Source organism: Diplotaxodon limnothrissa, linkage group LG20 (genome assembly GCF_057381915.1).
Source record: "Diplotaxodon limnothrissa isolate DT_005_m linkage group LG20, D_limnothrissa_male_GT1.1, whole genome shotgun sequence".
Lineage (NCBI taxonomy): Eukaryota > Metazoa > Chordata > Actinopteri > Cichliformes > Cichlidae > Diplotaxodon > Diplotaxodon limnothrissa.
The window spans coordinates 23,003,221-23,074,569 of NC_140615.1; the positions used below are offsets into that span (position 1 = coordinate 23,003,221).

General features: G+C 38.2%; 5 protein-coding genes across 7 annotated transcripts in view; 2 read left to right on the plus strand and 3 right to left on the minus strand.

Moving 5' to 3' along the window:
* The first annotated feature begins 22,408 nt into the window (after positions 1-22,408).
* LOC146610924 (chemokine-like protein TAFA-1) lies at positions 22,409-41,622 on the plus strand. Its single transcript, XM_085344144.1, has 6 exons — positions 22,409-22,756; positions 23,801-23,961; positions 39,315-39,455; positions 40,584-40,708; positions 40,899-40,985; positions 41,141-41,622. Exons 1-5 carry the CDS (start codon positions 22,701-22,703, stop codon positions 40,929-40,931), a joined length of 516 nt encoding a protein of 171 aa, XP_085200270.1. The 5' UTR covers positions 22,409-22,700; the 3' UTR covers positions 40,932-40,985; positions 41,141-41,622.
* Positions 41,623-54,214: 12,592 nt separating this feature from the next.
* Positions 54,215-57,814, minus strand: LOC146610925 (chemokine-like protein TAFA-4). Its single transcript, XM_085345567.1, has 4 exons — positions 57,770-57,814; positions 56,798-56,912; positions 54,597-54,752; positions 54,215-54,366 (listed from the first exon to the last, which is right to left on the minus strand). Exons 2-4 carry the CDS (start codon positions 56,910-56,912, stop codon positions 54,215-54,217), a joined length of 423 nt encoding a protein of 140 aa, XP_085201693.1. The 5' UTR covers positions 57,770-57,814.
* A 1,214-nt stretch (positions 57,815-59,028) lies between these two features.
* Positions 59,029-63,967, minus strand: LOC146610926 (NEDD8-activating enzyme E1 catalytic subunit-like). Of its 2 annotated transcripts, none has more exons than XM_085343769.1 (18): positions 63,933-63,967; positions 63,792-63,830; positions 63,036-63,159; positions 62,806-62,886; positions 62,602-62,684; positions 62,417-62,497; positions 62,265-62,308; positions 62,121-62,185; positions 61,704-61,859; positions 60,925-61,027; positions 60,724-60,834; positions 60,588-60,641; positions 60,205-60,241; positions 60,005-60,086; positions 59,812-59,912; positions 59,664-59,727; positions 59,513-59,567; positions 59,029-59,411 (listed from the first exon to the last, which is right to left on the minus strand). In XM_085343769.1, exons 1-18 carry the CDS (start codon positions 63,950-63,952, stop codon positions 59,323-59,325), a joined length of 1,389 nt encoding a protein of 462 aa, XP_085199895.1. In that variant the 5' UTR covers positions 63,953-63,967; the 3' UTR covers positions 59,029-59,322. The 2 variants fall into 2 exon arrangements, with proteins under 2 accessions (XP_085199895.1, XP_085199894.1); XM_085343768.1 differs by having other exon boundaries at positions 63,741-63,830.
* Positions 63,968-64,905: 938 nt separating this feature from the next.
* Positions 64,906-70,665, plus strand: LOC146610927 (PRA1 family protein 3-like). 2 transcript variants are annotated; one of them, XM_085344399.1, is made up of 4 exons: positions 64,906-65,130; positions 66,022-66,239; positions 67,737-67,908; positions 69,833-70,665. In XM_085344399.1, exons 1-4 carry the CDS (start codon positions 64,949-64,951, stop codon positions 69,903-69,905), a joined length of 645 nt encoding a protein of 214 aa, XP_085200525.1. In that variant the 5' UTR covers positions 64,906-64,948; the 3' UTR covers positions 69,906-70,665. The 2 variants fall into 2 exon arrangements, with proteins under 2 accessions (XP_085200525.1, XP_085200526.1); XM_085344400.1 differs by lacking the exon at positions 69,833-70,665 and having other exon boundaries at positions 67,737-69,304.
* Positions 70,575-71,349, minus strand: part of lmod3 (leiomodin 3 (fetal)) — a 3,056-nt gene continuing 2,281 nt past the window's right edge. Inside the window, exon 3 of the mRNA XM_085344397.1 lies at positions 70,575-71,189. Within this exon, the coding sequence (XP_085200523.1) occupies positions 71,142-71,189 (48 nt within the window). The 3' untranslated portion in view covers positions 70,575-71,141. The remainder of the gene's footprint in view (positions 71,190-71,349) is intronic.

Here is a 71,349-nt window from a genome sequence, read left to right on the forward strand (position 1 = left end):
TTTTTGGGGATGAGAATGATAGTGGAGGCTTTCAGACAGTTGGGAGAGTACATAAAGGAAAACTCGAATACATTATTATAAAATTGTTGTAACCCAAAAGGATTATGCAGTGTAGATATGACAAATCTGTATGTATCCCAGTGGAATAGATATGAGTAGACAGAAAGTGAGAGAGTGAAGACCACCAATTAGTGGTGGTTCCCATAAGCTCTGTATCATCTCCTCACTGAACAGCTTGAGCATAATCACTGTGATGAACTGTGACTGATGTCAGTAAATCTGACCGTAATTGGGACCAAGAAGATTGAATCCAGGCAGCTCTGTGTCCAATCAAGGTGATGACTGCTCCCGTGGGGAGACATGGTGTTTTTACCATGCTGGTTTAAGCACTTGCACCCTTAACCACACAGCTGGGATGTTTGCAAAGAAATAAGTGATACTGTCTGTTTAATTCAACATGTTTGTTAATAATCTCTGCTAATCTGCTTCACCCACAGCAGCAGAACTAATCTGTCTGCACATTGTTTACACTCTGAGGGAGGGCAACATCGTGCATATACCAGAGACTTAAGAGTTTATTCATCAGCCCTGTGGATGAAGCTGCTAACAAGACATCACTGGTCAAAAATAAACATCGATAGCCAGATCTGGCTATGCATAGATATATTAGATGCGTTGACATGTTCTTGCAGAGAGAGGACCACTTGCTACATCAGCCTGTCCAAGGAGTCCCCAAGGATTATATCCAACCGAGACTAGATATATCAGATCATCAAAGATAAGGCAGTACTCTACTCTCAAAATCAAACACTTTGAAAGAATACTGCCTTGTTTTAGGCCATAATCACCCTGATTTACATATATGTAGATCAAAATCATACGCACATCACAAATGTTTAGAAAAATAGATTTTCTCCTGCAAAAGCAGTAAACATCTGAATATAAAGAGGGTAACATGGTGGGAATCTAGATATTACTTCACCCTCAAAAACCCAAAGAGGGCAACCTGAATCAGATGAAAGTTTATCTGTTCTACGAAACACTCATGGCTGATTATACTGGTTCATCTTTAAAGGACTGTTCACAGACATATGAGCAGTAAGCTGTTAGCAGTGATGGAATATAACAGAGTGAATTTGCTCAAGTACATTACACTGGTAAAAATGTGAGGTATCTGTACTTTCCTTGAATATATCTAATACTGTTACATGCATCTAGCTACAGTAGTTATCTTCCAGTTAAAAGGCTAAAGAAAGAAAGAAAGAAAAATGAAAAAAGAATATAGATAGATAGATAGATAGATAGATAGATAGATAGATAGATAGATAGATAGATAGATAGATAGATAGATAGATAGATAGATAGATAGATAGATAGATAGATGAGGTGGTAGAATTAAGAACAGTATCTGAAAAATACCTGTATTAAGAAGTAGAAAAAAAACAGCAACTGACCCAGAAATACTGACACGTTGCCTGCGTCTGGTGCATCAAAGGCTTTACTGTGACCCAACAATACTAAAGCAGAGCAATTTCTTTGTCATTCATTACGCTGTCTCTCTACCAGTGTATCATATGAGAATATGTATACAGTGTAAGAATAAAAAAGCGACTACTACTCTAAATCCATAGCAAATCATTATCTGCAGCTCTTTAGCTTTATGGAGCCAGTTTTAGCTCAGTGCTTAACTGTTCAGTTCATAAATTTTATATGACAGTGGTCCTAATACAGCGCCTTGGGGGACTCCACAAGAGAATACGTTCAACATTCACTCTCCTTTTAGTTGTTTTTGATCTATACCATGTCTTAAGGGAAGCATCTGTCCATGTTTCTTTTGAAGCACTTTTTTTTATCAGCTAAACACTAACTGAGGTTTTCTAAAACTTCACAGAAAGGGTGAACCAAAAAAAAAGTTGAACAAAACAAAGTTACAGGCCAGGCAGCAAAACAAAAAGTTAAAACTCTAAAATTCTGTAAAGCAGAGGGAAGCTGCAGATTCAGGGGACAATTCTCTATAGGTTTTTCACTACGAGTGACCCTCTCACATTGTCATATTGTTTTCACAGTGTCATTTGTTACGTGACGAAGTAAACATCACTGGTGAAAAGAGGTTGTATAAGAGGTTGCTGGTATATTGTATTCTACAGTCAGATGGTAGCAGTAAATCTTACATTCCCTTATTTTTTGGTAGAATCGCAACATTGAATGTTTATGTTTTTTATAAGCCAAGACAGTTTAATATTACAGACACTCAAGCAGGCAAACTGTGCTACTGGTGCTGTGGACATCAGGTTTCCTTGTGGAATACAAATGGGCCAAAAAAACAGCTCTTATGAAGACGGACATTTTTTGAACTCAGACAAAAGAGGAACTTAAACCTCTAAACTACTCAATCATGACTAATGCTTGTAAAAGAAATTGAGTCGCAAAGCAAAAGGACTTAATGAGATTATGCTACCCATAATTAACAATCTGTGAAACACATTTCCCAAAACCAAGAACAGAGCTGCTTTTTTGTTCGCCGTCAAGCTTAAGAATGTGTGAATTATCATCCAAGCACACATTTACCCCACTTTTCAGAGTTGACAATGCAGAGCCTCTGACCAATATCCTTAATCTGCCACTCAAAATACATTTAGCCTTTGTGAGAACAAATGTGCATTGCCGAAACACTGGTTGTGGAGACTCTGTGCAGCCTATTAGAACCATTGTTCCTCTTTATCTGTTGAATGCAGCCAACGACGAAAGCTTGTGCGTCTGGGGAAGGTGCTGCTGTTTTATGCATATTACAGGGAGAATACAAGGATTGTCCTGCGGATTATAATCTATCCACTGAATACCACACTGCTATATAAACAAATTTGATTGAAGAACTGAAGAATGGAAGGATGACATAAACTGCCTGCAAGGACTTTAACATTCACACATTGTGCACATAAGCACTCAGATGGAATCTATGACATGTGGATGATAAAAAGCAAGTGGCTTGCATTATCGGTCTATCAAGGCAGCACACTTCAGTGACCAATTCGACCCGAGAGATAACATTGTAAGATTTCATTTAATTCCTCAGTCTTGATTTGTAAAATTTTATCGAATCTAAGATGGTTCCCAATACCCATCTGGAGACGCTTGTGATAGGCATTCCAGCATCATATCCTCAGGGATCGACACCCAGGCCTGGGCCAAGACTGAGAGCAAGACAGAAACACTAGGCATGGAAAAAGGGAGAGGAGCAGAAATAATTATGAGAGCAACTGAGGTGTATCGGCTTGTCCTTGCCTCAAAATGAAAAGCAGGATGAAACATGATGACACAAATCAACTGCAAGCCCATATACAGTACCTGATTCACTCATAACATCTGTGTAATTACACACCAAGAACCTCATATTACTGGAATTCTGTTACCAAATTGTGCCATTTGAACATTTCTGGCCAGGACCCAGAATAATTAAGTGTATCATTACCCTGAACTGAAATTGTCCATGAGCAGGGAGCTGTAGTGACAGCAGCTTTCTCTGGAAATGTGGGAGGCATTAATGACTAACTTATTTTGATACCCACATTGATTTATGTTGTTTTATTGTCTCTTGTTGGTGCTGAAAGGTTTGGTGAACACTGGCCTTTGTAACTGTGAATGAGCGCTACAGTGGCTGAAGTGAATCAATGTCCTCCGAGGTTCTTTGTGTTTCAAGGACAGTCTCTCCTGAGTCTCTGCCTGATATGATGAGGTTGTTGACTGTCACAGCTGCCTCACTAAGCCCGCCAAAGGTGTGTGATTAAATTCCCATTCTTTTTCTAAAGAGAAGTGGAGCCATTTAGAAACCTATAAACCACATGGACAAGTCAATAAAATGTCTTTAAAGCAGACCTTATAGGTTCTCTCAGAAGGAAATTACAATAGAAAAAGGATGTCTTTGTGTGCAGCACACAGTATGTATGAACACAGAGGGATTTTTTTCCCCTTTCATGTAGTTGAGCAACAGTTTTAAAGGAGCTGTCAATAGCTGCACAGGTGGAAAGTCAACCTAATTTTCTGCTTTGCAGGGTGAAGAATCCATTCTTTTTCTTTTTATGTTATTTCGAAGAACCAGCTGAAACCATTAAACAACCAATGTATACGGTTTTGCCATATTATTAAAAATAATATGGACTTTTTAAGGCTGCTACAGAGAGCTGAGGTTGGTTGCAATAGGAAACACTGGGCAACACAATCTGTTCAGTATAATTAGTAGTTTATTATTGTTTGAATTTTATTCCAATAAGTTACTGAAACAAGCAGTTAATTGATCTTATTAATCTTTTTTTTCTTTTTTTTAGCACAGCTTTGCATTTTGTTGGTAAAATTAAAATTCAATCATTTCAATCATTTCAATTGAGTTTTTTTTTTTTTTTAACATGGCACCATGTCACAGCAACAGTTGGATAAAGTGGCTTTATACTATAACGCAAAGACCCTGCAGTATTCTGCAGAAAAAAACAACAGTCAAGCAACCCCTTAGGGCTAAGCACTTTGCAATGGTGGGAAGATAAAACTCCCTTTTAACAGGAAGAAACCTCCAGCAAAACCAGGGTCAGGGAGGGGCAGCCATCTGCTGTGACCAGTTTGAGGCTGAGGGCAAAGAGAAAAGAAGAAAGTGGAGAGAAAAGAAAAAGAGAGCACAGGCAGGCAGGACAAAACACAAAGTAAAATGTAGTGGTAGTTTATCTTGAGTCACTCTCAACTAATCTAGTATTGCAAATATCTAGTAGCGCACCAAACTACCCCATTGAGTCATGTTTTCCAAGTGCTAAAGTCCTCAGATTTTCTTCAATCTCTTGCCTGCCAGTAATAAATGAGTAATGATTCACTAATTATTTAAGACCTCACAGAATATGTAAATTAAAGATATAAAATTATAGATAAATTATTTATTAAAAGACGATGATATAAACAATAAAAAAAACTTGTTCAAAACTAAAAATTCTATTATCATGAAATAACAAACTGGATTTAAGTTTTAATACCCCAGTTTGAGGTGGGTACGCTGGAATTCTCTGAGAAGTAACAAATTAACAATTTTTTCTTTTGAGGAATGCAAATAATATACATATACCTTTAACATTAAAAGTATAATTTATATTACAGAGCAATCTGCAATCTACATTCTACTGCTGGCGATTAGCTATTAGAGAAAAAATATTTTGGTAATTATCAGTAGTGCTAATTTAGAGCAGCTCTGTTAAACAAATACTACAGGTGGTAGCGTGGGTCGCGTCCAAATGAGAAGGTTGGTGGCTCAGTCCCTGGCTCCTCCTGTCCATGTGTAGAGGTGTCCTTGGGCAAGATGCTGAGTGTGTCGAAGTGTGTGTGTGAGTGTTAGATACTGCTGTGGTGTGGTGGCAGGCACTATTGTCGCACAGCAAGAAGACTTTGGGTTTGAATCGAGCCTAGGGCCTTTCTGTGTGGACTTCATGTTTTCTCTGACGTCCTCCCACAGTCCAAAGACATGCATGGGGTTAGGTTAATTGGTGATTTTAAATTGCCCACAGGGGTACCTGGGAAATCTGTTGTCATCTACTAGTACAGTTTATAAAATCAAATTACAGTTTGATTTGTAGGGCAGTCTAATTTGCTGAACTAAAAACAAATTACTGAAATGATGATGTTTTGTTTCTAAAGAGGAGCAAAAATAACCCATTCAACAACTTACACACAACCTGGGCTTCAGCAGATCTGGGAGGCTCTTACAGACAAAGACTTACTATAATGTAGCTGCCAATTAACAACTCAAAAATGTTTTGGGAAAAAAAACCCCAAATGAAAACAATATCAGCTATTTTTTTTAATATCAGAATTGAAAACAGAAAATTAAAGGTTCTCACTGCAGGTTGTCATTAAAGCATTTCCCAAATGCACTTTTCACAATGTGCCAGATATGACATATTAACAGTGAAAACTCAGCTTGCTAATACAAACTAATGCATATTAATGTATTCTTTTCAAACATGCCACTGCTTTATTTGCTATTTCTAATAACACTTACCTAAAATCATTCCTCATAATTACAGTTTGGTTGACATGTTATTCCCCTTGTACTGTGCAACTGGTGTCAAAATATCACATTTTAGGAGAATGTAGCACTTTCAATGTCTGTATTCAGTGACACACTGGATTTCTAAAGATTTACATTATACGTGATAGTAATTTATGAGTAGTCTATGACTGCACAATGTGTGAAACTATGTTACTCATCTGCTGTCGTCAAATAAGATCAGATATGGCATAATGGGTTTATGTATAAACAAGCAGAAGCACCAACTGCCTGTCATGTCGACACACTTTATGCCTTTTGTGTGTCATTTTTCAAAGTTAAATGACACATGAAAAAGTTTGGGTATGTTTTAGCATTTTAAAGACTACATGTCACAAAATGATGCAAAGAATCTGCAGCAATAACAAGCTTATCATATACCATTTAATGATACAAGTGGATAAAACCCTTTAGCCCTATTGGCAAGAAAAATGAATGCTCAATTTTAAAATGCTAATTGTATTAGTATTTAGTTTATTAATTCTATCTAGAAAAATATCAATACAAACTAGAGATCCTTTTCTTTATAATGAAGATGAGTATGTACTGTCACCTGAGGGTGCAAATGCAACAGAATTAGAAACAACATAACTCACAAAGTGAGCCGTGTGCTGACAGTCGGCATTAATGTATTGAAATGTATTCATAAGGTCGTTCAATGGTGATGGATTTGCTGAGCTTAAAGGGGTTTGCTAATAAACAAACTTGTTAAGTATTAATCTTCTACCATTGTAGGTCTGGATGCATCACCACATGTACAGTTTAAACTCTGTCACTTGGACATTTTTTTTTTTTTTTTACAATTTTATAAAGAATAATAAAAACAAAATCTTAACAGTGGATGTATGGTGTGCAAAAATATAAGATATTGGAAGCTGATAGTTCACAATTAAGGACATTAAGAACATGTGCTTGTTTTGCAGCTAAATTAAACAGCTTATGTAAACAACAAAATCAGCAAAATATACACAAAAGACCCCAAATTAACCTCATCATCACAGAGTGAAGAGCATGATTGCAAGCACTGGCAGCATTATACAATAGCATGTTTCAAAAAGCAGCCCTCTTAGCTGTCTAAATAGGATGATTGCTGCTGGCCTGAAGGGTCCTTCAGTGAGAGGAGCTTTGGAGAAAAGAGACAGAGAAAGAGGTAGCATATGTGGGAGGTGCCAAATAAAACATCACTGATTAACTTGTTCAGTGCTGCGCAGTGATTGTGGTGTATGTATGCTTGCAGTATACAAACTGCAATTTGTGTGAATTCCCGCATCTAAAATTGGCACATTTACTTGGACTTTTAACAAAAGCTAATGAAAGATGTCTGGGCACAGATGCTCTTTGTTCTCACCTTTTCTCTGAGCAGCAGCTGCATCACAGCCAGGTGAAGGACTGGGTCAAGGGAGAGTATCTATTTGTTATGGCCGAACCTTATTAGCCTTTAACAATATGATGATCTAATTACCTCTTCTTGTAACTGCCAAGTGTATAGCTAATAGCAAGCATCTATCATGACTTATTAACAAAAGACGACTACCACAATTAATCAGCTGTCATGTGACAAATTACTCTCGCATAGCCTAATAAAACAGCTGTTTTCTTCCAAAGTAGTGTAACCACATAATTGTCAGGATTTATTACACTTAAATATGTAACATTAGTATCCCTTTAAATTATTTTTGAGCAGATTATATGTAATGGAGGTTCACCTTCTTTTTAGAAAACAAGCAACGGCTCTTGTTCCTTGTGCCTGAGCCAGTTTCTTCAGCGTATTAGCACAATCATTAAACTGTATATCTGTTCTCTCTGAAGCCACTCTCTTTGTCTCCATGCACAAACCCATGTGAACTGGTTCACAACACACTGTTTGATTTGACTCGTCTGTTTTTACAAATGAGAATTATGCAGGAAAAAGTGGTTGTGCAATACATTCTCCCTCCAGTCATGAATTTTGGACAACATTTTTATTAAGACAGAAGTGGTAATATTTATTTTCTTTAAGTGTGGTCAGTGTTATTATGTTGTTAAGTTGACATTATAGGTATTCTCATAACTTCTGGTTAACAGATGAAATTCCTCATAAAATAGTGGTGTAAAATATAGTGGAGAGAACAAAAGAAAGACTTGCACTACACATCTACAATATACTGTATATGTTGTTTTTTTGCTGTTGAGTTATGGCAATAGCACACAATGGATGATAGGACCATAGACTTATCAATAATGCATAAGATAGTGAGAGAAATGACAGGCACTCTGCTGGTAGGTTCTCTCCAGAAGCAAGCCATAAATTTGCAGGGCAATAATAATGACTCTTCTCAGGGAAATAAAGGCCACCCTCTGCTCCCCATAGTCATAAACCTGACTCACTCTTCCATTGGTGGGAAGAAAAATGCTTCCTCTCCCACCACACAGGAGTCATACACAGGAGGTACTTCAACCAGCCAACTTGATATGCAATCATCTCTCTTTACAGAGGAAAGAATACAATTTCAGTTTTTATATGAGCTATTTTCCTATTATGCCTGTGGAGGTGGGGAGAAATGGTGAGCAATGGTGAAATGAAGTTCAGCTGAACAGCTTGGAAAGGTATTCAGAAATGATTTCTGGTAATTCTTTTACTTCAGTCATCTTCGAATCCTGTTATGCAGCCTGCTGTGTAGTAAAAAAACCCCCAAAATATTTTATCATGTTTCTTTCATTATAATTTAAAATCTTAGTTTTTTTGCTTGGGAATCAAAATACTGGAATTCAAATTAGGATGTCCATATCATCTATTGCCAGGTGAGCTTCAAATTTTTGGAAAATAAAGTAGAAGTTCTTTGGGTCAACTAATAAATGTAGAATATACAATATTAATTTTAAAAAACAAGTAAAACTGGTAAAAAATGAATGTTTGTGGTTTTAGAACAAACACTGTAAATTTTTTAAAAAATGGATGTCGTGAAGACAATGAGGAAGTGCCTTCAGCTTTAATTCTTTCTAATGTCCAGCACAGGGTCACTCCTTTGTCTGCAAAAGGGAGTTTGATCGTAAAGAGTGTGGGGAGATGATTGTGCTGCTCACTTAATCTGTGCCCCCACATTTCCTTATGAGTTTTTGCTTTCAGTTGCTAGTTCCACTTCTTATTTAATAGCATAGCTATGATCCCAGTGAGACTCAAAGAGACTCAAAAAGGACGATAAAGAAAGATATGCCAAGGCTGGGCCTTCTTTGTAACAAAAAAATTGCTATGAACGTTTTTATTTAGATGTTGGACGTTTTTCACTCACTTTCAGTCCAGTCCTTGTACCTGACCAGTTTCAGAAGAATGTTCTTTTTTTTATTGTTTGTTGTTGTCGTACTTTGGTAAGCCGCTGATGTATGAATCATTCAAACATAAAAAATGTTAAAATAAACCCCCCAAAACCTTATGTGTCTACACAACACTGGTTCTTAGCAGAAAAAATATTTTAAATTGTTACTAGCAGCCTGAGAAGAGTGGCAGACCTAAAAAAACAGATTAACAATATCTAAAAGTCCTTAAGAAAAAAAAAAATCCAGCAAAGACCTGACACAGGACCTGAGATGCATCAGACTGTTCAGTTGATCCATCTACTGTTTGTTGACACCTCATCAGAATCAGTCAAGAAACCACAACTAAGGAAGAGAAACAGGGAGAGAATGCTGAAGCATGCCATATTAGATTTAATGTCAAACAATATTTTCACAGACCGGCCTTTAGGTGTCACAGTTAAATACAACAAAATAAAACGCTACCACCAAGACAAAAATGGTGGTATTTTGTAAATATAATAATAAAAGTGAATTAAGGGTGTAATTGTTGTTTATTAACAGCGTCCTCCTGTATGTGCCAACAACACTGAGAGTAACATCCTCCTCTTTGTCCCTTAATGCTCTCTTATTGCTATGGTAATGCATAAATATGTCTTTCAAAATAAGACACAGGAAAAGACCCAGGGAAAACGAGTTAACGATAAAAACCTTGAAAACCCTAAACTTAACACCCAAGCCTCAACTCTCGTGGGCCGGGGTGTCATATTACACAGGAAACAAGCTGAAAATCAATCATAACTGGTTTTAAGGAGTGAGGAATCCAAATTTAAAAGTTTTGGTTCAAATATGTCAGTGTATATAGAGATGAGGTTAGCAGAGAGGTACAACAGAGTGTCTACATCCATCTGTAAAACAAGGTGGGGGCTCTGTCATGGTTTTGGACTGCATTTCAGCCAGTGGTGTAAGGGTTCTTCACAAAAGCGATTGAATTATAAATGCAAAAAAAACCACCATATTTTGATCCACCCGTGAAATACTGATTTGCAACAGCTTCATTTTACAGTATGACTCACTGCCAAATAACTAAAAGCATATCTGGATAAAAAATAAAGTCAAGCCAGACACGGTTTTTTGCCTTCTATACTTTATTATATACTTTATTTAAACGTGTGTTTGCATCTTTCACGCATTGCACCTATTTCAGATTGAGATTCAAATAATTTTATTAATCCTAAGAAAAGGCAGTTCATCTGCAACTTACCCACACAACCTTCTCACACAATCAAACTCACACAACCTCCAGTCTATAAAAGTTTATCACACTGTTGGGTGTCAAGGAACAGATCAACCAACACTGAGTTAAGCGACCTGAGTCACACACAGCGGAGCACCCCCTGAAAACAGCAGGTTATTTCCCATCTCTTAGCAAAATATAAAGAAATGAAACTTTCATATGAACGCATCATATGTGTCAGATGGAGCCCAGCTGTTTCACAAGGTTTCCAGTATTCTAGTAAGCTAACCAGCTGTGGGCTGTCGGTTTATATTTACCATTGAAATATGAGAGACATAGTATTCAACATTTGGAGCCCTGATAATAAAAGAGAGTATGCTAGAGGACATGGATTTTGCCCTTGGGTGTCAGTCAGATCCACTCCATGGTTGTGTAATCTGATTACTTTTTTCAGGTAACGAGTAAAGTAAGGGATTACTATTGCAAAAACGGTAATTAGATTACCGTTACTTTCCCGTAGGAACGCTGCGTTACTGCGTTACTAAAACCGTGATTTTTTTGCGAGAATGTCTCATGAGAGTGACGTAAGCGAGTGCGCCATTCGTGACAACAGCTGTGTGCAGATCAACAGTGCATCATATATTGACTGCGGGAGAGAGTATGAGCGTGCAGCGTTTAAAGCGTGGAAGTACTGACCTTACTTTGAGTTTGATTCCATAAAAAGTGACAAAAACATTTGTGTCCGTTGTGTGTGGGAAGAAAACTTCTTTTAAAGCGAAAAAAAAAAACCCTAAACTTCCATGCAAGCACCGGGAGTGCGCTACCACGTAATGGGAAACTCACAGAGAAACTCGTGGATTCTTCCACTGACCGCTGCGGCACACCTGCACCAGGGTAAACCTCCGCCTACCCTACTCCTGCTTTACAGGTGAAAATAGAGCAACAGGACCGCTAGTCTTTGATGTTATTTATTTTCTGCTGTGTTTTACTTGCATCTATTTGAAAGAGTGAGTGTAAACACACAAAAAATATATATTTTATGTGCTGGAATGTGCAGAAAATAAGTTTAAATGTTAAACAAATTTCTTCCAGTCAGAGAATGTTGCATATAATAAAATTTTTGCTTGATGCATAAAGTTAAAAGATTAAAACTAATAAAACAAGTTAAAAAAAGAGACTTTTCCATTTGATTACATTTTGTATGATGGATTATGTAGAAAAAGTAGAATTGGGTTGAAAGATCTATCGCTTTATCACCTATTCAGGTTGTAAATCGTGTTTTTAAAAAGTAACTAAGTAACTAAATAATTAATTACTTTTGGAAATAAGTAATCAGTAAAGTAACGGGATTACTTTTTGGGGGGAGTAATCGGTAATTAGTTACTGATTACTTTTTTCAAGTAACTTGACCAACACTGGTTGTCACATTTGATTTTACTAAGAGAGCAATGATCGAAATGTTGAACTTGAGGATTTAATTATGGCAGTGTGCAAACCAGTGGGAATGGTCTTCATCTATCTTTTATCTATAGCATATGAAACCCTACCAAAAATACCCGTAGAGCCAGATACAGAAGGTAGCAGGATATAGATACAAACAAGAATAATAGGGCAAGATGGCTGAAAAGCACTTGCTTTGTGTTAGTGAGCTACTATAGATAGCAAAGTCACATTATAACATTCTGTGTAGTTCTCTGATTTGTAAATATCCCATTGTTATCCAAATTATAACTGTAAATTAACTTACACAAATATGAATTTACCTTTTGATAAAACGATGCAAAGTAGTATTACAGTTTCATCTTTACAAGTGTTCACTGCCGCTAGATTAATGATATGGACTATCATCTGACAGTTTGGCAGTATATAAGTTTATTTTCTTGTTAATTATTATGGATTATTCTGCAAACAATGTCCAGGAGTTATAAATGGGAGTCTTTACCCAGATATCTGCTTGCTACGCAGGTGGTTGGCTTCTCAGATTGGAGGGCATGCATCCTGTAGCAGATACCGCTAAGTTGCATTCTGTTTCTGCAACGACTTATATAGTGTGAGTAACGGTAAATAACTGAGCAGACAAAATTAAAATGATTTTCTTGTCAGCTTTTGTTATTGTGCTTGTGACTTTTGGCAGGACTAGAACCACAAACACATATTTATAGCAAACACAAGTGACAGGTGTGAGATTAATTTGTTATCATATGTTACCTTATATATGAGATCAAAGTAGTTGCATTATAATATGGTATGTAGCTTTAGTTTGCATTAGACCTCTGACTTAGAAGAGTGTGAAAATCATTAGATCTGTTGGATTGACCTGTATTATGTTGAATGTCTTACATTGTTTCAAAGGAGTTGTTAGGATAATGGATGTTATTTTAATCTCACTGATATCATTTACATGCACTGTTGTAGGTTCATTATTACTTCATTAGTCTGCATCAGTTTATCAGTTTCTTAGTTTCTTAGTAAATCGGCTACAAGGTAATTCTCTACCAGCAATAGCTGTAGCTCCAGGCGGACCCAGTAAGTCAGATAAGGACACTCAAACTTTCTTTGGCCTAAACCCACAATTACACAGAGTACACACATTTAAGTCCACACTACATGCACTTACATAGTCATGTAGGACACGCACACACTTATGGAGAACTGTGGGGTCGGCTCAGGACATGCTCTCTGTTTGACATACACACTCACAATAGACACGAATAGATATACACACCACACACACTGGTTTTCTCTGAGTGCTGGGCTGAGTGGAAACATCTGGAGGCCTTATAAGGAGAACTTGTGGAGTGAGGGGAACTTCCTGAGTTCTGAGAACTGACTGATACTTATCATGTGACTTGACGTCATCATTGTAATAAAAGCCTTGTGAGATGCTTGTTCGGGGGAGATCGGCTCTAAAAGGCTTGTGATGCTCATCTTCCCCATATGTACATATGTATAATAAAAATCACTATTCTGACATCTACTGAGACCATGCAGTCGTTTGTCTTCTCCTCAAAACTCGAATCATGACACAGGCAATATAAAGTCAGTGGAGCATTTTGGTCTTCCCCCCTGCTTTGTCTTTGTAGTAACAGTTTAGAGTGAAGGGTATTGTTGAAATTAAGTCAAATAGCAGACAAAATTATATTGTATAAATCCTAAACCTACCATGAGTTCATCATTCAAAGAACGTTTGGTGAGAAATAAGATTTTTGCTGCAGGATATTTTACGAGAAAAATGTATTTGATTTTTTTTCTTATAAATAATAACTTGAGTAACACAAGTACAAAATAAGTCTTGTCAAAACAAGAACTCGTGATAAATATATAGATTTACCTTGCTTGGGCAAGGTAGCATCATATTATCTTTACAAAAAAAGGTTGTTATTTTTCCGACTGCTGCTGGTAAGGTTCTTCCAGCTGTTCAAGTCATATTCAGTAAGCATTGGCCCAGAACAAAATAGTCTGGGATGGAGAGTGCCGGGGTGGGTATCCATAATCAACTCTAGTGGGCTGCCTTTAGTGTCACGGACCCGGCTCTGGGGACTCGGGGTCCGTGGGCAGTGGGGACTGTGACTATTATTGTTATTGTTGTTGTTGTTATTATTATTATTATTATTATTATTATTATTATTTGGTGTGTTGTCTGCACTGCCCCTATGCACATCTGTATGTAGGCAGGTATGTGTGTGTTTTGCCTTTCTGCTGTGGCCAAGTTACAGGCACCTTCAGCCCTGGGGGCGTGGTCTAACTTGAGGGCTGGCCACACCCGAAGTCCTGGCCGCACACCTGCTCCTCATCTGGGCTCGTCGGGGGAGCTATTTAGATGAGCGATGGAGCTTCCACCGACGCTGGATTATTGCGTTTGACTACACGTCAGTCTTCAAACAAGTCAAGTGTGAGTGTATGCCTGCTGGGATAAGTGTTAACGGCTGCCTCTATTGTTTTCCCCTCAGGAGGAGTGTGGGACGAGAAGGAGCAGTGAGCACGGGGAGTGCAGGGACACTGGGGCAGAGAGCACTACACGGGGACTTTTGGGAAGAAGACACTACACGGGAGTCTGGGAAACTGGGGATTTATTGTTGTTTACTTCACCACCTTGTAAATAAACACTGTTGCACTGAAGAGTCCGGCGTTTGGGTCCTATTTCCCCATCTCCCCACGGTCTGCCAGCCAGACCGTGACATTTAGAGTGCAAACAGCAGGTATCAAACAGTTTAGGGTCTATTTGTTGTGCTGAGTGCTTTCCACAAAGGGTTGCATGAGACTCTCTGACCTTGTCAAGGGGGTTAGAAGGAGATTTCACAGAATCCCTTTCTGACTGCAGAAGAGACCAGCAGCAATGTGACAAAGCTCTCACTGATTTCTTCTTGAATTATGTATCTTTAACTTGTTTTAACAGTCACCTGATACCACAAGAAATAATGCATGAATTTTCTGTCCTTGTATGCATGACAGTTTTGAAAGGATTGAATTTGACTGGATTATACGAGCTTTGTGACTACCAGTAGATAGCTTGCAAAAAAAAAAAATGCTTTTCAGCATCTTTCAGCAGCACCAGCTTGTTCAGAGACGTTATCTAGTTTGGGCATCTCTGGTGTGTAACAAATAACCAATGGGGAAACATGACTGAATGATTATGTTCATGCTTTTCAGGTGTTAATGTAAACATTTGAAGGGCAAACGTGGCTTCGTCTCACGAGATGAATACAGGCATCAGAAGAGGACTGCGAGTTCAATTACGCGAGCAACAGCAATTTTGGGGTTGTCATGTGATATGATGGAGCCAGCACAAATACATTGTGCCATGTCAACCATATGAACTGGGGCAGGCACAATAAAGGCAATGAAATTGATTGAATGTGACTTTGGGGAGAAAAATGTCTTCCCACAAGATTTCTTTCCCTTTCAAAATGCCTTAAAGATAATGTAATCTCTATGTTTAACATTGTCATATCTGAGTCTATAATCTTTAAGAAAGCAAATGAAAAAAAAAAAAAAGCACATGACAGTTGGCATACAGTATACATTTAATGTCAATTATTAACACAGTCCTGTGCACTTAACCCAGATTAAAAACGGCTGCTGATGACATTTATAAAGATGGGAATAAAAAAGGCACCTATTGATATTTTTCTTCACCTGGATGCCACGAGAGAGATCCGTTTTTACTGTAGCAAATCTCAGGAGGCGCAGAGATAGTTGCTGGAATGGAGTGGTGAAGCGAGGAGCCAGAAGGCAACAGCATCTGCTCTCTCTGGAGACTGTCATCAGCAGTTTGGCCTAAAAGAATGGCTACTTATGTTGAAATGTCTATGCGCCGGGTCTATTTTTTCCCCTGACACTGCAATACTGTAGTTTTCTTTAATTTTAAAATTTCATAATGTGCATGCAGTGACATTTGACTCAATGGTGGGATCAAATAACAGAGCAAGTAGCACTCAGTAAATGTCAGTCGGACTTGGGAAATAATGGAGGAAAAAGCCATTTGCATGAAGGCTTTAAAAAATAAAAAAATAAAAGAGCAAGGTGTGCACTGTGTTAGCTTTTTATTCTGCTTTTCACCTTCATTTTTTCATATCGCACACTTCAGGTGTAGAAAGGTTTGTGTCTGTGAAGTTAATGAGTTGTTTCGCCTGAGAGAAATGTGCCTCAGTCTTATCCACGACAAAGATATAATGGAAAAGATTGATATCCTTAAAAGAATCTATTAAATGTTAAGATCAACTGATGAAAAAGGTGAGACACTCAATTTCCATTAAACATGAGGAGCTCGGCGAATTGAAAAACATCCGGCTCAAGACTTCAGTTATTTTAATAGCAGTTTTGGCTGATTCTACCCACTAAGACATTAATACTCTACTGAATAAGATTCAAAGGCCAGCTTCTCACACTGCCTTCTATAAAGATAATCTTATTTCTTACTTGGCTGAACTTGAGAGTTGGCTCAGGCAGATAAAATAGACACCAACTGTTTCCCATTGACCTTTCCAGAAAGGAGCAGGAGAATGCTTGAGAAAACAAAAACATTCAATGGAAATGCAAATGAATCACTTGAAAGGCATTCCCCACTATTTAAATGTAAGTTGTTTGCTGGCAGTGATTTATTGATCTCAGGGAAAAGAAATTTGAGTTGTTAAACCAACAGCAAGATATTATCTTCTTCTATTATTGAATCTTTGAAACTGTTTGCACACCACTTGTCTTTCTTGTGTCAGAGCCATGGGACTAAACACACTGTGTATGGAAGGTGCGTGTGATTTATTTATTTAATTTATGTGTGTGTGTGATATTATAGCAGGAATGCCCATAGAAGTATATGACTTTTATCTACCAAACTCCCCCTCCAAAACACACACCCACACACACTATTGTTCAAAAGGCATTGTGTGGTGATGCATAAAATGATCTACAGTATGACATGTTCTCTGTGTCTGATAGAAATCAGCCTCGGGGGAATGGTGTCATTGTAATCAGCAGTAATATCATCTTAATAAAATGTCATTTTTTTTTAAAGGTGACATAATAGGAAACATTGAAAGAGTAGACACAGCTGAGGGCGAAGCTAAGTACAAAACTGCTATGTGTTTTTTTTCCTGAGCTATCTCCAGCGTTCTCACCCTGAGCAAAATTCAATGATTTATTGACATTTTTACTCTGCCTCCCCCTCTGGACAAAGTAACAGCCAACACCTTATCTTGTAGGCTTGCTATTCGGAAGAGAAATCTGGCATCACTAGATCTATATTGCTGCCATTATTTGTAAAATACTTGACTTTATGCATGTCATTTGGCAAATATAAGAACAAACATGACGTGCCCCTAAAAACCTTGTCACCCTCGACGTAACATTCGAGCCAGCAGCTCTTGGGAGCTCAGGGCTGTGTACCTCCTGCATGTATCTGTACTCACCATTTTAGATTTAGGAGACAACTCTTGTGTCCATTCTCACAAAAATCATCCTTGCTTTTCAGAGAGCAGCCGTCAGAACCATTCAGGAAAGAGTCCATTGAATCAGCAGTGCATGAACCTTCTTCAGACAGATACTGGTGGTCTGCCGGTCAGGAAAAAGTATGTTTGATTGGCTTGTTGCACTGCAAACATGATAGATATAGATTCAGGGGATTTTTTTTCTCAATTCACAACAAAGTTTGTTTTTGTTTTTTTGTTTTTTGTTGTTCAGCTGTGAGCAAACTAAGAAAGGAGGGGAAAAACCCAACATGTGCACAATAATTAGAGAGTTTTGTAAATTTTTCTTGTGCTGTTTGTTCTCATTTATCAGAGCATAAATATATTAGCCTCAGCAAATGTCAAACTAAATGAGCATGCGATTGATGTGCACTATAATTATCTACACAGTCATTTTCCTACTGATACTCTATATATTACTTATTGTAAAAAAAAAATCTCCGGTAAAGAACAAAACAATGTCTGATATCTGACAGAGTGCATTCATTTGATGTGAGTTTCACTGCTGCTCCAAACCTTTTAAAAACATATCAGTGAGCAACACAATTGAATTGAATGCATCCATGAAAAGAACTGTAAATTATTTTGAAGTGACTGTATATAAATAACAGCCTGCCTCTGTAGTGCAAGTATTAATTAATCCCCTGGCATACACACTTGCTACTACTGTTTGTGTGAGTGTCAAAAATGTCAAACCTACAGTGCCTAGCTGTGTCCAAAAAAACTGAAAAATGAAAGTATATACTTGTTTGTTTTGAAGGATTTGGTGTTTTAAAGTGGGAGCTAGTGGACTTTCAGCTGAGGAAAGATAAAGTGATGACACAGGCTGTATAGAAACTCTTGAGAGACAACATGTTGTTTCCTTTTTTATGGCCTACGTTTGCAATAACAAATTACAGAACATAAGGAAGGAAATTCATTTCTTTACTTTCTCCAACTTATTTTCCCTGGTGTGATATTTGAGTTCACCTATAGCACTATTGCAAAAGTCTCAAGTCACCCCTAAATTCTTCATATTTTGCTGGGAAAATAGGAAATAAGTGTAATCATTTATTGAAACATGTGCAAACACAGAAAGAAATAAGAGGGTATAAGGCAAAAAACAGAGTCTGCCCAGTTCTAACAAGCTTGAAAGTCAGCATTTGATATCACCACTTTTATTCTTCAACACAGTCTGAACTCTCTTAGGTAATCCCACCTTCCTTCACCAATGTGAGTCTGCTGGGGAGGCCAATCCATGACTCAGTGTTCCATTGTGTGTTTTTCAATTCAATTCAATTCAATTCAATTCAATTCAATTCAATATATAGCGCCAAATTACAAGAACTGTTGCCTCAAGGTGCTTTTTATTATAAGGTATAAACCCGACAAAAATACAAAGAAAACAGAGAAAACCCCAATGACCATATGACCCCCTATGAGCAAGCACTTTCGTGACAGTGGGAAGAAAAACTTCTTTTAAGAAACCTCGAGTAGAACCAGGCTCAGGGAAGGGTGGCCATCTGCCAGGACACAACAGGACAAAGACATGTTGTGGAAGAGAGCCATAGATTAATAATAACCAATAATTAAATGCAGAGAGGTGTATAAATACATAGTGAGTGAAAAAGGTGGCTGAAGAAGAAACATGGGAATCCCCCAGCACCCTAGACCTGTTGCAGCGTAACTAAGGGAGGATTCAGGGTCACCTGATCCAACTCTAACTATATGCTTTATAAAAAAGGAAACTTTAAACCTAGTCTTAAAAGTAGAGACGGTGTCTGTCTCCCAAATCTAAACTGGAAGCTGGTTCCAAAGAAGATGGGGCTGAAAGCTGAAGCCTCTGCCTCCCATTCTACTTTTAAATACTCTAGGACAGGGATGGGCAACTCCAGGCCTCGAGGGCCGGTGTCCTGCAGATTGTAGATGTGTCCTTGAAGCAACACAGCTGATTTAAATGGCTAAATGACCTCCTCAACATGCCCTGAAGTTCTCCAGAGGCCTGGTAACGACCTAATCATGTGATTCAGGTGTGCTGACCCAGGGTAATATCTAAAACCTGCAGGACACCGACCCTCGATTCCTGGAGTTGCCCACCCCTGCTTTAGGAGTACCAAGTTGTGCTTTCATTGTAGCAGTGTTGTTATCATTGTCATTACTAAATAATAAAGCCTATGTCAATCAGACACTTTCTAGATGGTATTGCTTGGTGGACAAAAATCTGATGGTAATTTTCTGTGTTTTTGACAACATCCCCAACTCCAGTGACTGAAATGCAGCATGGTTAAAAATGGTTGATGATACTCGCTGAACTTATTAATGACGATTTGAACCAAAAATTTTACATTTGCACTCATCACTTTATAAGACCTATTGTTACTTATTCCCAGCACATTTCCTGTGTAATTTGGCATTCCTCAGTCTTTTTTTCACCCTGTTTTCATTCCTTAAGAATTACTTTTTCACAGTCAACCTTTCAGTGAGACCATTTTAGACGAGGCTGCAGTAAACAGTAGAAGGACAAACTGAAACCTTTTTCAGCTAAAGAAGTGGGAGTGAATTATGTTTTTTTTTTGCAACAGGCTGCTAGTCACAAAGTGTCTAAAGATTTGATTTGTCTGTTACTGTATATGTAGACACCTCACTTGAATGATTCGTACACTAGGTCAGCGTTAAGTGGCTTAACAAAAAAAAAAAAAAGGTCAGATACAAGGACTAGACTGAAAAAGAGTGAAAAGCACCCAATGTTTGAAAGACCTTTAGAGAGCCTAAAGAACTCTCGCTTAAAATAGCTTAAAAAAAAGTCTGGCTCCTTGAAAGAAAAATTTAAAGGAGCAGTTTGAGACTTTTTCATAATACTGTAGATGGCTTTAAACACAACAAAACCACAACTTTCAAAATACCAAAATTGTTTATGTAGCTTATGTTTAAGATTTATTATTTCTGACTGGGCTGCAAACAAGCTCTTCACTGCACATCACTAGGCTCTAACCTCTTTCAGTCTGCTGACAGCATAGTTTGTGTGGCTTTGTTGTTTGTGTGTGCACGTGACCATGTTTGTATATGTGTGTCTAAATTTATTTCATGTTTAGAGATTCATTATTAGCCATTCATCAAGTAGTTGGACATCAGGGATGCATTAGTACCAGGTTCAGTCGGGTCAATGTCAGAATAATTGTTCAGTCTCACGTTGCAATACGCTTTTGATACTTGAGTGTCCTTTGCACATGTACCGCTTTTGTGTCGTTCCTGAATGCAGTGATTGCCTGTCAGTTCAGAGAATTAATATAGACTTTTATAAAAGTCACAGAGACAAGTAAATGTTTAACAGTTGATTCAGTGGTACATTAATCAGATGTACTCAGACGTAATGGTGCATCTTTCACCTTTTCTTGATACTATACTGAATAAGTCACTTTCAATAATCCATTTTAAGTTATTCATGCTACTTGGTCACATATCAAAAAGTAATCTGACGGTATCACTAACACCATTTGCAAATATTTAACTATGACCATATGCCCCCGTCTTGCTTTGGGTTCTGGGTAATTGTCTGTGTGAGTCACAGGAATAAAGATCAATGGCAGTATTGATTTCAGGGTTCTGTGTTTGAGATACACAGTCTCCAGTGTGCTCCATGAATTTCACATATTTCTCAACAATCTCCCTGTGAAGCAGGTGACTTGAATGAAGTTCAGCCCTTTGTTAAAAAATAGTGTCATCATGCAAAAACCTCTATAAACTATTAATGACTTCCTCATCTCTGGAAACTATTGTTCTGCTCTGAACAACTCAGCAATTTATGCTGCCTGGCTTTCTCCTATATGTCCCAAACCCCCACACAGTTGACTCTGCCAAAGCCACAGACATTAATGCTGTGTTGTAACATGCATACATCTCCAGCAGTTTCTTGCAGTTTCTCTCACTGTGGGTATTCTTCGCTCCTTCCTGAACTGGGAATGCACCCTGTCTTCCTGAGCAAGCATCAAAATAAAATGTGATGTCTCCATGCCGTAGAGATGGCAGTGTGAGCTGCAGGCCTTGGGCATGTTCTGCATGCCAGTGATAAAAAAAAACAAAAAACATCTAGACACAATTCAAAAGTAGAGATCACCATATAATGAAGGTGGTGGAAAACAGGGAGGATCTAGCTGTTTTCCACTCATCCAGATGGGAACTGACTTACTTCATATTACAGCTCTCACCCCCCTATGATCATCATTATATCTCCATAATGGTGTACTGAAGAACTCCCTCCAACAGTAGGTGAAGATTGCCTTCAGATGAATGGACATTTTTATTTCTCAAAACAACCCAATTTCAATTTTCTTTTCTTCTGAGCATGTGGAAACATGTTCTTCATCTTCTTTTATACACCTCCCCACAACAAAATAAAGGTATGCTGAGGACTGCTTTTATTTTCTCCCGAATCTTTTGTTACTTGGTAACATAACATCCTGACTTTCTGGTCAGGATTTTTAGATTAATTTTGAATCACCTAGAAACACTGAGCGTGTCTTTAAAACCCTAATGTAGACAGATTTGAGACACTCAATTAAAGATGAAAAGAATAAAAGAATAAAATGAACTGTTGCCTCGGATGAAAAATAAATGCATTCTAAATGTAAATAATTGCTAATCCCGTGGTCACAGCTACATGAGTGATACCAGTTTCCCTTATTTGCATTTGTTAGAAGCATCTGTTTAGATGGAATCCCACTATGCCATCTAATCCAGAGGCAGTCTGGCTTTAAGACATGTGATACACTCTTTACACTCAGCCAAGCTGTACGTGAACATTTGTCTCTCAGTGTTCGCTGAGGAGGGACTCAGCGAGCGCTGCTGTTCAGAGGCTGCCTCTCACTGGAAGGATGCAGACGGGGAAAGAAGAGATTCCACTACAGTTAATCAAGGAGCACTCTGCACGTGCCTATAAATGCGAAGGGGCAAATGAATTCAGTGTCACTGGGAGCAGCTCTTTAAGGGGAAGCAGTGATAATTCAAAGGTGGAATTGAAACAGCTGTAAATCTATTTCCTGACTCTGGCTTGACGGTCATTCGTGAAACACCGGACTGTTGCTATCAAAGTGTGGAGCAGGGAGACAGAGTCAGCGGAGTTCCCTGCTTGAGCCAAATCCACAGTTATTGGATGGGATCAACATGAGCAGAATTATGGATGGATTTATGCCATTCTGTTGAGATATTTATACACTCATTTTTTGGGTTGCTCAGGTAAGGTAATCTTTTGTTCTTCTCTGAGTGAAACCTAATTTCTGTCGTTGTTAAGATGTTCAGGTTTTGTATCAGTCTTTGAAGAAAAAGAATGGAAACTGTGAAATATGCATTCATAAAGAATAACTGGACTCTCTGATACAGCGTTGAGAAAATCTAAATACATTTGATCTTATTTTATGATACTGATTTTGCTTAAAATTGCACTGTCTGTTTAGCTAATTATCTATTTTATTCCAGTTTAACATTTACAAAACCAATATCAATAAATAAAAAGACAGAAAAGACAACCCAGGACTACCAATGAGATTTTTTCTTACTTATGATTTGATAAAAGTTTTTTTTAGGGCTTGTCATTGAAATATATAAATTAGATTAAAATGTAAAACCTAATAAATAAATCCTGATATGAATGAATTTCAGGGAAGGAATGTTTTTAGAAAAATATTTTTTCCTTTTCCATTTTGATATGACCAGATGCATTCCTCGCCGTGAATTCTATATTTTCCTTTTTTTTTCTTATCTAAACAGCGTGGTGAGACGTTACAAGCCTTTTGATTCCTATTACCACCACGTCACTGTCATATTACTGTGACAGATACAGAAAAGCCACGGCAGCCAGCTGCTTGCAAAATCTTATCTTTCTTTAAGTTTGATTTTGGTTTTGAGGCAGGAGCACAGCTCAGGAGTTGAAGGGAGTCAGCCTGTCAGGGGAAATCTCTGCTGCATGGGAAAAAGTCCCCAGGGATCACTTCACATTTGCAGTGTTGTGGCTCAGGGACAAGACAGGGCAAAGTAGGAAGATGAAATGGTGAAGAACTCATACTTATATAATCATGCTAATGATAAATTCTGATGACTAAAAATCTCCACTGAGGGGCGTTGAGGTCAAATTACCGACAAAAGTGCTTAAAAGAAAATTGAAATGTATTCATTTTTGCTCAAGACTCCAGAAGTGTGCATGCACAGGGGATGGGGCAGAAGTGGAGGTGAGGGAGAGTGAGGTCAGAGGTTGAGACATAATGCATTATGGGTTGATTCCAGCTCTACTGGTCCTCAGCAGATGTGTCCTGTCATGTCCTGGCTGCTCTGCCTGTGCCTCTGGGTCAGTGTGACTGCCATCCAGCTGTGTCAGGCCACTTTCTACGACACCATCCAACAGCATCCTGGGACAAGGCCTGGGCGGACCACAATTCATATGATTGGTGAGTCTTTTTGTACTTTCTTTCTTATTTGACATGACACATACAGCATAGAAATGGCTGCAAAAAATACATTCTGAATCATCTCCATTTATTTCCATTGCCTCTTGAGTACTGCTACTGTATGCTGGGTTTGGCTGCTTAAGTGTTTAATTAGATTCCTAAGAGAAAATATTAGCCCACTTTATCTCAGTCTTTATTTCATTAATATATTAGTGATTAACAAATTATTTAGCAGGCAGATTGCACAGGGGCTGACTTTCATTAAGATTTGCACCACATAGCTTGAGAACTTCTACTGAAGATCACACAGATAAACAATGAATGCCTTTGCTTTTTCCTTCTTCAGCTATTACGGTTGATATTCATGCTACACTGCTCCCCCTCAATTTGATCTGTGCGATTGTGTTGACTGTGAAATTGCACTGAATGGAATATGAGTGAAGCATTGCGGTCGGACTTTTGTTTTCATCAGGCGGACGTGAGCCCTGGTTATGGTAAATAATTATGATCTCTGAATTCAACAGAGAAGAGGAAGCTCAATGCTGTCAGAACTTCAAAGGGAGAAGTAGCTGCATGAATGTGCAGGTCCTGAGTGTCTGTTATTTCCTCTATGCGCTGGTGCACCTCAAGCATATCAGCAAGAAGTCTTTTTAACAGTCTCAATATTGTGAGTCAGAAGACTTCCCTTTTTACACACCTCCATTTCATCACTCAGGTGTGTGCATGTGAATTGGAGACGTAGAAAAATATATAAAAGAAGAGGGGAAAAACACAGGCAAATGGGATATCTTCTCATAGGTGGTCTCATATCAACAAAAGGAAATTGAATTAATATTTCAACTGTGCGTTCGGGTCCTTTTTTGGAGAAAAGAAACAATTTGAATCCTTCAGGTCCCCGTCTTACTAACAGGGAAAATGTCCTGTCATTCCATTTTTCCATAGACCTCACTTCCGCACAAATGAGATGCCAGTTTTATGAGAGGAGGATGGGATGCCTGTCTGGATTGATTCTGACACTCGAACATTTGTTCTGTGCTGTGTTGTGTGCCTGTTGGATTGGTGGGAGGATTGGGGTTGACGGGTCATGAATTGGTGGCAAGAAGGCCATTGGCTACAGACCACTGGGCCAATCATTAAAGGCAGCAAAATGCCACGAGTTCACGGTGACTGGTATTACCAGAGGAAATCAAGATTACAGAGGGCGAGAGATCAGTTGTGTCCTTGCCAATAGGAATTTAGATCTACCCGGACGTATATCAAATCATTCATGTGTAGTGGTTTTGGAATCAGCTAATTGTGACCTGCTCTTTATATCTCTTAAACATATTGAAACTGTTGATGAATTATCGGCTGCTGTGTGAACAGGCATCTGAGAGATTTATTATCAGCACTGTGTCTCACACTCCAGATGTGTTTTCAATAATAATTTCTTTTTGACATTGTGGAAGCACCTGTTCTGTTCATCCACTGACATATTGGCAGCCTTATTGCAAAGAATGTGTGTCCAGAAGTCCATTAGCTAGATGACCCTTGACTAGGTGCCTGTGTGTGCTCAGTGAATCGAACAAGGTGGCCTGCTTTCCACCCTACAGCTCTACTTACAGATTGCTGCCTGCCACTCTCTCAGATATGCTTAGGGCTATTCTCCGCCTTCCTGGTACAGGCAGGGTTGCTCTCTGCGGTATGATTCATGAGGTGCTGTATTTATTTGGTGCAAAGAGCGTGAACAGTGCAAAAAAGAGAACAGATTGTGTTTGTCTTGCATCCGTAAAGGCCTGGTCAGAGATGTTGCTTTTTATTTGGGGTTGTGTATTTCTTGACCCTGAACATATCCAGAGGAAACGAGAGGAATCGCAGATGGACAATTTTTTTTTCTGTCTAAAACTCTGACCTGGTAAACAAACAACCAAACAAAAAAATAACCCCCATAACTTGGCAATGATTTTAAAATGTAAGCTAAGATACTAAAAATACATTTAAAAAATCCTGTGCAGGTATGGCTATTTACACTTTTGCACCTCAGATGTTGTGTGATATTTGTTAAAGATCAAAATACATGCTTCAGTTCAGAGGGAACAAAGGTGTGTTGAATTTTTTGAGCAGCAGTCTACATTCAGGGGAAGAAATAGTGCCATTGGTGATGCAGTGCATCATGTGGAGGTGTTAGCAAAAACTACAACAAACAGTAGATAGTGGCTGCCTGAGGTGGCCTTGCTCTCTCGTGAACTTACTCCCACCAACATTTGGCTCGGCAGGGTCAAACTGTTCATAACTGAAAGGTCACTGAATCTCAACGCCGTGCAGATAATCTCTTATCTTGTGGTTACTGTAAAACATTTGGCTGTGAGTGAACATGCATACAAAGAGAAGATATGCAAAGCAGCAGAACTGGGGATACAAGCAGAAGGAGCTCACTTGCATGTTAAAATCTGCTCATATTTAAGTCACGCATGCTACATGTTGCACTCTTGCAAAGTTACCCTTCTTCCTCTTTAAGATGGCTCCTTCAAACATCGATGAAATTTCAGTGTTAAGCAGCTTAAATATCTTCTCTTCTAATATATGGAGTGAAACTATAGTTTCTCCTTTTTTTCCTAGAGTGAAAATACCACATAAATCCCTCATGTCTCCCATTCTGCAGCTTTAGTGGGGACTAGAGGATCAGGACTTTTTTCTGTGTGCCTCAACAAAAGAAACCACTCGCTGGCAAAGCTCACAATGAAACAAACATGAAAAATGGATTTTCGGCTGTCACAAACAAAGGTTGTATCCACTATGCACTGTTTTAGACACTGACAATTTAATAGCCTTATATAAGGCATCCTGGAGGCACATTATTTTGACATACATCTTCCTCCTCCCCTCCCCTAGACCTCCTCTCAACCACGCTCTCACTAGTGTCATCGCTGCTCTGCTGCAGTGCCAATGGGAAGTGGCGTGCAGCCTCAGCCCGAGGCTTCGCCACATCTGGAACTCGGCAAACTCACTTTGTCCTGATGCTGTTACACATGTTACTGTTATACTGAAAGACCATCGGCCACTCTGTGAAACACCAGAAACTTCTTCTACCGCCTGCTAAAAAGATTTCCCGCTTTAATGGCTCTGCTGAAAGCTGAGGCAAAGCTTGTTCAGCCATCATATTTTAGAAAGTATTCATGTAATTTCCTTGGTTAGCCCTGAAAGAAAAATATATTCTTAAGTAAATGAATCTGAGGACTATCAGTGGCCTAATTATTACTGTATGCTCACAGCTACAAATAGGTTTTACATATTCTAGTATTTCCCATTTATCTTTTAGCCTATGAATTATTCATAAGAGAGTACTCCTCTAAGCTTGTGGATATTTGTTTAAACAGCATGTTTAATTGAAGTCTTTCTGCCAATTCTGTGCCGGGCTATGGTTTGTGGTCACAACGCTTATATGCAAAATGAATTTCTGTGGCCCACAGCTTAATTAATTTGCCAGGCTTCTCTCTCTCTCTCTTTCTCTCTCATGACTTCACCGGCTATTTCTTATCGAAGCCAAATTTTCCCAAGTATTAATAACACAGGTGTTAATGGCTCACAAAGTTTATCCTCCTGATAAAGGCTGCAGTGTTAAATTTTCTCTTCCGGGCCTTTAGAGAACTGTAACAAATTAAAGTAGAAATTAAACGAACTTTTCAGAACATGATACTAATGAATAATGACCTTATTTTAAAAACGTCTTTCAGTTTCTTTACAAAAACATTCTACATTTTAAGAACTTATTGATGTATTTTAACACTGTGCATTATATGCCATGTTTATGTACATAACCTATTACAAATAGGCCACTGTAACAGCCTAATAGCACTCATTCATGAGTCAGAACAGTAATTGCAAATCTGTCACATCTTGAGGTCATTACATTGCTGGCAGCAGCCTGCTATTTTGCCGTGAACCTCATTATTATATGTCAAAGTCATATCTCATTGATCATCAGACACAAATAAATATAATCCTCATCATCTGCGGTTACCTCAATGTCTTGCTTTTTTAGATCTGCTGCCATTAAAAACCTCCATCCCAATGTAAAAGTCTTTCATTCCCATCATTCCCTACTACATGTGACAGAAAAGTGACCTAAGTAAACTTATTCATCCTTATGTCTGCCTTAATTCATAATATCAGTGACCCAGAACGAGCCAAAACAAGAAAACACACTCTTGCATACCTCAAGACCCTCAAGGCACTCTAAAGTCTATTGGAGCATATACTGCATGTTTTAAGCAAAGTGGACATTATGTAAATATCCTTGAAGCCAAAGTATACCCTTGGAAATTTGATTTAAACATTTGAAGGCCATAGACTCCCTGATTCTAAGATTGATCATGGCGGGTTAAAATGGGAAAACAGCTGAGAATGAAAAGATGTATGATAAATGTGGTTTATGCTTTCTTTTTCCTTAAAAAAAAGCATGTCTGTAGACGTAAATTGTGACTTGGAATACAAAATCCATCTGTAGTTTGTCTCTGTTTACCTACAAAGATGCAGTTAATCAGAGAAGTCCGATGAAACACAGCGTCCAGTCATATCAACAGATTCTCAATAAAGAGGTGCTTCGGTCTCATTTAGGCTGTCACTAAAGATGACTGTGTGTACCCTCGCTCAAGGAAGCCCCTTTACTGTGTTATGGTCACACCTCCAAACTGACAACAGGCAGCTGCGAATTTTTGATGTGTTTAAAAAAGTAACATAAAATACAACTATTAGAAATGCATCGTCTATAATATAGTCTATACACTTTATAGCATTCTTCTGTCCTTCAGAGTGCACCCCACTTTGGGAACCACTGCTCTAAAGTCTGTGTTTAGTGATGTAAAACAGAGTTCACCTAACAATTCAGTTCAATCCATCACTAAGAAACAAAATGCCAAATGCTTATGGCTTAAACTCCTACTTGAAAGCTTGCATGTAAATAGTTTTTGCACTAAGCCAAAGAAGCTCCTGAGGAACAAACAGAATGCATTGTTACTCCTAAAATTAGTACATTTATGTTAGAACTTTGCGTATACGAACTGTGGCCCGTGGCCAATTGCTTCTGTAAGACATTAGCTCTGCTAAGAAGGCCTACTGTTTAATAACTGCTTAGAATAGCAGAACACGTTTTGCCTCCGAATGACATTATTATTGGATTGTTTCAAACAAATTTGTCTCTGCTGGGTATAAGAAGCAGTGCATCCTCTTGGGGTCATCAGCTAGATTGTTAGACCCTGGATTTGTTTGTAGTTAGCAGCAGTTTTCTAAATATGTTGCTATGACAGCTGACATAGCTCAAGGATAGTTGACTCTGAAACCCCGAATCCTGATAAAAGTGCTCAGTTTGCTTTAATCCAGAAATAGTCCAAAACAAAACTCGGCTTCTACAGACATTGTCCTTTGTGTTGTGTGAAAACAGCAAACCGAATGAGTGTTTTTGCTAATAATAAACACGGTTCGGGAAAGTTATGGAGCAAGTTTATCTGTGTCTGAAAATAAATTAGTTGCTTCTTAAATGAGTTTATGCAAACAATTAAAGTTTCACATCAATTAATGGATGATGATGATGTTGGGAGTAATTAGTATCAAAGTTTTATTACACTAAATTGTACATCTGCTTTAGACCACAGCATGATTTTACAAATGTTGGAATAGAGTTGTTTCGTGGTGCTGGGTGACTTACAAAGATAAAGAAATGCATTTATTAGAGGGAATAATAAACTTCACATGAATAATATTTAAATTGCTTGGAAACAAAAATAACTAGCTTTAGATATTTTTCTCCTTTTTTCAGCTTTAGATATTTAAATAAGAAACTAAAAGAATAACTATCTGCTATCTCTAACCCTGGATACCCCAGAGTCACAGAATAGATAAGAGCTAGTGGCACCCTGGAGACAAACATGCCCCCAGAACTCCCAAGGGCAAGACGCCCAAACTGAAAAAATAACATTACTGCATTTCATTTTGTATTCTATTTATATCTTGGTTTTTACTTTGTGCCTCTTCTTGTGTATGTTGGTTGTTGTTTTGCTCATTTTTGTGCTTCCTGTTAGTTGTTTAGCTTCTCTTTGTTTTCTTTTTCATATCTTGGTTTTGAATTTGCGGCTGTGAACCTGTATTCTCTGGAACCATTATTTTAATAAGATGATAAGAGGAAAGCGAGTACCACTTTGCAGCCACATAGATGGGCTCTGTGTTGTTTTTAGCCAAAAATGTCGCCCCCTTTTAGAGGCCCGTAAGCCCATTGAGTTACAGGATAATAGACTACAGTAAATGTTTTGCCAGGCACCGTGACAGCACTTCAAATTCCTCATTATTAATGACATGAAAAAATCAATTCAGCCTTTTTATCCTTTGTTCCTATGTCAGTGAATCAAAACAAGCCTTCACATTGGAAAGGATCCCACCATCACGGCACTTCACTGTAATTGCTGATGTCAGTGGTTGCACAAGTGTTCATGTGTGAGCACTCGTTCACTTTAATTCAACATTTTCCCCAGGAATCAAAAACTACCAGTGAATTAGTGATAGCTCTCGCCCCCAGAGTTTGTAAACATTATATCAGCAAGTTCAGACCTTCGTGTCTCTTGTGTGCTGAGGATTGCTTGGGCGAATGCACTCTCTGCCAATGTAAAATTCTACCCTGGTGACTAGTTTTCCAGCTTAGCCACATTGTGGGTGTGTAGATGTAGACCTTGTCACAAAGCCTGGTTTTTTTTTTCTCTTTGCAAAGGATTTTGAGGTGTGGCAGACCTCGTGCTCGTCTTGCTCCTTAGATGATTTTGTCACTTCACTGTTGGCCAGCTGCTGTGGAATTTGGATGCTGGGGATTTTATGATCGAGTTGAAAAAAGTAATCTCGCTAAAACTGAGACTGCAGATTCAGAGTCTCTTTTAACTAACACCCCTGTGGTACCCAAACAGCATCGTGGTGAAGAAATATTACTTCTATTAATTCATGCTCTGTATTTGTAGTGTTAAAAATGGGACCTCATTTCCACATTTTTGATTTTTTCAATGAAGGAAATACTTCTTGCAGACTGGGAATTATGCTTGAGAGATCATTTCACATGGCATTGCCTTTGTGGTAGCCTATTTTAAATGCTTGGCAGGAATATGAAATTCATTATCATTACTTAGACCTCATTAAACTGAAAAGAAGCATCTCAACTTGCTAATTGGTTCCAAGGGGGAGGGTAGTATTAGGAATAAGCAAAGTAATTAATATTGGGTTTATCAGGCTCTCATGCAGATTTTATTTTTTTTTTCTGCTCCTAATATCTCCTTGGTGTGCTATAAGTCTTCTGGCATATTTACACCACAGATCCAATTACCTTTCCTGCAGAGACTGGATAATGCATGTGTGAAAATGGGGGACGAAAGTGGGGATATTATGTTTTTGTCAAATATAAAGAACATGACGGAGAGACTAAATGAGACATTTCAAGTCATGCATCACCAGAAGAAATTAAATTACAATAAAAAGACAGTGCTTTTTAAGGGTCTACATTAAAATCTGGTCCAGTATCGAGCAAATTAACAAGAACTTTATGAGGCAGTCAGTGAAGTGAATACATCTACAATGTCTAATTTAAAGCATGTTATGCATGCATTTAAAATGTTTCAATATACAAAACAAATGTCCTATATCATCCTTAATGGCAGGAAGATGTGTTTAAAATGTTGATCCTTTGGCACGGGCGGCCAGCAAAGATAATATCTGCCATATTTCTCCCCTTATCGGCACTCCTACATAATAATCGCCACTGTCTCTTGAGAGAACAGTCAGGAAAGGTCATTTAATCTTTGCATTACGCATGTTACACAGTTTACATGCTGCTACCACATCGGCACCCAGGGTGGATTGTCTGGTTGGCAGTGAGAGGGCCAGCCAGCAGTCACATCAGAGGCGAACAGCCGTTCTCTAAAGGCTCTCTGCTTTGGCTCTATCTCTCCTTGCTTTTCTTCTTGCTGAATGCAACTCTTTCATCTGAGCAAGCGATCTAAAAATATGAAATACCAGTTCTGGACATTTGCGAGTTAGAGAAAAAAAAAAGCTAGATAGAAGGACAGGAACAGCTTGACATTTAAAAATGAATGACATCACACTGACAGAAGACAAATTTTTACAATGCATTCTTTGCTATGCGCTCCTTTTCCGAGAACTCTGCAGTAATCGTGTGCAACAACAGCATAGCCTGTTTTATGTGTGTTTAATGGACATGAAAGCTGCTGTGTGATTGCTGTACTTTGCTGTCATGCTCAACATGCCACACCATAAAAAACACATAACCACTGGCCTTTTTCATGTGTGGGACCAACTCACTGAAGAGTCAAAATAGCACGGAATATCCTTGATCAGGACCACGGTGTCGCCAGTGTCCCGGTCCCGTCTTGTATGTGACAACACGAGACGACAGACTTTGAGGCTCAGATGCAAATGAGAAACCCATTCTCCACTACTCACTGCTTCTTTTGTTACATGCAGTTTTCATGCATCTTAAAACAAAAGCACGCTCTGCACTGTGAGTAGTCATTTGGCATTTCAATAAAGTATCACCCATGTCTGGCCCACTGCACAAGACCAATCTAACGGCCTTCTTGCGTGACATGCCGTCAAAACCACCGGGCATATTTCATGAATATCTGTACTTTTTGTCTATTTGTCATGGACAGTGCCTTTTCAGAGTAGAAAATGGCAGTGTTGATACCCCCTTTCTATCAAGCACATGCGCACACGTTTGTAAACTTACAACATGCAAGTGTTTTAAAGAAGAAAAAAAAGATCAACCTAAATATGCATTGATAGCAATTAATACCTAAAGCTGTTGACAAATTCTGTTAATTCTTTAAACATTTGCAATTCTCAAATTTACTCGAGCGTTGTTTGAAATCTCATTTACACTGCAACAACTCCTCTGCATTTTCTCCAGACTCAAAACAAATTTGTCTCGGAGTGTATCGAGCAATATGTCACTCACTTTCACCCCAGCATTTATGTCTAGAATAACAACAGTACTGCAGGGATTTCAGATGTTTTTGCAGAAGGCAGGGAAAAAAATAGACACTCAATTTGACACCATGCAGTCACATGTTTTGTGCCTCTCACTGTCTTCCATCTGCATTAATTTGACATTCTCTAATCTGGCGCTCCCATTTCCTGTCAGCAACAGAACTGCTGTACCCTGCTGGCTTGGATGTCTACAGAGAGCATGCACAGAGAAAGTGAAGCCTATTAAGGGTCACCTTGGATGCATTTCCCATTAATAGGTGACAGGCATGGTGCTCTAAAACGTGGACTTCTGTGGTTGGGAAATCAGGGCCCGCTGTCTCTGATAAATGACTTTTGAGCTACAAAATAATTAACCACAGGAACTACGGACTTTCCAGGGACTTCCATGTGACATGGACTCAGCTCTGAGCTTGTTTGGAGTTATTCAGATGTCACACAGTTATCAAGATATATTGTCACATGGCACTTGTGCACTGTGCAAGCATACACATTCAGAACAGGGTGTACACAGAGTGCCACCGGCTGCCAGTCAATGGAACCCAAAGCCCAGGAGAGAAACTGGTTATCTGCTAAACTGAGTCCCTTAGGCTTTCCATTTGGTTTGTATATGGAGTGTAACAGTGACTACTTTCAGTGCTTTCCTTTCGGTTATATTCACTGTTCATTAAATCGTGGTGTTCAGACTCCCTATATGAATTACACGTATAACATTTTTCATGTATACACAGTTCTGAATGCCTGAAACAGATGGCAGAGGAGTGTTGTCATTCAGAGGGTATACTTGCTATCAGTGTCTCCAGAGACAACCCCACAGTCTGGGCTCATTACAGTAGACAGCGAGCCATTGCATACTTATTGCGTAGTGACATTTCTATTGAGATAAACTGACCATTTTCCTCTGCGCAATAGCTGTTTCATCACGTCTGAAGAACCATTTACTGGTCCCACATGAACCCTGCTCACATTCATTAGGCAGGCAGGACCGCAGATCCACAGAAATTCAGAATTGGTGCTACGCGTTCATGCCACGCATGATTTGACAGCATTTGCCTTCAACCAGGCTTGCTGTCCATAACTCATCGAATTTCGATGCAGTGTTGTTGGCTTCCAGCGTGACTCATTGTGCCGGAGAGCATTGACTGAACGACACTTGCTGTCCATTGAGCAGATGAGACGCTGCGGATCCCAGGTGTTGTCATTTGTGTAGATAATAGCATTACATTTAAGTGTTTTGACAATTTTCCATGTGGTAAACTTGTTCTGCACAGAACCCTCTGTGAGGAGTTGTTTAGAGTGCTAGAGAAATGTTTTGTTTTCTGCTTTTTGTGTTTCACAAAATCAGTATTAAATTGATTTTACATTAGCTATCAACACGCTGTTACATCTTGATTTGCAGACATATCAAGCTTTAGGTGCTTCGAAAATCATGGAGTTCAGATGAATCCAGAACGAATCGTCCTCAACCTTTTCTGCTTTCTCCTTTTTTATGAGTTTTTGGTATCATTTTTCTGACGTTGAGAAGCTCTAAAGTTGGGTGAGACAGGAAAGTGTTGATAATGATTTACTTCTGCTGCATATGAGGATATTATAAGAACACATCAGATAGACCTATTGTATATTATTGCTGGCTATAGGGTATGCTATTCATTTTTGACCTTGGAAACCAGTATGTTGCTTTTGGGCGAAAAATACATAAATATTTCTTCCAACACTGCATCTACAATTCAGTTATTTTTCTACAAGCATTTCTGTATAGTACTTAAGGTAATGATCTCACCATTAGATCCATTTGTAGCTCTCCTGGACCCTTTGATCAAATTTTATGGCTTGTAGATGTTAAACTAAATGTGAAAATGTATAAAGTCATAGGGAAGAAGCTCTAAAAGTGCTTTGAATATCAAGTAATAGACTGATAAAAGTGTAACACAAACACAACCAATAAAGCAGTAAGACAACAGAAGACAGGTCCTTTAGCTGCACTGAAGGCACAAAGTTGTACAGTATGACTAGTACTTTTAATATGAAATTTTAAAAAAAAACAGCTGAGAAGAATTTAAAAGTTATTTCTGCTGATAAAACAGCTCTGATCTAATGTACTCTAAGGCTTAGCAGCGCTCTCATTTTTTAGGCATACAGCAGCTAATGAAAGATGTAAATTGATTTCTGGCAAATATAGGATCAAATTAGACTCTTAAAAGGATGAAAAAGTAAAATCTTAGCTTATGCTGCATAGATTTTGCTCTCTTGAGTAAATGTAGTTATTCTTAAATACAGTCCAGTATTAATGTAAACATTTATCTCATATGCTCGAAGAAAATTGGTGTGATTCCGTATGTTTTTTTTTAAATTTCAATGCTTAATTTGGTAAATACTTCAGTATCATTGATGTCCTGTTCATCGTTAATCATTTACATTGTATCTGTAACTGTAGAATTAGAAAATGTCAAACACAATCAAAAGCATGTTCATTGTTCCAAGGATTTATTTCTCATAACAGATCAACAAAGGTCAGCATATGCAATAAATCGCCATAAGAAACCAAACAACACCAGGAACAGACCTTCCCAGGCAACACTAGAGAAATCTTACCACAATATAGCAGAATTATTTTTTCCCCAGCTCTTCCAAGCCTGAAAATGAGTTGTGCCCTGTTGAGTGCAGGTTATACAGGTTTTCTGGCCCAGAGTAATGAAGAGGCAGGAGCAGGGAGCATGGCAGCAAAATCAGGGCAGCTCCAGTTGAGACCCTTTTTCTTTGTGACCTCTGACCTGATGAATGACAATTTCTGTGTGACCCTTGTTCCCTGTCAATCAAAATGTTTTTGTAGAGGCAATACAACCATGAGCACGCACACACACTGGCAGACACACACACTGTCAAAAGCCATTTGTCATTTGGAAGACTGATAATAGGAGAAATGGAAATACAGAAAACAATTATACCCTTGCATGACTCCAGCCCTTACCTGAAGAGAGCATTCATATCCAGCCATGTTATCCTTCATTTCCTTCTGCAATATTTATCATGCAATGATGGGGTCTTGGAGCATGCAGCGTGTTGTACTTGCAGGCTGAACCCACGGGTGAAGTTGAAGAGCATTCATCAGTGTAAGCTTAGCTTTTGTTTAAAGGTACCCAGTACACCTGCCAGCTGGAAATACCACACTGATTTGCATTTTTATTCGATTTTAATGTATTCTTCGGAGGTGATGATTTCCAAAAATAGAGTATCCTTATTCTTTGCTGTGCTTGGTAGCAACAAGCAATGCAAGTTAATTCTGTTGAATAGTGTTTTTAATAGATCAAAGAAGAAATCTGGGGCTGTCTTATGCAATTAAGGAGATGCATTAAGAAGAACAAACCCCTGTGGGCTGTTGTTTTCAAATGATGCCCCACTGCTTCCACTGGTACATCACGATTAACGTTGTGCAGACATGCCCTTTTGTTGAGTGCATCAGGCAGCAGGCAATATTCGCTCAGACTGGCTACAGAATTTGGATATTTTTCAGTTAAACCAAAGGCTGTTTATGTTTTCTGAAATATACAACCTGGAGTTATGATAACCCAAAGAAGCTCCACAGACTTGGCAAGAAGCGAGAAAATGACAAACTTTTTTAATTCTATCCTTCCCATGGTCTGAAATTTGACTATTCATTTTGTCCCTTAATGGGAAGCTAGTTGTGTTTATTAATAAACACAACTAGCTTCTGCTACCGCAAGAGCAGATTCACAACCGGGGATTGTAAATATGCTGAATATCAACCCGGGAGAAATACTGAATCCTGAATCAATTTCAAATAAGTTTATACCAATCTGACTTTTTGAAGCTTTACACACTTAGAAAAGATAACGATGACTCTTAATGCAATGAGGTAAAAATTAGAGAATCACAGTGAGAAGTTCAGTGATCTACTTTTACCCAGTAGGTCACCTGGGTCCGTGTTGGTTAATCCCCCCGGAACTTAGATGATGACTCACAAGATTTATCTTATTCCTTTTTTTAAATTTAAGCTGCCTTATGAATGAATTTAGTTTCCACTTAAAAACTGAATCCCTACAATCACATTTTTCTTCCTTTATTTAGAAGTGATCCAAAATTATCATGCGACCTCTTCATATTTCAGTTTCAGAGCTCAGTGTGAGCACCACGTCGCCCCGATTTGGCGTTTTAAGGTATTATAATGCAATTAAATATAGGAAAAGGAATTTTAAAGTTAGAGTGCAATAGTGATCAATAGATTGAGAATGTGCACACGTGCTGACAATAGGTAGTGCTTTGCTGTACTGTGAGTAGAGTGGTAACCATATTTATTACACAGATTTATTTTACTCTTAAAAAAGTACCAGGGCAGATATATTTCTTAGCATTTTGTTCCCTTTATGACTGCATGAGAGGAAGACAGGAAATATAGACAGGAAATGCCAGAAGAAAGAAGGGTTTATGGCTGCAACAACAGTCAGATGGTAGTCAAACTGTAGAATGAACCATGTCCTCATTGTTTGCCTTAATTAGTGAGAAAAGATATCCCTTCACCAGTTCAGTGTACCATTTGAGCCTAGAACAAGCAAATATTTGTTATTTTCTCTTGATAAACAAATGAAACAGTTGGTTGAGTGTTACTTAATTGTATGCTGTTTTTTTTTAACAACAACTTAGTAAATATTCAATCACTGATTATATGCAATAGCAAAAGTTTCAAAGAAAGGTGAAAGAAAGGTCTTTGAATCATCTCACAACTAACACAGCCCCATCTTTTTTGATTGCTTTATGGTTAGTTTCATTAGTTTCATTGCAGTGATTTGTCCGATGACCAAACAACATCGGGTTTTCTGCTAAGATGGTGTCCAAGGCTTCGAAGAAACTACTAGGAATCAAGAGGACCTCACTAACCAAAATATTCAAATGCAGTGAAGCAATATATGCAAATCTAGCCATGACACATTTCACAAACCCACAGCTCATTGTCAAACATTACTTCAAATCACTTTGCTGGCAGTGTACCAGATACTTTCCCCCTCTCACTGCTCTTTCTCTCTGCAACCTCCTTGATCTTCTGTCATGTTGACGGGTGTAATTGTCAGATGGTCCTTTGCTGCACAGCTCTCATATGTTGGAGAGTCTGAGCGCAGTGGGTGGGAGAGGCCAGAGGCCGAGGTGGGTCATGTCCGTTTCGTCCAGTTCTAACATCCCTCAGGGCAAAGCCAGTAGTTTGGCGATAATTGCATGGTGGATGCAGTGTTCATATTCATGATAACCCTGAAGCAGGCCTCTCCTCCTGCTAATAGATGTCTTTTTTCTGCCCGCTCTCACACATCTCTTCATCATCATTTCACATTCGCCAAGCTGCAGGGGCTTCGCTTGTTCAAAGACTGTAAAGCACAGGAATGATTATTCTGGTTTACGGCAAACTTCTGTGATGTTTTACTGTTATTTTGCTGCATAAAAACAAACAATTCATGAATATGGACATTGTAGATTAAACACAAGATACATCATTTTCAAGTACCTTAAGGGACATTTTTAAAGCATTCAAAATCATGAGCAGAAACATAAATATGACAGTTGTTGTTTATTAATAAACACACACACACACACACACACACACACACACACACACACACACACACACACACACACACACACATATAGATAGATAGATAGATAGATAGATAGATAGATAGATAGATAGATGAGCATTTTATATATCTAAACTAAAATCATAGTTATCTGAGAGATAAGAAGGGGTCCGACCCATACACCGCTCTTTTAATAAAGAGTCACATGGAAGCAAGCTTGGCCAATCCAAAGCATTTTATAAGCTTATCATATGTGGTTATATGTACTATCTAAAGCATAACTAAAGATGTAATAAATTCACTGTGAATCTGATATTATTAATATCGTGATATTTGGGAAAAAGCCATTCCATTCAGAAAGCTAAATAGCATCTTTAGAAAACCTGTTTTGTCAATAACTATGTTTAAAATGACCTTCATTAGGTTTAAAATGGGTCTGCTTTCACAGGAGAAACTGCTCCCCAAAATACTTCATGCTTGAAAACACAGCTGTTGATTAAAAACCTAATAATTGTCTCTTTGATTAATCAAGCGACAATCATCAGTTAAATGTAGGTGAGCAGAAATATTTCCTTCCAAACAGCAAGATTAGTGTAAACTACTCAAGTAACCTCATAATTGTTAACACGGAGCTCAGCTAAATTAGTAACTTTCCAGCAGTGAATCCGCAAATGTCCACAAATGAGTTAAGTGTTTAGAACGCAAATGCAGCTCAACTTAATGGCTAAATGTAGCCCATTTTTTTTCTTTCTTTCTTATCAGAAGGGGGCACATGTGAGGTAATTGCTGCTCACAGATGCTGTAATAAGAATCGTATTGAGGAGCGGTCACAGACGGTCAAGTGTTCCTGTCTGCCAGGGAAGGTAGCTGGAACCACTAGAAACAGGCCTTCATGTGTCGACGGTGAGTATTTTTATAACCAAAGAAGAAGAAAAAATATCAGGTTAATCTACAATATCGGCTTTACTAATTCTGTCCTATGATTGCATGGTATTTATTCTGTGTGTGACTGCTTTGCAAGAATAGGATGCTTCCCCCTTGGAATTCTACCAAGCATGTTCTGTTTTACATACAAAATATGTTTTGTAAAGATACAGAGATTTGTGCAAATCTCTCAAAAGGCTGAAGTCACCCGTGCAATGCTTTGTCCCAAATAAGATTAACATTACCTGCGATAACGCCACATACAAATTGTGTTGCTGACAGACAGCAGAAGGTTTCTGCAGGGGTAAGCTTTACTCCGACACAAGACAGTCAAATACATCTGCCAAATGTAGCGCACCTCAGGGAAGAGTGCAGAAATAAAAAATAGAATAAGGCAAAGAGACACAGACAAAATAGGCGTTGATTAAATATGCACCTTGTGGATATTTCATGAAGGTTTTACACATGCTTTGACAAATGTCTCCTACACAAGCTCAATGCTTTGTAAGAAATGAATTTGGTGTCGGGGTCTGACACAACTAAAACACATATTGGCTTTAGGAAACCTCTCACCTGCAGCTTTTATCTTAAACCCTTTTGCAAATATTACTGCAATATCTGAGCAGACTGAGGGATATTTGAGTGCTCTCCATGTCAGCTCTGACACATTCTTTTCCTCTGTCACACATTGCAAACCATTTACTGTCTACTTACCCTGTATTTAAGGCAATTTTCTCTTCTGATGGCAGGGATATGGTGTGCATTAAAGTCAAGTCCCAGTCACACCTACCAATTCCTACACTCAATGAAAAGCCTGAGTTCCAGCCTCTGTATTAATGTATAACTGCATCTAATAAAGAGGCCACATTTTAAAGGATATACAATGTAAAGCAATAGTTTTTCACCAAAACGGTTTGTCCAAAGCATATAGAGCTATCAAATACAGCCACATTACTTACCGATAGCTTTGACGTAACATATAGATAATTAGAATTAGACAACTTCACCTTAAATCTCCTAACCACCAAAGCTGTGCTTTCAGGCTTTTTCAGTTTGGGGCTTTTTACTTGCCTACTATGTTATTTCTCTTGTCTTTGTTGCCTGTAGCATCCATAGTAATTGGGAAGTGGTGGTGTGAGATGGAGCCTTGCCTGGAGGGGGAGGAATGTAAGACGCTCCCTGACAACTCAGGCTGGATGTGTTATGCGGGGAACAAGATCAAAACCACAAGGGTAAGATAACCTCTCTTGACCGCAGGATTCATGATATTATAGCAGAAATGTGGAAGAAAAGTGTAGCATTCAGTGACTCTGTCTGTGGCATCAGCAAAACATTGAACTTTGCAGGATTCCTTTTCAGTGCAAATTGACTTGTTAACAACTGAGTCTAACCTCTTAATTCCTTCCTTATTTTTCTTGTCAGAACACTCAGCCATACACAACATCAACATATTAGCATTTTGCAGAAGGGATGCAAGTGAAGACCTCAGGTGCAGAGGATAATTTGCAGGTCAGCTTACTGGGAAACTGGATTACTAATTAATTTCTCCCAACTGTTCCAACTTCTGAACTGAGCAAAGAGCAAAACACAGACTTTGTGCTCTCTTCTGTGCTATTAACTCTTAGCATATAGCCCTCTAAATGTGTCTTTCTTTCTCATTTCAGCACTGTCGTAGGACCAATTAACGCAAGAGACAATGAACCTATTGTTGCTTGAAGAAATGCAGACACTTCTCAAATCAAAGTGTAAAAAGATGTAGAATACATAAAACACATTCTGCTCAAGGCTCCTGCTCAAAGCTGCCTGCAGGAAACTTCATCATAACCTTGTAATGAATACATTTTCCCCATTTTTTTTCCAACTCTGAGACAGAACGAGACTGTCTGTGCATTTGGATTAATATCTGGAGAGAATCTGACGTCCCTCCGTAGACATCAGTAAGACAGATGTGTACTACGAAGCACCAAACAGGAGAGGAATATATCAAAGGACATGGGATGAGCAAGTGCAGAAGCTGACAGCCCTCAGGATTTTCTTTACTCCTTTTAATATTAGAGGAAAAACATTGTACATAATTTGTTTGTCCTTCATTGTGTACATGAACTATTTATGGTGGTGGTGAACCTTCCCCCCTTCTAACCCACAAAAGAGCCAAAGTCTGATGAGTTCACGAATAATATGTTAGGATGAAACAAATGCATTATGAGGAAGATGTTTTACAAATACTGCTTGTGTGTCTTGATACATTTTGCCATTTGTTTGTGTGGTACGTGTATGCCTTTGATAACCTCTTAAATTGCTTTACCAATTAAATTTGGTGACATGTCAGCTACCCTAAAACCTGTTGATTCACCAAAACATGTGAAACCAGTTAAACCATTTCCAAAACTTGAAATGCCTTATTTGTGTTGGATGATTCAAATGGTAATACTGTACATATGAAGCCATCTATTGATATGTGCTGAAGTTTCATTAAAGTCAGTGTTCCTGTTACTCATGCGAGTGCATCTTTGCCACTCAGTAAAACATGAACACAAAGCCCCCCAAAAATAATATTTTAGATTCAGTGCACCTCACACTTCCTGAGGAAATGATCACTTCTGTACTGCTATGTGCATCGCAAATAAAAATCCACAAGTCGACTGAGAAATCGCAGGGGGGGGGGGAATGACACTTAGAACTCGCCTCCCCTTGTTTTCTCTGATATCAAAGCAATGTAGTTACAGCTGTGTGCACATTCTTTGGTCAGCTTTAAAAAGAAACTCCTAATAGCCCATTGAGCTCTAGCTGTAACCCACACACTGACTTATATAAAAGGATGGATGTAACCCACAGGTTGGAAAAGTGAAGCCAATAGGGCATTTGCTCTTATAGCCAGCAGGGGGCAGCTCCTCCAACTGCAAAAGAAAGAAACAAAAAGAAATCGTGCTTGTGTATAAGGCTAGAAGAAATGAGTCTGGGAGAAATTAACTGCATTTCCAATTTAATTTATGGCCTCAGTAACCGCTTAGCTGATGGGTTTATGGCCTCTATCACTAGTTTATGTCTTATTTAATATAGTGTGATGTAATTTCGTAAACTGCACACAAATGTAAAGTAAAGCAGGGTGTCGTTTAGGGAATGGAAAGACGTAAGCACACTTCAGTTTCTTCTCTTCTGAGTAGAAAAAAGTTAATTAGACAATAAGCATAATGCTTATCTCAAGTCTTTAAACTTTAAACTTCTGAGCGATAATCACAACACCTACATCCATCTTTTATATACAGTCTCTGAGCCTACAGCGTAACTAACTCTACAGCAACATTATACTTCTATATTCTCCAAAGTGCAATTCAAACACTAGTCCTGAGGTTCATTTGTTTCAACCTCGCTTGCGCATTTGTGGATTTAAAAATTCAGGTTTTGCTTTCTTTTAATAAGTTTCCAGATTGCTATGTTTTTAGATGTCAAATGATTTTAAGTTTTTTTGGTTACAACAACAGAAGTTTTTTAATTCTAATAAAATGTTTGTTAGATTGTGTTAGCATATGGACAGGCATTGACAAAGACACATCGGGAGTCATGGTGACCTTTCAGGGACACTGACATTCTTTTCAGTGTTTAGTTTTTTGGAGATGCTGCTTAGCAGAGGGTCTTACTTTTGAATAAAGACAGGTTAGTTTTCATTTCTTTTTAAAGTTAAGCAGCATGTCCTGTGTTGCTATTTGGGATTATCATGATCCCTATTTGCTTGGTAGGTCCTCCTCCCACAGCCCATGAATATTTTAGTTATTTAAGCTTTATGGATATCTAAAAGAATAAGCATATTTTCCAAAATCTAATATTATTTCTTTAATCACAATTGCTTTTTCTGAGAATGTGCTATTCAACCCTTCACAGAAGCCTCTTTCAGCTCAACACACAGGTCATTAATTGGAGTCACTCTTGCTCCCTGTACAGGCAAGACAATCGCGCATGAATAAATGGCAAACAAGCATTGCTCCCCTGTATTTACAACATTTTGATGCAGCACTCAGTGGGACACTGGCCATTGCTTTCACAGCCTCGCTCCCTCAGGAATTACTCCAGGAGGAACTCGTGGCTGCTGTCGCTGTGCAGTGTGTCATCCATCTTCAGGAAAAATTGTTTTTTCCTGGACCTTCCACTTGTTTCATTATTTTCTGCTTTCCACTGATATTCAGCTCTCTTGAAAAGCACAGCTTGTGCGCTCATTAGAATACTCTGGATCACTCATCTATTAGATAAAAATATTAATATATAGATGTTTTATTTGACTTTTAAGCTCAGGAAGGATTTCATCTGAACTTTAAATAAGATAAAACACACAATATCATTTCATGTAGCACTGAACAAAAATCACTCCCATGAGTTACATAAAATCCTTATCCCGTTTGAGGCCTTAGCCCCTTATAAATTACTTAAAACAATTCTTTATATTTTGCCCTTTAGACAGGGGAGGTCACAATATCAAAGGTATTTTTATAATATTTCACAGACATCTACTTTCTGTCTAGAAAAGATCAAGTTTGCCCAGGTACAAAACACTGAAAGGTAGCTGAATGCACCACAGTAGTGACCACTGCAATCTATGGAATATTAATTTATTTGGGATTTCTTTTACCCGGTGCCTGAAGGTATTTGTAAATATCCTTAAACAAAATACAGCTTCCAATGTTAAGAGTAAAAATTTATTCTTTGACTTTCTAAGTAGTCAAATTTACAAACCAAAACTAAATTTAAAATGTTTTAAAAGACTTATGCAAGAATGCAGTATAAAATTAGGTTGAATACAAGCTAGCCAGGAAGGGAGACAACAGTTTGACTCTCAATGAAAAACATGGAGAGGTTGTTTGCATAGCAACTACACTCAGCTATAGTGGTTGCTACATGTTGTGATTTTGACAAGAATTTGCACTCATTGCCATACAAAGCAGAGATTTGATTCAGTGAAGACCTTTATACAAAGAATGTGTTTTTTAAAGGGACAGCATTTTACTGTAAATCCAGGGGTGGCTGTATTAAGAGAGACATCTCTTTTTTTCCCCTGCTGTCCTTGCACATGTTAATTTTTGGCTCAGTCTGCACTGAGACTCATGCAGCATAATCACAGATGCCAAATTACAGCACAATGTCCATCATTTATTGTACTGAAATTACAACATGCAGCAGGGCCAGCAGTGATTGCTATACATGGCCCTCTGAATTCATGAACATATTATTTAGGTCTTTCTTTTATTTCCCCCAGGCTGCCAGACTTTTAACTAGCATTTGAAATAATGTTGCATGTCCAAAATGGGATTGCTAAACGGGCATAAAGTGTGGACGATGTCAGCAGCCTCCTTTTTTCTGTCTGTCTGTGGAGTGGCTCTCTGGGCTAAAGCTGTAGGCCCTGATGTCTCACATCATGCAGCAGAACAGTGAGAAATAAGACACAAGTGATGGTGATGTGCCCTGACTTCTTTTTATGACGCACCTGGGATTTAGAGCTCCCATGGGTTTGTTCTAAAGACACATTTCATTCAAAACACTCAGAGAGTCTAGTCATGTTCCACTGTCTGCACTGGGAAGTCACTTTTTCTGTTTTCATGAATATCAAGGTGCAACTTTGAACAACTGGGAATGATGATAGGCTTTTAAATTTGTAATAATTCCTATCAAGACAACCCCCACGCACCAATAATTATCTGATTGTGTGAAGATCAGTGCAGGGCTTGCCTGTTAATTAATACTAGAAAAACCAACTGCAGCTCTTGTTGCACTCAGTAAATATACGAGAAACTGCGGGGCATGGAGTGCATACTGTGGAAAAAAGCATTTAACAAAGTGAAAGTTATTAACTCGTTTTTGCAGTGGTTTTCTGTGGCATCGAGCAATCGCCAAGATTATCCAGTCTAATCACATCCTGTAACCGTGGAACTGTCTCCACTTCCCCTGCAGGACTCTAGGATTTCAAAGTCAAGGTAACGCGGACCAAACTGGATTCTAATTAAAGTTGACATCAGGTGCCTCATGCTCCTTCCCCCCTCCTCCTCAGGCTTTCATCTAAATGATTCATGCCGAGAATACCAGGCCTTTCAAGCCGTTGGGTCCTCACAAAGGAATAACAACTTGATCACATAAAGAAAACATAGACAGATTTACAATGACACTGGCACAGTGTCTGTTCCACTAGCTTATATCAAGTTATATCAAACCAATGCAGAGGCACTCGGCTGACATTTTACATTTTTGCAGGGATGACTTTTTTAAAGTATTCATGCTGGCAAACAAGAGGAAATTAAATCAGAGGCGTAAAAATGTTTTTCCAGCAGAATCACGTTGTGTTGTGGTGACACATACGACAGAATGCTCGGTTTCCAGGTGTGCTTATGTGAGTAGGGTGCAACCTGCTACATGACTGTCTGGAAATGAACGTGACAAGTGTTGGCCATATGTTGCACGCTGGAACACCGTCATTATGGCAGAGGATCAGTTCTAGCAATTCAGTGTCACTCTGGGTAGAGCAGCAGCTAAATGGCTAAAAGAAACATAAAATTGAATCCTTCTCTAAAATTGCAGAAGATACAGGTAGGCTAAATAATTGCTCAATAGAGAGATGAATAGTTGGAGCCCCCACCCCCACCCCCACTCATACACCCTTATAAGTGGGAAGAGGATTTATCTTTGTGAGAGAAAACCTGCCTTGAATTAAAGATGAGCTTCCCTTGCCTTTTGTCAGGCTATTGTGAACACCACAGCATATAGTACACAATAACTACAGGTATGCAAAAATAGGTTTAGTATAATGGTTTAGCTTTGTGGGGAAGCTGAACAGACTTACCATGACTTGGAACTGCCTGCAGGCTGAGTAAGAGTGTTGTGTGCTCTTATTATTTATGTTGGATTTGGGCTGGTGGTTTAGTTTCTAATGTCTGAGCCTTGAAAATGAAAACTGTTGTGCCTTTGGGAGATATTGGAAAGACTTCTCATGTTAACAGTGAAATGAGTTAGAATCCCCCATTCACAGTGTTGGTCCTCAAACTGATATATATATATATATATTTTTTTTTTATTCAGGAATAATAGTGCGCTCATATCTGCGTATCTGAAGATTTCTGTGTTTTGCATGTTTCAAAGCAGACAGTGACATAATGTGACCGTCATCCGTTGAGACAAAGGACGTGAAATGAGCAGCGACCAACTCGTCTCCGATCCTTCTCCCTGACTGCGGTGTCTTGCTGTGGGTTATTTTCCTCCCCAGCACCCTGGCCTCACCCTTATTCTTGACTTTAATGGAGAGTGACAGTAAATCACAATTACCCATACAAAACACTTTAAAAATAGTTTTGAAAATTAGGCTGTCGTGATATGAAAGCTGAACACATGGTCCTTGCTCAAGTGTGTTTTCAGTGGGGACATCATATGTCGACAGTTCAGACAGGGGATAAAGGCGCTCATTACACAGTTACACTTTTGTCCTTGTTTGCCCCTAAAATGACGATAAGATGCAAGTAAAGGGAAAAAAACTTCATTTTCTGACTCAAGCAAATATACAATGACACTATGTTTTGTTCTCTTATTATTCTAATTGTGTCTCTAAAAGAACACTTCAGACATTTTAGAAATGTGACGGCCCGCCGCCTTGGCCAGGGCCTGCTACATGGCCCTGCCCGTCCCTCTCTGTTGCCTTGCAGGTTCCTGGTAGGCTGAGTTAATTAGAGCAACCGGGAGCACCTGCTCAGTCTCCTTGGAGCATTTAAGCAGTTGCTTACTCTCTTCCTTCACTCAGCACCATGTTATTTGTTTTCTTGGCATCAGGCTTGTTACTTTAGGTTTACGCTACAAATTGACATTCACTTTACACTGAAACACTGCTGACACACTGACAATGCTGACTAACACATCTTATAAAGTTAATAATGGTTTTTGCTTTGTCTGGTTAATAAATTGGTAAACCATGATTAAAGCACTGTTTCTCACATTTATGTAAAGAGCTGGACTATGACAGAAATACACTTATTTGCTTTCTTAGATATCAACCTTAATAAATGTATTAGTGGAAGTAGTATTTAAGTATTACATTTTTCTATTATTTAAATATCTATTATCTAGTATCTAATAAATACTTAAATAAATACTAGAAAAGGCCATTGTTAGGTAAGAAAGACAACCATTTACAGCAGTGGTCAATTTAGACCACTATTTGTTCTCACCAGCATATTCCGATAGTCGAAAGGTTTTAGACCCACATTAAGTTATTTGGTGTTCCTTAATTGGTCTTAGTGTGAACTCTTGTCCATCCCTCTGTCTTAGACCTGCGATAAACTGTTGGCCTGTCAATGGTGTACCCTGCGAGCCACCCTGGGACAGCCAGGATAAACTTTTACTCCCTGTCACCCTGAACTGGATAAGGAGTTAAGGAGATGGAAAGATTTTTGAGAAACAAAATTTGACTGGCAACTTGTAATTGAGTCTTATTATCACTTGGGTTCAAGCAATGACAAAGTGAAATCCAGTAGATGATTTTTCCACCTTCCTTCTCAGAAATAAAACCTGTAAATAAGAAAGTTATACCCCCAACACAGTGCATCAGCATCACCAGTGTAATTCTCTATTCTCACTATGGGTGCATAACAGTCTATACTGCAACATGCAGCCAAGAGGCTTAAAGGCCTATACATCACACACAGCTGATAATATCAATTGTGTCCAATTAATGTTTGTTCATTAAAGTGTAATTGTTCAGCTGTCTGTTTTAATTAAGCACGAATATAATCTCTTTTGGAGATAGTATGTCTGCATAACGACACAGCAAATAGATGGAAGCTTCGAGCTGTGACCAGACTACATTGAGACCATTGCTTTAAGTCGCCTTTACTGTATAGCTGTCTCTTATTAAAGAAGGCTAATTCAGTTTACACACACACAAACACACACACTCTGCAGTTATACACAGAGAATGAGAAGTGTGTTTACATTTTTTATTATAACTGTCAACTCTAGATGAGGTGAAAGTTGTTAAAGGGGAATAGAACAGTGTTTCCATTATGTTTTTCATGAGCCCCAGGACAGTTTATTTTCTATTAGTGAACATGAACTACTGTCCCCAACAGACAGCCACAAGAGAGGAAATATTCCCCGTCACATATCATCCGGAAACTCCCATCATATAAGCTGTCAGAAACGTGTTATTTGTGAGTCTGGTTTGAATTGTGAGAATCAAGTGTAAAGAAATGTTCGAGCTTTCTCTTACTCCTTTGGAATAACATCTCAAAAGTGAGGTTACTTTTCCCCCTCATCTTGTGGATCTTTAATCCTCTCATCTGTTATAATTTTCTGATTATTTGCCTCAGCTTTTAGAGCATTTATTTCGTGTGTGCAGCTACTCCCATCTAAGAGTGCAGATCCTATAACACCCGCCTTAATTAACTCATTTGGCTGCTTTCATTTTTATTTTGGGGGGGATGTGATTCTTGTTTAGATGGCAGGTGCCGAGAGAGCTTCGACTTAATTTGTGAAAAAGCATAGCAATAAAGTGACTGACTTTACTTTACTTATTCAGATAAGAGGTAATCAAGCAGCGCTGAAATTTCCTAAGACCCTGTGTGAGTGTGTGTATGAATCACAGTTTATCTGAGACACATCTGAAAGTTACCTAATGAATGTCACACCAGCTCCTTTGAAAATATATCAGAGAAAATAAAGCTGTGAGTGCTACTGGTATTTTAGGAATATAGGCAGAAATTTGAGGATGTGTGCTGTCACCGTTGACATAAAACCCCCTGGGGTATAAAGTACTGTTACCTACTTCAAACTTTTTTTACACTAAGTTAGTTCCTGTTGAAATTTTTAAAAACCAAATCTCTTACTTCACAAAATATGACCAAACAGTACGTGACAAAACATTATGTTACAATGTAAACTCATGACAGTTCAATCCTGTATTTTTTCTGAAAAAGTACAGATGCAGCAGATTGTAGGGATTCCCAGCAGATGTGTCTTTTTTTCCATTTTAATTCCTGGTCATTCTAAATATTTATTCACAAACAGTTCAAGAACAGTTTGGGAATTATGGAACTTTAAAAATACAATTTTATTTTAAATTCAAAAAGTACAATGTGGTTCAATGAGCAAGAACATTGAAAAGACTCCCGTGGGACTCAACCAGCTCCTTGGTTTAACTTCCAGTGATCTTTCTGTGAGTAAACTTCATTTTCAGTTCAAGCCTGAGGAGTTAAATCAGTCACTGAGAAGCATCTTTAACAAGATAGCGTTCACAATCCATATTTCTGAAGGGTTTGAGAGTAAATAAATATTTTTTGGTTTATTCCCAGAGTTTGCATCACTGAGAGAAGCGTCGGCTGTCAAAATTGAACAAAATCAAGAGTGACAAATTATTAAAAACTGTTGTGACTGGAACGATAATTTCTGTTTCTAATGCCTGAGGTAGTAGCTTCTGATTGCATATATTGTCAGTCTGACACTCCAAAACCCCCATGATACTGTGTTTACTACCACAGAATGTTTGGAGTTTTTGAGTTATACGTGCAGCTAAATTAAACAAATAAATATTGCAGATCACTGTAGGACTCTTTTGTATATCTTGAACAAATGCACTAAATCCCAACTCGACTGTATAGTATATTCATTCAGTATAGCCATATATAACAGTTGTACAATGTATTGCATTACATTTTAAATGGTTTCTGTTATTGCACCTATAGTTTTTATACAAAAACAGTGCAAATGTTAAAGCACCATCACCCTACTTTGTCCTAACTATGTCAGACAAGTTTACAAGGTCTGCAGTTTTGTAATACTGCTGTCAGAATGGTTAAAAACTAGCCAGTGAACCTACAAAATACTCAAAAGCATATCACATTTAGAGTGATTTAGAAGAAGGGTTTTGTGTCACAAATAAAGAAATCTAAATCTCAAAATCAGAAGAATCTCAAAACGTCCCATCAGGCACATTTAAGTGCAAGCTCATGAAAAAAGAACAATTTGAGAAAGAAAGAAAGGTGGTATTCCCTAAATACCTCGATGAGATCAACATAAACATGGCATATGGAGCTCTGTATGCGACATTCATTGCTTAAGATGTATGCATATAATAATCTACATCTGGAAAGCATTGCAAAGGCCCTATGTTTCTATTCTCACTGCTATCCTCTGAATTATTTTCTTAGCTATAAAAACAATTTCCAGGAAAAGAAGAAACACAAAGGAGATGAACTTTTGAACTACAGATTCCATGAGATACTACTGTCATCTAAAACCAGTAAAAAACATCCAGCGTGATTGAATACTGTATCGCTACATGATCTTAGATTTACATATTGCATCCCGTAAAATGAATTCACAGCACTGCAAGAGTTAAGGAAGAATTAAACCTGAACGCTTACAAAATAGCCAACGTGTAAACACTTGAGTTTCAGACCTTTCAGTGAAGACTCTTGTCACTACTAAAACAATAACATGTAAAATATAAATCATGCATAAACGTCTTATGTTGAGTTCAGCTGCTTTCAACTTGCAGCGGTTGTTATGCATGCAAGTCTAATGCTGGAAGTTGAATGATTTGCAGCTACTGTATTTTTGTTTTTATTTTCATTTTTTTTGGTCCCTTCATTTCAAAGGTAAATTGCAAAGTATCTGCCTGAACTCAAGAGATAAAAGAGAGGCAATCGAGGTGGGTCCAGAAGGAATATTATTTATATAAAGAGGACAAGTGATGAAGTGGTAATAAAGGTAAACATTGTGTTGTGTTAGTGGCTACGATTTGCTTCAAGGCAGAGAACTGTCAGTGTTTCCCATCATTACTATAAGCATAGGGCCCTCCACAGGAGCACAAACAGAAACAAAAAAAAGCATGATGTAAAGACTCTCAGCAGTGAAGAAGAACCTCTTCTCTTTTCTCTCCCCTTTCTCCCCATGATTAGCATTTCAAACAGTCCTTGTTTTGCATCAGAGCTTCATGCTTGTGTGCATGCCATCACAGCCTTGCAGGTGGTGGCCCGTCCAACCAGTGGAGTCAAAAAGCAGCCTTTGTGTATGCATAGTCATGTGTGTGTGTGTGTGTGTGTGTGTGTGTGTGTGTGTGTGTGTGTGTGTGTGTGTGTGTGTGTGTGTGTGTGTGTGTGTGTGTGTGTTCGTGCCGTGTTTGAGAGAGTGCTTCTTTGTGGAAAGGGAGCGGACCTCTTATGAAACTCAGAGTAAGTTAAGAGACAGGGTTGTCTACAAATGCTATATAATAATAAATTTCTCAGAATTTGTTGGCTTCTGCTTTGAGAGAGTCACAGGCCACTGACTGGATTCACATTCTGCCTCCTGAAAATCCACAAAATCTCTTTTTAAGTGTCTGCCAGCAGACCCATCCAAACTTTGATTGAGTGCATCACAATGTGCCCAGAATATCAAGCGCAAAACACAATGATAGACTTTTGCAAAAGCTGTTCATTTGGATTGGAAAAGGTGCTGCATCATTTTATCCCAGGTCAATTGCTAATAGATTCTCTACGCCATGGCATTAACACAAACCAAAATTGTTCCAAGACAAAGCAAATTAAAATGATGATTTTCTGCAAAGCTGAGCCATATCTAATTAAATCTATATTGTTCTGTGCTCCATCTGACGGGGCATTCACTATCCTCACAGTGTAATGTTATTTAAGTTGACCGAGGCAGACCAGTATGGGCTTGCACTGATTAGCTGGAGCTTCTGTCTTGCTACCGTGTCACCTGAAAATGAAACATAAATGAAAGAAAATTACATTTTGATTTTTCTCCATCACAATGATTTCAGTACATCTGAAAAGCAAATTAAATACTGTCGAATTTGTTCTAGTTTCAATCTATCCCTCGTTAAACTCCGCCCATTACCCCAATCATAGCTGAGTATCTGTAATGGCTTGTGAGGGATTGAATTTCTCCAAATTCTAAGAAAGCGTGTGGTGCTGCGATAAGAGAAATACTCTCTATCTCAAGAATTTGCAAACAGCTGTCAATGATGATGTAAAATTATGTTAAGTGCGCATAATTTCAATTTACTGCTTACTAAGCTATTAAGCATCCATTAGATGCAGAGAAGTGAATGAGTGAACAAGGAAGCAAATTCATTAGCGTACACTACATATTGCTGATAAAAATCTGTTTGAGACAGCTGTTAATTTCCACAGCAAAATCCACAGTGCTAAACCAGAAGTGAGCAGTGTGTTTTTATTTACTGTCTAAAGTAAAGCAGCCAGTAAAGTGTTTTAAACTGTATGCCCGATCTGTGAGCAAAAGGCTCAAAAAGCTCAGTGACAGTAACAAATGCAGGGGTTAGCAAAAAGGACAAAAGTATGTGCTTTTGTTCTATTCTGTTGGGAGTATAATCTGATGATCACATGACTTCTGTAGACAATGATCACTTTCTATATGCTGCATGTGTTCACTTTCCCTGTCTCACTATAAAATATTCTCTACTATGAATCATTTATAGAATACAGCTGATCAAAAAGGCAACTTCTGAGAATGTGCATTTTAATTATTTATTTATTTATTTGAATACAGTGGGGTTTCCTTTGGTCGTCAGATTTAATTACATGGGTTTTACTGCTTTGGTATTAGTTCACAGCTTATTTCATGTTTGTCCTCTTGGCCCCATCATTCACCAGATTATAGAATTAGGGTTTCTGAGCCCACTGTGCCTGGTGCAAGCAAAGGGGTTGATATGGGCACTGGGAGCAGTGATTATGCTTGATTCTGGAATCTTTGAGCATCAAAGGAGTGCTTACTAAAATAAAGCTTTATGATGAGCATTCACAAGTTTGTCAGACCCTGTTTGCATGAAAGTGAACAGTGAAAATGGAGAAGATTTTTTTGTGCGACTGTATTTAAGCATCTATAAATACCATGTATGAAATTAAAGTCACTATGTGTTATTTCTTTTGTAGGGCTGCTTCCACTGTGACTCTGGGTGCACCCACACTAATCTATTTTCATTTTAAAATATGTAATTTTTACAACCGCTAGGGCTCATGTCCGAACTGGTTCATTCTCTACAGAGCTGTAAATGTAGAATTTGGGAAATAATACAGAATCAGTCCGGCTGCCTTCTTTTCAAACGCTGAAGACTAGCATGGCTGGATGACTGAGAACATAGATAGACATTACAGACTCAGTTTTAGTTTGTAAATTCCAGAACTATGAATAGTCCTAAACTGGCATAAACAATATTATAGATGTACACTTACTGAGTGGGTTTTTACATCACAAAATTAAGTCAAAATATTACAGTTAGCCCAAAATAATAGGATTTCATCCTTCATATGTTGGTTCTCCCGCAACACTAAATTGGATAAGCAGAAGAAGATGGATGGATGGATGGATGGATGGATGGATGGATGGATGGATGGATGGATGGATGGATGGATGGATGGATGGATGGATCTTTCCTGGCTTGGTATGGCTTCCACTAAAGATGGACTAATTTTCCATTACCATATTAGGTTTGCAACAACTTTCTGTAACATTTTCATTATTGTTGGACTGATTTCATTATCAGTCAAAGCAACTTTTTGCCATTGCTTTTTCCTCTGAATCCTCTGCTTCCTGTTTACACCAGCAAAATACATATCCAGTATGTATATAACTAATCAGTGTGATACAAGTATGCATGCATTAAGTGAAATTGATTTTGTACTAAAATATTGATTTGGGTGAATAATGTTTAAAACATTGTTTTAAGATGAAAAAGTTATTGTGTCGATGTAACCTCAGACTATTGCAGGCCCTCTGCTCACCTTTGTGGTCTTCACTTTATTTCCAGAGATGCATGACCAGCCAGTGAGGTCAGGGAGGACTCTGCACTCCTCCCCCTGCAGACACGGCTCCATTTTACACCACCATTTCTGTCGCACAATAGAGGCTGGAGGGGGAGACGAACACAGCAAAAGGTCACTTTATAGACAAAAGGACTTCAAAAAAGGCCTTGTTTGGAAAAAGCATCTCAGTCAAATGTCACACTCTTATGATTCTTAAATGCCTCAGTATTAGTGGACTCCAGTGAAACTAACTCTACTCTGACCTGTAATACATGCATGTCATGAGGAAATATTTCAGTTTAAGAGAGCTGAAAGAGGGTCCTAGTAATATTACCTTCAACACAAGAGGGCAGAGCCCTTGTTGTCCCTGCTACCTGTCCTGGGAAGCAGGAGCACTTGACAGTTTGAGAGCGTTCTTCAATTTTGTTCTTGTTGCAGCAGCGATGAGCAGCAACCACTTCACAAGTCCCTGTCCTCTCCTGTGATGACCCTGAGAAAGAAATTTTGAAGGGAATGATACCAATCTTCTACGCTGAGTTTTGCGTGCAGGTTGCGGCAGCCTGGCTGATTTTAATCTTTTAAAAATGACAGAATTATAGGCAATCACTTCTAGGCTTAATGACATCTGAGATCCAATCTTTTGTTACAGTTAGAAAACAGTTTAGTTCTTATTGATTAAACCTAATTTTGCTGTTTTTGAAGCTACAGCACCACCAAGTGGAGGAAATGCACCAGCACTCATGCACCAGGCAGGGGGATGGGGTTTCAAATGCTGCAAACATATTAGCAGCAATTATCATTATGTTCAGTAAGCTAATTTCATGTTTCACATTATCAGAAATTAGCATAATAAAGAACACGAGCAGACATTTCAAAGCAGCATCTGCATCTCTGCACAGAAATCTGCATAAAGGAATGCTGCTTTTAGGGATTATCACTGATGAGTCATTCTGCTGCACTTAAAACTGAACTTCCAGTTTAAGGGGTGCTAGAGAGCAGGAGAAACAAGCCTACAAAAAAGGCATGAATATTGCTAATTTTGAACAAAGGTGTCAGGCTGGCTCCATGGTCAACAATACCTGCAGGATTTGGAAATTCATAATTAAACGGTGTTTTAAATCAGACTACAATTAAAGCACTCATGCCAAATGCAAAATTATTCAAAACATAGAGATGGGTTTAGGGCTTAACATTGCAGTTGTTTGTGAGTGTATTTTCTTAAGTAGAAATTCATATACTTCACTGAAATGTATCCATTTTCTTCTGTACTGGACTTCTACTCCATAGCATTTCAGTCACAAATATGCCCTTTTTATTCAGCTGCATTTGTCTGACAGCTAGAGGTCAATAGTTACTTCTTTGTTACATCATATTGAATAACACTGTATAAGCTTAAAAATTAGATTCAAGTAGTGCTTCCCAATCATTTCTTCATTTGAGCCCTCACAAAAACAGTTTCTATGTGGCAGTTCAACTGTATAATTGTCTGCTTGTACCTGGTCAGATCCATGATCTGCTATCATAAAAAAAGACTAATTGTAATCTTTGTTTACATGACTATTAATGTTATAGCATAATCTTAAAATTAAATTAAATCTAATATGTTTCACAAACCACACATTTGACCACTTAGAGGGGGTCTGACCTCTAGGTTGGAAATTGGTCAAACTACAGTAGGCTGATATGGTTTAACGAATTCATAACCTCAGGAGGGAATGTTCTACAGAATCACTACTTTAGAACTCTGAAGACATACTATGAAGCTCTGTATGACATGAAAACATATTTACATCTAAAAAAAATAAAATAAAATAGCAAAAATGTTTCTCTGGATCTCGTTGCAAAAGCTTAGCCTAGTCCCAGTCTCTACACTCACAGACTCACAGGCTTTGATGCACCTTCCTGCTCAGACCGTGAGAGGTTTAGGACTGTCCCAATTTGAAATCATCAAGTAGATGGGAGCTCTCTCCTATCAGACATTTGGATCCCTTTATGCAAACTTTCCACAAGTCTGCATTTCCGCAGATTTTGAACTACCAATAGTCCAACGTGTTGGGATGTTATACCCTAACATTACAAACAACAACAACAACAACAACAACAAAAGACTGTAAATAGGCATTAAAAACATATACCATATAAGACTTACTTTATTTGTTTGTAATACTTTAACTTCAATTTTTCCCAATTATGCTTGTGTTAAGAGCAGAGCAAGAACTGCCTTTTCTTCTTTCTAAACGGTAAAGACTGGAAGATGTTCAAATCAGGCAGTTACTCTCTATGGCTGTTTTTGTGATGAAGAAAATAAGAATGTGAAATAGCAAGTCCCACTCACAACAGTATGAAATATTATTGTATTTGAGCATGTGCAGCCTCCAATTCCTTACCAGATGACAACAATTAAGTCTGTGAGGGTTTAGCACTCATGCCTTAGGGTGGCACTGGGCCTTTAACTGTCTACCAGACCAACACAATAGTGACCAAAAAGCCATAATGAGTTCCTCTGGGGGTGCCAATGGTCTGGTTGGGTCTTACCTGTCTTTCCTCGGGAGCTTTGGTTGCCACTGGACACAAGCTGGATGCAGAGGCTCATTATACACAAAAGGAGGAGACCCCAGTGTAATGCTTGTGTCCTTATGTTCATCTTCATCTTCAAGTGTCTGCACAAAAAAAATATTCATGCAAACTTTAAGAGACAATTTTCATTAAACAAATTCAAAATACAATATTAAACTCTTTTGATATATTCTCACTCTGACAAGTGGTCCTCCAGATCATAGAATCTATTTGCTCGATTATGACTCTGACATCACCAAGCTAAGCCAAGGCAAATCAAAGAAATGCCAACAAAAGCCTGATGAGAGGCAGATGAGAGTAGGTCCTTGCACTCATTTCTGAGATTATCCTTTCAGCTGTGAACGGCTCTGTGTGCAAAGCTAAACACTTCCTCCAAAACAAGCTGTATTCCACATGAGGCACAGAAAAAAATAAAGTGGGACATGGACTTTTATGTCAAATTACAGCAATAAATTATACAGAGCAATGTGGCATCAAGCAATGCATCATTGCGCTAGATGGCTTGAGGCATTTTCATTCATCACTAAACCCCCTCATATAAAGTTTAAGGCTCCAATTATAGCCATTATAGCATGATTTTCATCATTGATTTAACTGTGGATTACTTTCTTAATTCATTTGTCAAGTAGACAGTTTAAAATGTTCTACAGAAAATGTGTGGGAAAAGTAAACACTACAATACCGGCAATCAGTTTTAGTTTAGTGAGGGAAATTTCCCTTTTTTCCATTTAAGTCGTGTCTTTTAATGCATCATTTCTGAAAACAAACAAACAAACAAACGAATATCTATATATTCATACACTCAACTTGTTTTTTCTTCCTGTTAGTATTTGAACCAACACTGCTAGTGATGCGATCTCACATAAACGATCTACATCAGTTTTGCTTCTGGAATTTGAATTTTTCTTGATGGATAAATTCTTAATTCACCTACTTACTTGTGCTCAGGTTACTGATGTGTATAATGAACCGCTGCTGAAGTCATCATCCGTGTCGGTGTTAAAAGCAAGCGCATCACATCGGTTCAGCGAGGTTGGTAAAGTTCGCTGCAAATGTTACTCTCCACTTTCTGAAGAGGCACGAATCAGAGCGAGAAAAGGGAAGAAGAAGGGGGGGAGCCTGCAGCTGATATAGATTACAGTCAACACACCGGCTAAGTGAAAAGCTGCACCTTCACACATCATCTGCTCTCCCCGGAGTTACACTGTACCTTTCAGCCAGGATGCGATGTGAGAGATGTGTTGCTCTGTGAACACAGCGGGACAAGCCTGTCAGCTATTCCCGTCAGGAAAATTAAATCTTAATCAAGACACAAGCCATCTGTCTCCCGAGCAATATGTGGCCACTTTCATTAGCGCCATAAGAAGCTTAAAGTGAGTATCGACATCCTGTCACACAGTGAACGGAGAGGATAAACTGCATCTGAGGAGGGCAGAGTCCTGTTTTTGTTTTATTCGTTTCCACCTTTTTTTGTCTTTTAACTAGAAAAAAAACTGTCAAATATATTATCAGGATATTATCTTCTTAGGTTTGAAGAATATTCTTAATTAATAGGTTGCAAAGGGTAAAACATCCCACAATATATATTTATACAGTCTTTCCACGATGTTACAATGTAAACCGAGATTTTAAAAAAAAAAACGGGATAGTGATTAAGATAAGAATAACGATTAAGTGGAGCAGCTATCAGTTTGTGTTTATATCAACACCATAATGAGTTTTACGGTATATGACTGTTCCTTTTTGTCGCGCAATCATTGATTTGCAAATGTTAGCCTATTGCCAGGCTATTAGTACTGCTAATAGTAGCCAATAGTAAAGAAGAGCGTGAACTCCCTTCAGTGATGAGTGTTGATGTCTTAGTTTGTCTACTACATGGGATTTTGGAAAGATATAAAGACAACAACCACTTCCATAGTTAGGGAGAGTTAAAACGTAAATAAACATACTAAACAAATTTTTGCATTTCATATGAACTTTTCAGTTGTTATAGAATTAATCATAAAACACATGACAATCCAAGTGCCTCTAGATTAAAAAGCTTAATGCACCATGTCTATATACTGTGATAGTTGTCATCTAATTCAGTTGTTAGAAATCCATCAAATTAAAACCCAGAAGCTGCCAAAGAAAATGCCATTTACTTCTAAATCAAATAAATGAGATGAAACTGTAGTCTCACATGATAATAAAACTTTATTAGAGTATAGTGCACATCATTATTTTTATTTAATTTGATGGGGAAGTAGCTACAGGGTAGGTCAACACAGGACAAACTGACAAAGTAGTAAACAACATTACTAATAGAAAAACAATGTTATTTAATGGCCATATTCATATAGCATCAACACTATCTGACAAGTGAGAACTTACTGATCATATTTACATTATTATATCAAATGTGCTACTGAAAAGTCCCAGTAACTTTGTCATGAGACCAGTTTGCATCCAGTTGCATCAGTGCTGCTTGTAGTAATGGAGGTTCAAGCTGTAAAATTGAGCTTGAAGAGGACCGTCTGGGGTGTGGTGATATCAGCTACAGCCAGTTCCTGTCCATCTGACAAGCCCAGCTCTACATCAGAAAAAAAGACTTGTTACACAAGCATGATTTACATGTTATAGATGCAACTTTTAATGGACTCTAAGAATCTGAGCTTATCAGCTTCTTATTACCTTTTAAAGTTTTGCAGAGGTTTGGCCTGGTTCGTTCTTCAATGGATTTAACAGACTAGAATAAAAATACAATCCTAGGTTACCTGTGGTGTATAATACGATACAAGTCATGAATTTTTTTTTTCCTCCCAGAATTGGTTTAATACATTACCTGCAAATACAGCGTCTTATTCTTTCCTTCCAGAGTTGTGGTGATAGCAGGGGATTTCATTTGTCTGGGAAAGAAATGAAATAAATCTTAATGCGATCATTATTTGTGTCAAAAATCCGAGAGCAGAATGTTCTTCCTGAGTACTCACAAAGAGGCGTTCTCTGTCAGGTACTCTAAAACCTCCTGTAATTTGGCAGAAGGAGGGAACTGGAGATCTTGAGGCACCTGGCTGCAAGCTGAGCAATTTTCCTGTCAATCAATGAAAATTCAGATTACACTGAATATTCTCGGTGAGCATACATTACACAGCTGGCAAAAAGCCAGTTACAGCTAAAACAAACCTTTCGCTCTGCTTCGAATGTGTAGGTGTACAGTCCATCCACGTCATTGAAGACCATGTAATTATTCAAAGGGATATAGGCGCTGGTAAAAAAAAACAACAACAAAAAACAATAAGAGATGTTTATGTTGAGAAAAATAGAAAAAAATATATCAACAGCTAACTACAATAAATGGCTCAAAATGTCTTTTTACAACCAACCTCGTAGCAATCTTAAAAACTTCTGTTGCACAGGCAGCTACGAAGAACAGAAACAGAAAACAAAAGAAGTGAATGAATGAAACGTGAACGAGTTAAGCTGCAAAGTTAGCATCTAAGGTTAACAAGCTACCCAAGTACAGTAGTAAATGATCACAGTGTTAAAAACTGCAGAGCAATTAGCTGTCTGTTAGCTGCAAGTCTAAATATGTTTAAAAAACCAAAACACGTTGTTTAAAAAATGTCCACCATTTTTCAAGCGCTACATCTCCCAATACCATCATTTTAACAACTGCATGTTTAATTAAGGAATGTTTGCTGCTTTTACATCACCAGACATTACAACACTTTCACTGCTACCAGCTTAAAAAGTTGGACTTTCATACCAGCAATAACAGCATTAGTCGAAGCCACAGCAGGAATGATCCTTTTCACGACACCTGTGACATAAGAAACAGATACAACTTTAATAACAATTCAAATGTAGCACAATAGAGCTGAACAAATGATTCCCAGGCTCACCTTGAGTCAGTCTGTATGTCACTCCTGTAATGTTAAACTCTGCTGCTCTTTCTTTGGATCTTTCGAACACCCACTGGATGTGCTCTGGATTGTCTCCATCTAAGCTTGTTTCTATTAGACAACCCATGTTCTTAGTATTCATTTTAACAAAGGCAGGTTATATGACGTGTTACTGGTTACCAAGTCAATATATTAGCGTACCTCCAAATGGCTTTTCTTTGGGCCATTGTAAGATTCTGGCATATTCGATGCAGTGTTCTGGCAGCCTTGGCATTGAAGCAATGGTGCACATGGGGAAATTAATCTGTGGATCACAAATGTTTATTTAATGCTATGCAAAAACGAGTCATTGAAAGGATCATTATAAGCTGTTACTATGGGCCTGGTACTATGAAGCGAATTCAGAATAGCCAGGACATATTTAGTAGTCCACTAAAGAAGAATGATTTTACAAAGATAAAAATATACCATTAGAAAGATATGAAGAGGTAAAACACATAAAACACACCGGTAAGTAAGTAAGACTTATAACAAAAATAAACTTCAAGTATCAGTAAAAGCATACGAGGATTAAAATGCGCTATGCAACACTAAGACAGCTACATTGTCAAAAACTGTTAGCTACCAGCTGTTTAACCGTTAAACCATCAGTTTAACCATTAAATCTCTATTTACCTTACTTAAGTGCTGTTTTTTATATCCTCTGAATGTAAGTGACAGTTTTCTCCAAATTAAAATAGTTCTTTTCAGCCTCAACAAACAAACAGCTGTTGCTGCAGATTGGAATATTAGGGACCACCTGTTCCCCACAACTGCTTTTTCACACCCAGACACACTCAACACAGCACCAGATGTAACTTTGTAAAAAGTTAATAGGCTGGCAGACAATTCTGTCACAGAGCACACTAAAAACAGAAAAATATATACAAATCTTTAAGGTGAAACCAGAAAATCAATATCTGTAAGAAAGGGAGCAGTACCTGTGGCGGATACAGCTCCAGAGTGCAGTCAATACATGCAGTCATTCCCGGCAGAATGACACGAGCATTTCCTTTAAAGCCCTCTGTCCCTCCATCAATGAGCGGGATGATGGAGCTAGGATCCAGGACTCCGTCTTCATAGCTCAGGAGGGAGATCTATAAAAGGTCAAATCAATCATAAATTGCACACATAAATCTGTTTTATCAGCAGAAGAGAAAGCATACACGGTGCAGCATTGACAAAGTATGACACTATCTCATAATGTACTTAAAAATTTGAATAACACACTATTTTAATTCTTAAATAACTATTATTCCTCTCTTTCTTTTGGCTGCTCCCTTTAAGGGAGTAAAGAAAAACCTGAAGGAAAAAAAACAAAAACAAAAAACAAACTGCAACTAATTTATATTTTGTACCAGCATCCCATTCATCCAGCGTCTGGCAATGATGGAGTCCAGTCCACAAACGATGATGTGGAACTCTGAAAATAAAATAAACTATCAGGCGTCTATTTAGTAAGACCTGCTAAAGTTTACACGTTATAAGAAAAGCACACTTACGCCTGTAGAAAGACTCGTCACAGTCTTGGATCTTTTTAAAGTGACTGCAGATCATTTATAAGGTGATAACATGATAGCAGCACACAGTAAATGTCATATATTGTAAACACAGTCCGTGTTGTTTTTAAAGAAAATTGTCAATAAAAGGATACGGAACAACTTTACAACCCGGGACACGGCTGTTAATAAAGTCAGCAGCCACTTCCGCCTTTGGTCGTCCAACATCGTTGGGTCTAAATAGAGACACGTCAGTTTTGATTATATATGAAACACTGTGCATAATCAGTACTTGTGTGGTATTAAACCATGGTGAAATTTAAAAAAGCTAAAAACCTACCTGAAAAGAAACTGCCTGTTGAGGTTGGACGGATCAATAGTATCCATATCAACCACGTGAATGAGGCGAAACCCAGACAAGGCCTGAAGCAAAGAAAGACTATGTAAGAACTTATTTAAACCACTAAAAAGACTTTGCATTTGTTCAATTTACACTTGATGATGAACCTTAACAAAACGTGCATTCAAGCTTGCTATTTCCTACCAGATTTTTCAGCACCTCACAACCAAGTCCTCCTGCTCCGATCACCAGAATCTTGCATGTTTCCAACAAAAAATGCAGGGACTGGTATGAAAAAAATATTATATATTTAAAGAATGGTATTTAAGATTTTTAAAAACCCTCTAACCTCACAGTGCAGCTATAGCCTTATCTTGTTTGGCTTATTCAGTCAAATATATGAAGCATGCACATAAAAAACATTTCCATGTAACCTCAGTGCTTGGCTCAAAGTCAGGATGCGTAAATGGGCCAGGTCGCTCCAAAAACTTCTTCACATGATTCCAACGACCATCCCAATCGCAGCCACCATCTCTGTGTCCACTATCTACAGCCATTCTGGGCAAACAACACAACACAACAAGATGCACTGGACTTGTATTACAACACAATTTATGCTTACACTTCTTCTAACTTATCTCAAGACTAAAAAGAGCAGCCAAAATGAATAGGACTCTCATATTAAGAAACCTGATAGAGATAAAAGTCATAAAGCAGGTTTCAATCTACTAAAGCATTAAGATTACAGCACTTATATTTCCTGTATAGGCTTGTTGATGAACACATAATAAGTGGTCTCTATCAGTGTCTCAAGATTGCATATCCATGTTGCATTTAACTACAAGGACAGTGATTACCCAGGTGAGGGGTGATAGATATAGATAGAAAAATATAGGGGTTGCAAGAAAAATGCATGCGATATGAAGCAGACACAAGGCTGTAACAGACCGAATAGGTCTTGCAAGAAAGCTGATTTGAGCAATGCAACTTCGACCCTTGCAATAAACTCTAGACTTTAACTGGATTCACGTTTCACATGGATGATTTATAGAAACATATAATGGTGGGTTAGTAAGTCCTGCGTGCATGGTAAAATGTTTGATTTGATCATATCTGCTGGCCCAGCAGTCGCTGCTCACTTAGCAACGCAAACCTGCTGCCAGAGACCTTTATTTAGATTCGTCACTAACTTCTCAGTTAGGTCCTCTATTCGCCTTCTTTTCTTCTCCCTGAAAGAAAAAAATAAAGCTGTCTTTAGGCATGTTGGGTTGCTGACAAAGGTGCAGCATTTAACTACGTTAAAATAATAATTTCCATCAATTACGACTTACGGCTCCTCGGCATCCGCCATACTTTCAGGGTCCCATGTCCTCGATTGAGACTACTGTATTCACGAGTGTCAAAGCTGCGCCGCAGCCCCGACTCCTCACTGCGCATACAGGGATATATAATTCTCCTGGTTCAGAAATTAGGTTCCTTCCCCACACATATGTGCGTATCTGCATGTCTTTGAAGAGCCATATATAGAGATAATAATTATCCATAGGTGAATAGCAATATTCAGTGATGTCTTCTTCTCTTTCTGCGTTTCATAATTTGAACACAATTTGAGACAAAGGACATTACAAATGCCGCATTTGCCAAAGAGCGTGTACACTATTTAAAACAATGCAATATTTTTGTGGTTTTAGCCTACATTAAATCTGTTTCTTTTCCTAGTAATTATTATTATTATTATTATTATTATTATTATTGCTATAGCAAACAATAGAGAGAATGCACGTAGTAAAATAGAGATTAGAACTTATTAATCGACTGAGAAAAGGATGTTAAAACAGTCAGGGCCGCTGCACTGGGGAGGCAGCAAATTTTGGGGGGTGGCCGATGCCCTCTCTGACCCCCTTGGTGATGTCCCTGATTACAGTGGACTCAGATAATAGAAAAACTAGAGAATTTAACTAAACACTGAAAAAACAAAATTCAGAACAGAAATATATTTAAATAAGATTATAATTATATAAATATAAAGGAAGATGACAAAACAGCAAAGCAAAAGGGATATATTGTATTAATAATTGAATTAAAATTTTTGGTATTAGGTACTAACTAATCAAAAATAAAATTATCTTTTTTTTTAATGGCACTGCTGCACTTTATAAACACAAGTCCTAAACCCGTTAACTGCCGCTGCAGACTGAGCCTCGTTTAAAGTCTCGCGAGAGCGTTTCTCTTTTCGGACTGCCACCTCCTCCAGGCCGCTGACGTGATCAGCTGACCTGTCAAAATATTACGCAGCGTGTGCTGTGGTGTTGTGTTTGTTTGCGTCGCTTAACGACACGCCGAAGATATGGCAGCCAAAATGGAGCTCGCACCCCTCAGACCGTGGGACGACTTTTTCCCCGGAACGGACCGATTCGGCAAGCCCGATTTCGGAGACTTAGCAAAGTGGAACAACAGAGTGATCAGCAATCTGATGTACTACCAGACGAATTACTTCGCCGTGGCTATGGTGGTTTTCCTCATTGTAGGGTGAGTCCTGGGTTGACAGCAGGCTAACGCAGACAGGCCAGCATCTGCTGCTCTGAGCTTAATTCTCTTGCATACCTTTTATCCACACCCATTGTGACCACACAGGCTATTTTTGTTGCATTTAGCACTGTGTTGCTATGTTTACTAATGTTTAATACGGTGAAGCTCTTTTCTATCTTTCCAGTCGTCAGATGGTCACTAGCCATATAGATGTTTTAACCTCTATTGGCCTACAAGTCCTCTCTTTCCAACATTTAAAACATTCAGAAGAAGTAAGTTTTTAGATGGCCTAAATGCTGAGCTGGTGCTTTATACTGTACGCATGTCGTACACATCCAGTAAAAACTTGTGTAAAATTAACCTTATTTAAAAGTTATGCTAAATTTGACCATCGGCCGCCCAACATTGTTGCCGTTTCCTGCATACAAGCTGCTGCTTTGAATGCAGGATGATGTAGTGGAAATCGTGAGTCGACATCCTCTTGCAGGCCTTGCCGCTTTTGGTGTACAGCAAAGTGGTAGTTACTAATTTTTGCCACCACCAGCAGGTTGTGCTGTTTAAAAGAATTTTAAATTACATATAATATGTGTCTATGTGAATTTTTGCATACACTCGTTATGAACATGAATGTCACTGTCATTTTAAGTTTTTAATAATTTCTTTGAACTGTTATATATATTTATTTATTTATTTTTTAGGATGGAGTAATGATGTTTGCTGTACAATGATTCCAGTCTGGAAAAAAGAACAGTTCAAATAAATCATTACAAGCCCAGATTATCTTGACATTCATGCTAATGATGAGTGTATGTAAACTTCTTACCACAACATATATGTAGTGAAATTAATGCACAGCATTTCAGTTTCCTTTGTGTGTGTTCCAATATTCAGGTTCATGAATCCATTTGGCATGTTCCTGGGTGGAGCTGTGGTGGCACTGGTCTTTGCAGGATCAGTCTGGGCAGGAGAAAATAAGGCCACTATCAAGAACTTCAAAAGGAAGAACCCCACTCTGTTTGTCATTGGTGTCATGGTCACCAGCTACTTTCTGCTTTCACTCTGTGGTGGAGTCATGGTCTTCATCTTTGGAATCACCTTTCCTTTGCTCTGTAAGTATATTACACAAGCATTTTCCATTAATTTTGATATTCACCATGTTGGATAATTTGTCAACACCCAGCACTACTTTTTGATTATAGCGTCAGTTAATTATTGTTTTTGTTTTAGCTTGGGGTTAATTAGAAATAGTTTAATTAAACAGTTTGTCCAGCAGAATGTGCTCCAAATTCAGTGGTTACTAATACTTTCAGCGCATGTAGCAGAGAAAGCATCAGTATTGAAATTCAAAAGACTCACAAGTCACCTGCTTTTTGCTCCATGGGGCATTCTAAGAAAGGAAAGGAAGCGCATCCAGGATATGCTGACTGGCCAATAACTTGTCGATCAAAAGGCATTAGCCAGTGAGCTAACGGATCTGTTGCAAACACCTGGTGCCAGATACCATACCATAACACACCTTCAGGGCCTAAAGTCAGGGCCTCAACAGATCAGCAAATGCTATTAGCCAGGTGGTCATAATGTTATGCCTGACTGCTGTGTATCTAAGAATATTTGTTAGTGTATATACAACAGAAAAATTCTGGCTATTAGAGTAGCTCTGATTGAAATCTTCCCAATAAAGATATTGTGAATTTCTTTCTAATGTTAACCTGATTTTATCTGTTACACTGGTTACTCACTTTAAAAATAAAACACAGTATATCCTGTAATTTATAATATTGGAATTAATTGAGCTCTTAGTCATTTTATATAAAAAATAGTGACTCATTCTATGATAATTAATATCATTAATAGAGCAGTTTTCCTCATAAAATCATTCCTTAGGGATTATAAAAGTATTCAGATTCTGATTAATCAAGCTTGGAATTTTCTTTGGTTCACTCACAGTTTCTTGACATTTGAAAGGGAAATGTGCTAACTTTGTTACATTAAGAACCTTTTCGAACTTCGCAACTTGTACAGACTTGAGACCGTTCCCTATAGTATATTGCTAACATCTGGCTAATGTTATGCAATGAAAACTGCCAGGGAGAGTGGCGATGAGTCACTGAAGCATTTGAACAGTATGTGCAGAATTGCTGATGCGCATTTCCTGTTGACGCTGATTGTAAAATAAAGTCAGTATTACAGGCTACTTCTCTCTAAATATTTTTAGACTCTGACCATCAGCAGAGTGGTTCAGATAATTGGTGGGTTAGGTTCCTCGAGCAAATGTAGCAGCTCTAACATTGTGGCAGACAGATGAGGCAGTTTGATTCTTCCCAGGAGGAGTGCCCACTGCTGCTTGTGTTGACTCGTTGCTATGGGTTGTTGACAGGACCACATTTACTAGCTGATGTCATGCATTCAGTATCTGTCTGACATGGAAATAAAAGATTTACCTTTCCTAACACCTGCTTAATGTCTGCGTTTCAGGAGTATCACATTTTGTTTTGGCAATTTTCAACATGTGTTTCAGTAAAAACATTAATCTTGCTATACTTAAATGTATTCTATCCCCTCCTTACTGAAACAATATTAATAGGCTGCTCTTGTTTATCCCGTAGTAATCTTGATCCATGCCTCTTTGAGACTTCGCAACATGAAAAACAGGCTGGAGAACAAGATTGAAGGTGTTGGGCTAAAGAAGACCCCCATGGGCATCATCATGGATCTCCTGGACCAACAAGAGGAGAAAATTAATAAGATTCAGGATTTCATTGAAAACAAACTGAAGGAGTAAGAGTGCAGCCAAGAGTGTGCCAAAAGAAATCAGTGTCATACAGTATGGATTAAAGTTTCTGTAGAATTGTCTGATAAGTTCCAGTTTAAGCCCCTTATAATAATAATAATAATAAAGTTACAGATTTCTTTTCCCCTCATTCCCACTTTTTTTTTACCCATTTTAGTTTAATATATGCTCTTACATGTTTGTGTGAGTTCACAATATCTAAGGGGTAAAGGTGAATCATGTCATTATAACAGGGTTCGCACAATCATTGTATGGATTGGATGTTGGGATCAAAGTTTTTAGCATTCCTGTGTCAAAATATGTCCACAGACGCATAATTCCCCATCGTTGACAGTGCACTTTGTTCTACACAGTAATCAAGTATTTATTCAATCCAAATAAAATAGAATGTTTGAGCTGAATAAACAGTGATTAGATACCAGTTATATTTGTTCAAAAAAAAAAATTCATTTCCTTTCAGTTTGCTACCTCAAAATGAGCACGTTTATCTTTATTCTCACCGAGTAGACCCAGATTACCAAAACGCACCGCTGCCACCAAGTGAACTGCTTATTAAACCGCAATAACTCCAATTTTGTCATTGCAGGAGCTTGCTTTATGAATGCTGAAAAAAGTTTGCTTCTTGCATAGACATTGTTACTTGTCCTTACTCAAAATAATAATGCAGTGTGGATATTCGATTTGTCACAAGATTTGTGCATACAGTTTCTGACTGTACACGGTGGCCTGAGTGCATCCCCTCTGTTCACAGCTATGCAATACGGAAAAATGAATGGCAAGTGCAGCTTTATCGTTTGAGTATATGTTATGTATATTTTTGTTATTTCTGATGTGTCATTATTTTAGCATGCAGAAATGTATTTTAAAAATAAATTTTCAACTGACTTTTAGCACATTTCCCTGTTCATTAGTCGACATCTCATGGAATTCTGAAAAAAGTTACAATAATTATTATTTTATACTGATATACTTATACTGATCTGTTCAGAAATGCACACTGAACGCAGTTTGTACTGCTACCTACTCAAATGTCAGTTCATTTTTAATTGGTTTGGGATGCAGAATTATATGTGTGTGTGTGTTATATGTTTTTTGGTGACATTTCCATTCTTGAAAAGTGATGAATAGAAATAAAAATTGGCTGTCCTCTATAAAAATAAATGTAATTTGATTTACAGTGCAAAAGTCTCAAGCCATCGCTCATATCTATATTTTGCTGGGAAAATAAGAAGTGGGTGAAGCAATTTCATGAAATGTGCAAACATCAAACAAATACAGCATATGAGGTAAAAACAGAGTCTCCATCTTTCTTTCTTTTTTCTTTATGATACCTGAACACAGGCAAAATGAAAGGGTTTTTCATTAAGTAGTCTTCAGGAATAGATCTCCAGGCTTCTTGTGGGACATCCATCCAAAGCTCTTCTTTGGATGTTGGCTGCCTTTTGTTCTGTTTTCTGTCAAGATGATCCCACATGGCTTCACTAATGCTGAGGTCTGAGCTCTGGAGAGGTCAAATCATGTCTGGTACTAATTCTCTGTGTGTTTTCCTATCAAGGAGTGTTTTTGCTACATTGGTGGTGTGTTTGGAAATATTGTTGTGATAAAAAATTAAGCTGTTGCCAATCAGATGCTTTCCACATGGTAATGTATAGTGGATCAGAACCTGACAGTACTGTACTTTCCTGCATTCAAAATGAAACAAATTTGATAAGATGTTTCCATGTTTTACAGATGGCTGTAGACAGTCATGGTTGTGCCCCCTCCCACCCCCACCCTGTAGACATTGAAAGTGATTTGAACCAAATTTCACATTTAGATTCCCTGCACAAGATGTTTTGCCACTGGTTTGTAGTCCAGTTCTCGTGTAATTTTGCATACCTCAGCCTTTTCTCCCTGTCTCCCTTATTTAAGACTTCTTGACATCCACCCTTCCACTCAGAAGATACCTGATGAAGCTTCAGCAAACAGCAGATGGATCAACTGAACGGCCACATGAATGTCTCAATTCCTCTGTCAGGACTTGCCTGGATTTTTCTCCGAATCTCTTAAGAACATGAATTTTGCATGCTGTTGTAGACAGTTTTTTTTTCAGCTTCCCACTTCTTCTTTCATCCTCTGCTTGCACAATTTTAAACCAAATTATTGGTAAATGATAATATACTGGTTCTTATATACCGGTAGTGCTTTTCTACTCTGCAGGAGCACTCGAAGCACTTAATACAATTTACTATTCATCATATTCATACAAACTTTTTTGCTATACCTAAGTTCTTTTTTCTTTCACATTGACACTATGATGAACACATCCGAGAGTAAGTTGTGGTTCAGTGTCCTCTCTAAGGACACTTTGTCATGCAGCCTTGAGCAGCCAGAGATTGAACTACCGACCTTACAGTTTGTAGATGATCAGCTCAAACTGTGTTAATTTTGGCATTTTTGTTATATTCAAATAAATGGCCTTTGCAAAGTACTTTATGATGCAGACTTTGTTCCAGATAAGTCTAAAACAAAAAGTATACTGTAGGATTTTACTGAAAAAAGAGAGAGAAAAACGACTACTGAATGGCGGATTAGTGGGGGAAATAAAACCTTTGCAGATATTTATATCTTTTGAATAAACTGTCTGGGAGGCATGAATTTACTACACAGATTATATGAGTAATTTTATTTTCTATATCCAGCGCTCATTTCAGGATGAAAAAATGATCCCCTCGGGATGGATGTGCGTTACAGCTAATGGCACCTCTACAGTGACCAGTGATGTTGAATTAATTTAAAAAAACATCCCCCAGCAAAGAGTGGAAGGTTTATATTATTTAATAGCAAAATGATTAAGTCACAAACATTTAATCAAACACGCTTGCTAATTCATTTTAAGCACAAAGATTAGAGAAATTGTTGTATATGTAGACATCATGAACAAATACTGTGTGAATACACTTTTTTTTCTTAACCATGCACTGTATTCAGAAGAGCTTTCAAATTATGAAAGGGTAACACGCTTTACTGTAGAATTAATACACAATATTTGGCTGTAGTCAGTGTTCATAATTGCTGTGACTTTGCAAAGACTATATCACGTATTGAAATAAAACAGAACTAACCAGTATTTTTCTCTAGGTAATTAAAGTTCAGTAGCAATTTGTACTGTTCATGTGAAGTGACTAATACTGAGCATGTGTAATAAAAACAAATACTATGGTGAAGAAACAGCAGCGCCTTACAGGAGACTCGTTTCACTTGATTCCAGGGCTTTAGGGAGAGGCACCTGTGAGAAGCAACAAAGGAAAAGAACAGCAGGTTTAGTTTGCTTTTTAGGACAATGCATGCTCTATTAAAACACCTTCAGAAAATGAAAGTGTTATGATAAATGCTCTTCTGTTTTGTGAGCTTGAACACTGTTCCACTTTTTGAGCAATTAAAAAATG

What these genes read in the sequence shown, in the direction of transcription:
- LOC146610924 (XM_085344144.1), top strand. Translation starts at nt 22,701, where the DNA reads ATGGATTTATGCCATTCTGTTGAGATATTTATACACTCATTTTTTGGG. An exon ending in TCATTTTTTGGGTTGCTCAG is followed by an intron (nt 22,757 to 23,800) that starts GTAAGGTAATCT and finishes GGTTGATTCCAG; the next exon opens with CTCTACTGGTCCTCAGCAGA. An exon ending in CAGGCCTTCATGTGTCGACG is followed by an intron (nt 39,456 to 40,583) that starts GTGAGTATTTTT and finishes TGTTGCCTGTAG; the next exon opens with CATCCATAGTAATTGGGAAG.
- LOC146610925 (XM_085345567.1), bottom strand. Translation starts at nt 56,912, where the DNA reads ATGAAGATGAACATAAGGACACAAGCATTACACTGGGGTCTCCTCCTT. An exon ending in AAGCTCCCGAGGAAAGACAG is followed by an intron (nt 54,753 to 56,797) that starts GTAAGACCCAAC and finishes TTTCTTTCTCAG; the next exon opens with GGTCATCACAGGAGAGGACA. An exon ending in TCTGCCCTCTTGTGTTGAAG is followed by an intron (nt 54,367 to 54,596) that starts GTAATATTACTA and finishes CTCCCCCTCCAG; the next exon opens with CCTCTATTGTGCGACAGAAA.
- LOC146610927 (XM_085344399.1), top strand. Translation starts at nt 64,949, where the DNA reads ATGGCAGCCAAAATGGAGCTCGCACCCCTCAGACCGTGGGACGACTTT. An exon ending in GTGGTTTTCCTCATTGTAGG is followed by an intron (nt 65,131 to 66,021) that starts GTGAGTCCTGGG and finishes TCCAATATTCAG; the next exon opens with GTTCATGAATCCATTTGGCA. An exon ending in ATTGAAAACAAACTGAAGGA is followed by an intron (nt 67,909 to 69,832) that starts GTAAGAGTGCAG and finishes CCCTTATTTAAG; the next exon opens with ACTTCTTGACATCCACCCTT.
- LOC146610926 (XM_085343768.1), bottom strand. Translation starts at nt 63,952, where the DNA reads ATGGCGGATGCCGAGGAGCC. An exon ending in CAGCAGGTTTGCGTTGCTAA is followed by an intron (nt 63,160 to 63,740) that starts GTGAGCAGCGAC and finishes TTGTTTGCCCAG; the next exon opens with AATGGCTGTAGATAGTGGAC. An exon ending in CCGGGTTGTAAAGTTGTTCC is followed by an intron (nt 62,309 to 62,416) that starts GTATCCTTTTAT and finishes AATGATCTGCAG; the next exon opens with TCACTTTAAAAAGATCCAAG.